This window comes from Hypanus sabinus, chromosome 10 (assembly GCF_030144855.1).
Source record: "Hypanus sabinus isolate sHypSab1 chromosome 10, sHypSab1.hap1, whole genome shotgun sequence".
NCBI classification, from domain to species: domain Eukaryota; kingdom Metazoa; phylum Chordata; class Chondrichthyes; order Myliobatiformes; family Dasyatidae; genus Hypanus; species Hypanus sabinus.
Genome location: NC_082715.1, coordinates 166,375,476 through 166,447,564, shown reverse-complemented (window position 1 = coordinate 166,447,564; position 72,089 = coordinate 166,375,476). Strand labels below are relative to the sequence as shown.

At 46.1% G+C, this 72,089-nt stretch overlaps 1 protein-coding gene across 1 annotated transcript; it reads right to left on the bottom strand.

Moving 5' to 3' along the window:
• Positions 1 to 46,497: 46,497 nt before the first annotated feature.
• Positions 46,498 to 66,324, bottom strand: LOC132400395 (NACHT, LRR and PYD domains-containing protein 12-like). Its single transcript, XM_059981338.1, has 10 exons — positions 66,227 to 66,324; positions 61,832 to 62,003; positions 61,663 to 61,728; positions 55,627 to 57,394; positions 55,076 to 55,162; positions 52,031 to 52,201; positions 51,714 to 51,884; positions 47,846 to 48,016; positions 47,206 to 47,373; positions 46,498 to 47,058 (listed from the first exon to the last, which is right to left on the bottom strand). The coding sequence occupies exons 1-10, from the start codon at positions 66,266 to 66,268 to the stop codon at positions 46,971 to 46,973; spliced, it is 2,904 nt and encodes a 967-aa protein (XP_059837321.1). The 5' UTR covers positions 66,269 to 66,324; the 3' UTR covers positions 46,498 to 46,970.
• Between the last annotated feature and the right edge of the window lie 5,765 nt (positions 66,325 to 72,089).

The following is a 72,089-nucleotide window of genomic DNA, read 5'->3' as shown; positions in this document are numbered from 1 at the left end:
AGTGGAAGAGCACTCCCTTTACTGAAGAGATTGTTCTAATCATCTGTAAACCAGTTCCCCTAAAAAAATAGCGGAGTTTAACCGGCAAGAGTGGTGAAGCGGCGTCACAGAAGCCACGGCTACCATACTTCAGTAGTTTCCAACACGGAAACTTCCGTGTCTGTAGCTTGACTTCCGTCTCACATGGGATCTTTTTCTACACCCTCTCAAATTTAATCACATCTCTTCAACATTGCAATGTACACAACCCTACAGGTATGGCCTATCCATCATGATGAACAGTTGTTATGTGATAGCCCAACTCTGGGTCCCGATGCTCTTTCAGCTGCAGGCCAACGAGTCTTACATCTTCATCGCCATCTGTCTGTCTATACCCCAGTTAAAGGGATACATCTTTCTTTACCCAAAGGTATCCATCCCCTGTGTAAGTTCTCTCCAGGTTTAACTACCCAAATGCACCACACTCTACTTGCCTGAGTTATTCTGTGACCCACTTTCTCAGCTGATCTATTTCCCACTATCGACTACAGCAGCAACTATCGACTTACAGTCCTCCTCTCCGAGTAACAGCCCTGTATCACCTCCCTCTGACTCTTGTCATTGGTCAAAACCACCAATGATTCACGTAATCTCACTTTTCAGCTACCTTTCCATGTGGGACCGTATCAGACCTCCTGATTACCCGGACAAAAGACCTGATCCTCTTTATGAAATGTGATTTTCCACATACAGGTCACCCTGTCAATGTCTATTCACTCCAATCTTTCCACGTAAAGGTGCATCTTGTCCCTCAAAATCCACCAGAACCTATTGTGCCTCCTGAACTCGAGGGTAAACTGGTAGACAGGTTTGATAAAGGTGGGGCGGAACGGAAACTTAGTTCAAGGGGAAATGGGAACCAAAGAGATATGTCAGAGGATGGAGCAGTTACTTACATGGACATTGTGAGGAAGGAGAGGCAGTGAACGTAGAGTCCGTAGGTTCGGATTGAAAGGCAGCAGTTTAAATGCGAGAAGTATTGGGAACACAATAGACAATAGGCGCAGGAGTAGGTTATTCGGCCCTTCGAGCCAGCACCGCCATTCACTGTGATAATGGTTGATCATCCACAATCAGTCCCCCGTTCCTGCCGTCTCCCCATATATCTTGACTCCGCTGTCTTTAAGAGATCTATCTAACCCTTTCTTGAATGCATCCAGAGAATTAGCCTCCACTGCCTTCTGAGGCACAGCATTTCACAGAGGCTGAAAAAGATTTTCCTCAACTCCGTTCTAAATAGCCTACCCCTTATTCTTAATCTGTGGCTTTGGTTCTGGACTCCCCCACCATCAGGAACACGTTTCCTGCCTCAAGTGTGTCCAATCCCTTAATAATCTTATATGGTTCAATCAGAACCCCGTTTTATCATTCTAAATTCCAGTGTATTCAAGCCCAGTCGCTCCAATCGTTCAACAATTGACAGTACCGCCATCGGTGGAATTAACCTCTTGAACCTACACTGTACTCCCTTAATAGCAAGCATATCCTTCCTCAAATTCGGAGACCAAAACTGCACACAATAGTCCAGGTGTGGCCTCATCAGGGCCCTGTAGAAATGCAGAAGGACCTCTTTGTTCCTATACGCAACTCCCCTTGTTACAAAGGCCAAGATGCCACTAACTTTTTTCACTCCTGCTTTACCTGCATGCTTACTTTCAGTGACTGATGAACACGGACACAGAGATCTCGTTGTACTTCCCCTTTTCCCAACTTGACACCATTCAGATAGTAATCTGCCTTCCTGTTCTTGCAACTAAAGATTTATCCACATTAACACAGGTCACACTGCCACCTAGCTTTGTATCATCTGCAAATTTGCTAATGTTACTTTTAATCCCTTCATCTAAATCATTAATGCATATTGTAAATAGCTGCGGGCCCAGCACCGAGCCTTGCGGAACCCCACTAGTCACTGCAGGCCATTCCAAAAATGACCTGTTAATTCCTACTCATTCTTTTTCCCAGTCTGCCAACCAATTTTCTATCCATGTCAGTACCCTACCCCCAATAACATGTGCTCTAATTTTGCCCACTAATGTCCTATGTGGGACCTTATCAAAGGCTTTCTGAAAGTCCAGGTACATTGCATCCACTGGCTCTCCCATGTCCATTTTCATAGTTTCATCCTCAAAATATTCCAGAAGATTAGTCATGATTTCCCCTTCGGAAATCCATGCTGACTCGGACCGATCCTGTTACTGCTATCCAAATGTGCCGCTATTTCTTCTTTTATATTTGACTCCAGCATCTTCTCCACCACTGGTGTCAGGCTAACTGGTCTATAATTCCCGGTTTTCTCTCTCCCTCCTTTCTTAGAAAGTGGGATAATATTAGCTACCCTCCGTTCCTCAGGAACTGATCCTGAATCTATAGAACATTGGAAAATGATTGCAAATGCATCCACAATTTCTAGAGCCACTTCCCTAAGTACCCTGGGATGCAGATCATCTGGCCCTGGTGATTTATCAGCCTTCAGTCCCATCAGTCTACTCAACACCATTTTCTGCCTAATGTGAATTTCCTTCAGTTTCTCCATTTATCATAGGTCCTCTGGCCACTATTACATCTGGGAGATTATTTGTGTTTTCCCTAGTGAAGACAGATCCAAAGTACCTGTCCAACTTGTCTGCCATTTGATTGTTCCTCATAATAAATTCACCTGTTTCTGTCTTCAAGGGCCCAACTTTCGTCTTAACTACTTTTTTTCCTCTTCACATACCGAAAGAAGCTTTTACTATCCTCCTTCATATTCTTGGCCAGCTTACGTTTGTACCTCATCTTTTCTCCCCGTACCGCCTTTTTAGTTATCTTCTGTTGCTCTTGAAACGTTTCCCAATTTCTGACTTCCCGCTCACCTTTGCTATGTAATACTTCTCTTTTATTTTTATGCTGTCCTTGACTTCCTTTGTCAGCCACGGTCGCCCCCTACTCCCCTTAGAATCTTTCTTCTTCTTTGGAATGAACTGGTCCTGCACTTTCTGTATTATTCCCAGAAATACTTGCCATTGTTGTTCGACTGTCATCCCTGCCAGGATATCTTTCCAGTCAATGTTGGCCAGCTCCTCCCTCATGGATCCATAGTCCCCTTTGTTCAGCTGTAATACTGACACTTCCGATTCTCCCTTCTCCCTCTCAAATTGTAGATTAAAACATCATATTATGGTGACTACCTCCTAATGGCTCCTTTACCTCGAGTACCCTTATCAATTCGGTTCAATACATAACACTAAATCCAGAATTGCCTTCTCCCTGCTAGGCTCCAGTACAAGCTGCTCTAAGAATCCATCTAGGAGACACTCCACACAATCCCTTTCTTGGGGTCCAGTACCAACCTAATTTTCCCAGTCTACCTGCATGTTGAAATCCCCCATTACAACCTTAGCATTACCTTTGCGACATGCCAATTTTAACTCTTGATTCAACTTGCACACTATATCTAGGCTACTGTTTGGGGCCTGTATATACCTCCCATTAGGGTCTTTTTGTTCTTACAATTTATCAGTTCTATCCATACTGACTCTACATCTCCTGATTCTATGTCACTGCTCGCAAGGGTCTGAATTTCATTGCCCAGCTCTGCCCTCCTGTCTGTCCTTCCGATAGTACTTATACCATTGAATATACTTCTCAGTCCTGGTTCTCTTGCAGTCATGTCTTTGTGTTACGTATTCAGGCAACAATAAATATATGAGTTCGGCAAGGGTTTCTTATAATAAAACAACACGTTTATTAAACACAGAAAACAAACCCCCCAAAAGTAAACAAACACTACCGTAACCGGAAACAGCTGCTGAGCGGCTGTTCAAACAGTTCGTAAAGTGATATTCCAAAACAGTTCTTTAAAGTGATATTGCCAAAAGTTCGATATGCTCACAGTCCATTTAAAAGGAGAGACTTTACAGGACGATTTAAGTTCTCTTTCACGTCGCTTGCTTCGATTCCCGACGTCGAAATTCCCACGAAGAATTTACGAAACAGAACGGCTTAAAGGCACTGACCTTTCCTTCTCCACTACCTTCAATCCTTTCTAGGTAAACCTAGGGATTAACACGAAGATAGTCAACGAAATCCTTCCAAATAAGGATCAAACAAAGGTCGCCCCCGTTTCACCGTAGAAAGCGATTCTCCTCGATCTTTAACTTCCAACCTTGAATCTTCACTCTCCTTTAATTCTCAAACTAACAGAATCATAAAGAACCTGTTGGCATTAACCTTTTAAACTTTAGGCATTAAATAAAAACTTCATCCTTCAACTAAACTGCGTCATCACTTCAAACACGCAGTGGCATGAAGTCAACTTGGCAAATCCAGCCACGAACTGCCCCTCCTCACAGGGTGGGGTCTACCTTTTATAACCTGTAAAAAACCCATCACATGATCTCTACTGGCGGGAAAATGACGTCATTCCACCATCACAAGACCATCACCTCAAGTCCAGTACAGCTTCAACCCCAGTCACATGACAAGGGCACCACTGTCATGTGTCACGAGTACGTAACATTTGTTATTCCTACAGTATCATACTTGCCAATTTCCAACTGAGCCTCAAGCACATCCACTTTAACTCTTATACTTCGTGCATTCATATATAATACTTTTAATCCATTACGCCCCTCACATCCTACATCGTTTCCTATTGCACTTGGCCATACTCTCTGATCCCTTCCTGAGCTGTCTGCCCCTTTAATTTTGTTGTCTTTCTTAACTTTTCCTATTCTCTCTTTCCCATTCTCTCTTTCCCTTTAACTCCATCCTTACATTTCCAGCTCGTCTCATCCCCCGCTCTCCTGCCAGTTATTAGTTTAAACACACCCGTGTCGCAGTGGCAACCCTGCCTGACAGAATGCTGGTCCCCCACCTGTTAAAGTGCACCCGATCCCTTTTGTAGAAATCATCCCTACCCCAAAACAAATCCCAGTGGTCTAAGAATCTAAAGCCCTGCTTCCCGCAGCAGCTCCTCAGCCACACATTAAGATCCCCTATCTCCCTATTCCTGCCCTCACCAGCACGAAGAACTGGAAGCAAATCGGAGATAAGCACCCTGGAGGTCCTGCTTTTCAACCTTCTTCCGAGTTCTCTGAAGTCACGCTGCAGAATTTCTTTCCTCTTCTTCCCGACGTGGTTGTGCTGACATGCACTACCACTTCCAGCGGTTCACCTTCACCCTTGAGGATGCCCTGCAATCGGTCTGGGACGTCCTGGATTCTCGCACCGTCCCCGGTCACTATGTATCCGCCGGGGAAGGACCTAATGCACAAAATACTTCACCCATAGCACTTTTGCCACTGTAATCACTCTGATCCTTGGTGGGGAACGCTTGAGCGTACCTGGTGTGATGATCTGCGATGACTAAGACATTCGCCCTGTTGCTGGTATCGGGTTCTATGGCTAGGAAATCCATACACATCACATCCAAATGCCCCGCACTCTGCAAGTGCGACAACGGAGCAGCCTGAACAGGCGGCGTCTTCCGGCGTATGCAACGTATGCAGGACTTGCAGTACTCGTCGACCTCCGACCTCATTCGGGGACAATAAAACCGGCCCTTGAGCAACTCATAGGTCCTCTCCACCCTAGGTGTCCAGAGTCATTATGCAGTGACTTCAGCACAACCCTGCGATACTTCTCAGGCAGGACCAGTTGCTCAAGCCGAGGTCGTACCGGAGGTGACGTTACCCGGTATAACATTTGGTTCTTCAACCTCAGCCGAGGCCATTCTCTCAGTAACAGAAACACTGAGCCGTGTTGTGTCTTCTCCACCAGGGCCACGTCCCCCTTCTCCACTGCGCACCAAATAGTGCCAATGCCAGGGTCATTTCGCTGAGCAGCTGCAACTCTCACAGGGCTCAACTCTGGCAGCTGCGGGGTCTTCCACAGTAAACTAGGCGTAGGGCGTCATCGGACGCCCCCAATGGTTCCACTGCACGACCTGGCCTCTGCTCTTTTATAATAGCAAACTGAAACATGGCCTTCACGGCGGATGCAGGAACGCTCTCCCACTCCTCGTCTCCCTCCAGGTCCTCATTCTTCCGTCGAGACAGAGCACCCGCATCGACATTCCATCACCCCGGCCGGTACTTCAAGCTAAGATCATATGCAGACAGGGCGGCCAGCCAACGATGACCAAAGGCGTTGAGCTTCGCTGAGCTCAGGATGTAGGTAATTAGGTTGTTGTCTGTTCGCACCTTAAACTTGGTCCCGTAGAGATAGTCACTGAGCTTATCCACAACCGCCCATTCCAAAGCCAGGTGGGGTAGTTCGTCTCGGAGGGTGACAAACGCTTCCAGCCTCAGTCTTCAAAGGTCGTCTTCTTCTTATCCGCCTCACTCATATGGATCTGGTAATATCCCCTCATCAGATCCAACGCACTGAACCACTTCGCCCCACTCAGACAGGCCAGGGCGTCTTCGACACTGGGGACCGAATGCTGCTCAGGGATGGTGCGCCTATTCAGGGCCCTGTAGTCGACACACATACGAATCTTCCCATTTTTCTTCCTGCCCACGACTATCGGGAACGCTTAAGGGCCGCGGGACTCCGAAATTATCCCAGCTTCCTTCAACTTACACAAACGCTGCCGCACATCCTCCACGTCTGCAGGAGGCAGTCGACCCGACCTTTCCCGAAAACGGGTGTCCTCAGTCACCCGGATGATGTGGCGAGTGCTCCTGGAAGAGCCGATGTCAAACACGTCGAGGCGAAAGAACATCTTTCAGCATCAATGTCTTCTCCACCATTCTCCGCTTCCAACTCGCCAGGCACAGCTGAGGCCCCAAAGTTGAACGCCCGGCGGTGAGCTGATCTCTGATTTCCAATGGCTCTCCCCCGAGAACCTCACGGGGTCACTGCACATAACCGTCACCGGCAACAAATGCGCCAGGAGCATCCCTCATTTAAAAGTGATCTTCCGTTGCGTGGTGGTCCTGATATTCACCACCACCCGGCGTGCCTGCACCACCAAGAGCTTCTGCAGCTTAGGTCTCACTATTAGCCCAGCCGGGAATCTCGATTCCCCCTCGTGATCCTCTGGGGTGTCCACTATTAAAGGCTTCACCCTCAGGCACTCCGGAGTGTCTCAGAATCCCCATCGCTCTCGCTACTTCACCGGCCGTACCACCCTGGGCTACGACTGGGAACACCATACAGTTCCTCTTTCCAATGCCGTGTCCAGCCCTGGGCGACCACATAGGTCGTTAAACGCAGCTTGAAACAATGGATGCATTGACAGGGTCCTCACCCGACTTCTCCTTGCAGGCCTCCAGCAGTTTCCGCACAGCAGGGGTGTTGGCCCCTACCTGAACTGACACATCTCCAGTCACAACTGGGTCCGGGCAAACCAGGACCAAGGTTTCATGAGCCTTAGACACTCCCACCTCAGCCTCCAGGAACTCCAGCCTCACGGACAAATAACCATCGTATGGGTAATCACCAGCATTGATACCCGAAATTTCCATAGCACGGAAGGGCGTAAAGGGTAAATGCGGCAATACTGATCGTAGAACGACGGGTACAATCGCGTGACCTGAGACCCAGTGTCGAGTGTGGCTTTTGAATCCATTCCCTCTATCCGGATTGACACACTGGATCGGTGTCCCACCAATCCTTCTGGGGCAGGGTCTTCTCTCGAGTGTCCCGTGGACACATTGCTGGGAACGTGTTTTCCCAGAGACTCCAGGCCGTTCCCTCACTGGGTCTTCTCTAAGTTTCCCGAACCCCATTCCTACTGTGACCCCCGTGGAGTGTTACCCCGAGGGGCTCCCGGCCGGTCACATTCCCGCCTAAAATGCTCCTGTTCCCCACTGTTATAACACACACCCCGTCTCGCGGGACCTCGGCCTCCCCCGGGCCTCTGTGCAGTCCGTCCCTTGGGAGGTGGGGGGTGGGCCTCTCTGCCAGTCCCCTCACGTTGAGTGACACCCCCCCCCCCACTATTGAAGCTGGCCCCAGTTACTTTACTACAAGGGGTTACCACAGAGGACTGCACCGTATTGACGGGGCCCTCTTCCGACTCCCTTGCGTCCTCCTCCTCCCTCACCTCGCTGAGCAACTGAACAACTGATCGGGGGAGGGGTGGCCGTGATCTCGGGGACTGCCGGAGACTAGTAGCAATAACACCATACCTCTGGGAGCCTCGGGCTACCTGGTCGATCATTATCTGATTCACCTCCATCTCTGAAATGACCCCCCGTCGCCTCAAGCAATTTAGCCTTCTCTCCACCCGGAAAATATACTCAGAAACTTCTCCCCTTTCTCATGACACAGGCTCCGAAGCCCCCCTAAAGCTCCACCGTGCCCTGCTTCAGACCAAAAGCATCTTCCAATGCTTCTAGATACTCCTTCCAGGTAGCCAAGGGGTTGATGCCCTTCACGCCTTTTACTACCTCCTCTGCCACCCCTCTCAAACTGTCAACAAATCTCCCTGCCGCTTCTCTTCCTCAGAACACTGCCACTCACCCAGCAGCCGAGATAAACGCTCTACCCGGGACTCATAATCCTCCTGGGTAGAGATGCGCTCCGAGAAAATTCTTAACTTTTGACGAGGACCCGTCGTCTTCTTCACCAAGGAGTTAATGGCTGACGCCGACTCCGAACCCTCCCCCTTTTTCCAAATCTGACCACTCCCTTCCTTCATCCTTTAAAAACGATCGGACCCGCTCGCGAAAATCATCGCCCCCAGCTGCTGGCAACTCCTCTGGTATCCCAACAGACCCGTCAAACCTTTCCTATGTGACCATGCGAACACCCCATGGCCCCGCTTCACCGAGGTCACCGATAGACGGTGGCAGTCCCACCGCCCAGACATCAGCACCAATCCGCGCTAACACAAAGCCTAAATCCCCCATTTTGCCAATCTTTTTGCTACGATTTCGACCCTACCGGTAGCTCTGACGGTACTCAAACATCGAATTAACACTTCGTCCGAGGTACGCATGTCCACCACCCCCCCCCCCCCCCATTAATACGCAGGTATGAGTAACTGGTAAGTCCTGGATCTCACACCAGAGTTGAATCTTATGCAAATCCATCCCCCCCCCCTTGTTTAAACTGGGGCGAATTACCCCGAATATGACAAATTCAATCCCGGACGCCAATGTAGCCTCCGTGCCCCAAGTTGACCCCCAATCGCCTAGGGTGAACCGCCGTCGCCCCGCCAGTAGTGCGATACTTTGGTGTAAATATGGTGCAGTGCTCCCTCCCCCCAGTGCACGCTCGCCACACAAATACCAGACAATACCCAAAAACGAGTAAATAATTGCAACTTTATAGTTATTCCTTGGTGATGGATTAGTAGAAACAGATAACCTAAAGGCGCCAAAGCAATAATAAGTTTGTCAGCTTGTGCGCACATTTTAATACGTTGGAGCTCACGCCTCCGGTTCCATCCACAACGACCTTGCGAGCCTTCGGCCACCGTTCGAACCGCCGACGTCCAGTATCCGTCGCCCTGGAACCGCTGCCCCCTCCTCACACCTCGCTCGCCTCCCGAAAACTACCACGAACTCCGGCTCAGCTTACTCATACAAGATAGCTTAACAATTCTTCATTGGTTATTTTCCCCCTTATCAATAGCCAGAACCTAAACATACAAGACACTGATTCCCATTACTGCATTACAGAGAAGCCATTTCATTATGCCAATACAAAAAAGACATTTTGTTAGCCTGAACGGTTAACACCACTGTTACTGGTACTGAGAGTCCTACACACAGGTATCTATCTCCAAGTCTTGTCTCTCGTTTTCCCTCGTCACTCCTCACCGAATCTCTTTCTCACTTCTCTCTCACTCTCTCTCTCTCTCTCTCTTTCTCTCTCTTTCTATCTCTCCCGTTGCTCTGCCTCACGTCTCACTTTCCGGTCCCTCCATCTACCTACCATCTCTCTGCCCTCCTCTCTTAACCCCTCTCACACTAATTTCTCTCTCTCCGCTTCGCTCTCACATTTCACTTTCCCTCGTTTCTCTCTACCCGCATTTCTCTTCCTGTCCCCCTTTCTAACTCCCTCGTCTTCCCGTCTTTCTCTGTAGCTTGTACTCTCCCCATTTGTCATAATCTTCCCATTTTATCACTTCTGCCTTCTCCCTCACGCCCGCCTCTCTCCCCCTCTCGTTTCTAATATCGCCATCTCCTTATACCATAAGATCATACGACCATAACATATAAGAAAATTAGACCATTAGATGGAGCCTATTCTGGCATTTCAAAATAGCTGATCCAATGTTATTTCAACCCCAATATCTGGACTGCTTCCAGTATCCTTTCTTGGCCTGACCTTCCCGTTTGTCTCTCCAACCCGCATCTCTCACTTTCCCCCATTTCTCTGTCTGTGTTCTGTCTCTCTCTCTCTCTCTCTCCCTGGTCTCTCTTTCTACCACATGTTTCTCACTTCCCTTTCTCTGTCACCCGTTTCTCTCTCTTCACCGCCTCTCTTTTCCGTCTCTCTTACATTCGGCCCTTTATTCCCCCGTCTCGCTCTCACATCATCTCTTGGCCCGGTCTTTCTTTATCTCGTCTCGCTCTCTCCAATCCCTTTCTTTACACCTGCCCGTCTCTTTCTCTTCGTTAGTATCTGTCTCGCCCCCCTCTCTCACTCTCTCTCCCACCATCTCTCTCCTTGTTTTAACTCTCTCTGACTCTCTCTCTCTCTGCTTACCTGTCTGACTCCGTCTCTCTGACACATCTTTCTCACTGTCTCCTGTCTCTCTCTGCTCCAGTCTCTTGTCCACCTATCCCGCCATTCCAATGTCTGTAAGTGTCAATCTATCTCTCGCTTTGTATCTCGCTTTCTTTGGCTCTGTCAATTAGGCCCTCTCCCTCTAATCTCATTCTCTCTGTCTGTATCTGCCGTTCTCCCTCCCATTCTCTCACCCACCTTTCTTCTCTCTCCCCCTCCACTCTCTCCCTCTTTTTCCCTGCTCCACTATTCCCTTCCTCATTCCATTCCCTCCTAAGGAAAAGAATTCTAGTTGTGGGAGGGGTCTTGTTTTGCGGTGTGAGTAGCAAGTGGCAGAATGAAACTAGAGAGAGAGAGAGATGGAGAGCATCATTCCCTGTTACACTCAACGTCACCAAGACGAAGAAATTGATTTGGCCGTTGGGATGGGGAAGCCGTGAAGGTCACACACCATTACCCATTGAGGAGTCATTCCTAGATGGGGTGACTATCCATGTGATTGCGTGTTGGTATCTCTCAGACATCACCTTAAATTTGCGCACTTCCCAAACTCACCCTAACCCCCGCGTCAGTGGGTGCCCCCAATCCACCGAGGCACCCATATTCGCTGACAGACTCCTAGGTTCGCGCACATCGGCAAATCCCCATATTCGCCCAAACTCCTCGAACCCGGCGACCCCCCAAATCAATCAAATTGCCCAGATCTGTGCGCACCCCAAACCCGTTGACTCTACCTTAAGCACATTAGATTATCCCTGAGCAAGAATCATTTCAAACAATTCATAAAATAGCTGCCTCCATTATTAATTTATCTATTTGTGTCCGCGTTTTCGCAGTGCGTCTTCTTGTGTGTCTTTGTGTGCTTGTGTCAGACCAGCTAGCAAACAGCGATCAGTCTTTGTCGAGACATCGTGTCTGCTGTGAACACTTGGCTAATAACATACAACATATAACATATAGTGTGGAAGAATCCCTCCAGGACACCAGAGGGATGTGTGTACAGTGGTTCGGGGTACTATATTGCATTGCATTATTTGTACGGGATACAGCAATATCCAGGCCTGAACTCAGGGAGCTTAGAAAACATGAGAGAGATATTATTTTGAAACCAATCAAGTATTGAATGCATACTGAACACAATGGAGAACTCGGAGGGAGATGTGAAAGTGTCGCTTTAATTGTGTCTTTGTGTGCATGTGAACGTCTGTGTATATCTTGTGTGCATGTGACTGTCTGTATCTGTACGCTTGTATTCTCTTCAAATAAAATCTCTTATGCTTTCTGGATGTTATCTTTCTTTGAATATCGCACCGTCCTGACTTTCCCACTTTACCTGCACATTGAAATTCCCATGCTTCTGTAACTTTGCCCTTTTATCATGCATTTTCTATCTCCCGTGGTAACTCGTAGACCACATTCCGACTACTGTTTCAGGGCATGTTTATAACTCCCATCGGGATCCTTTTACATTATGTATCCACAATACTTCAACATCTTTTCATCTTATGTAACTTATCTATAATAATTGTATTTCTTTTTTTTATCAAGAAAGCCACACCTGCCCTTCTGCCTTCGTGCCTGCCTTTTCGATACAACGTGTTTCCCTGGATATTGAGCTCCCAGCTATAATCTTCCTTCACCACGATTCGGTGATGCCTGCGACATCATACCTGTCAATCTGTAACTATGCTCCAAGTTCATCGACCGTAGTAAGTATACTGCGCGCAAACAAATACAACATTTTCAGTCCTGTATTATTCCTTTCGGATTTTATCCACCTTTTACGTTCCGACTCATCCTAGAGACTGTTATGCTTCTTACCGTGAGTGTATCCTTGCAAGGAGACTCACTACACATTGTCTCTGCTTGTAAACCAACATCCATCTTTAGCACTGTCACTACGGTTACTACCCCCCTGCCCAACTAGTTTAACACCACCCGAACAAACCTACCCGCAAGGGAATTAGTCACCCCTTTTGATTCAGACCTTTTATACAGGTCACACTATTCCCAGAAGAGATCACAATGATACATCAATCCGAGCCCTTGCTCCCCGCATCAGTGCCGGAGAGACACACATCAGTACCCAGTGGAGTTAGTGCTGGATAGGGTGACTAGTTTCATGTTCTTGTGTGCCACTATCTCTGAGAATCTATTCTTGGCCTAACACATTGATGTGAGCTCAAAAAAGCACGGCAGTAGTCACCAAGAACTTCAGCGATTCTGAACTGGTTGCATCACCGTGTACAATAGAACCTCCAATGTACCAGATTGCTGATGGCTGCAGTCGGTTGTAGACTCAGCCTGCTTCATCGTTGGCACAACTCTTCCCGCCATCAGGGACACTTTCAATAGCGGGTGCCAAATTAAGCGGCATCCATTATGAAAGATCCTCAACATCCAGGTCATGCCTCATCCGGGCAAGAGGTCCAGGTGCCCGAAGAACAATTTTGAAGAACAATTCTCAGAAATTCATGAATAGCTTCTCCTCCCCACCATCAAATTCATGAACAACCCACGAACACATGAACAATGGTTGAAAACTTCAGAGTATATTTATGATCAAAGTATTTATTCAGAATGTAACTCAGATTGGTAAACATCAAAAACCTAACACGTGAGAAAAGACAAAATTACAGAAATGGCAAAATGCGAGCGAGCAATATGAGACACCAAACCGAGAGTCCACCAGTATTCATTTCAGTTCAGCGTCCCTCAGCCAGTTTAGTTATTCCACGTTTCTCAAAATATTCATTTATTTTTGTGATTTATTCTACTTTTAGTCTTTGCGCTGCACCGTTACCGCAAAACCAACAGCTATGCTATGTAAGACAAACAATTTCAAGTGCCCCGTTCCTGATGAAGGGTCTCGGCCCGAAGCGTTGTCTACTCTTTTCTCACGGATGCTGCCTGACCTGCTGAGTTCTTCCAGCGTTGTGTCCGTAATCTATTTGAGGTGCTGATTGTTTTGTTCCTCCAGATTTGTTTTGCAATTTTATTTCTCATCAGTCCATGTCTCTGTTACTGGTAACTTTAGAGCCGTTGTTTACGCCCTATTACTTTGTTGCTAAGCATTTGAACTTTGACATCAGATCAGCCATTTTATGAACGTTTGCAAATTCCATTCGCCATTAAGTAGAAACTGCCTATTACGACTGGGAGGAAATGTAATTAACATTCGAGTCCGGCACTTCCGAAAATGCCTTTTCACTCAGCTCCTTGCACACTGGAACGCGCTGTGACAATAAATCTGCCATAAAGCTACCACTACGCTTGGTGAAGTCCTGTTGAAGGGTCTCGGCCCGAATATCGACTGTGTACTCTTTTCCATAGAAACTCCACGCGCACTTTCTCTCCTCTGATTCTCACACCCAGACTCCCTTCAATCTGCCTCCACTCTCTATTTCAACTACATTCAGCAAGACAAGGCCAGGCTGTCAGAAATTCCCAGTTAGAAAAGCATGGCCTGTGTGGGCATCGGTTCAGGGAACATGTTCTTAGAAAATAAGGAGTTCAGATGTGGCTGTGTGCAGTACTGTTAAAAACAGGGAAGAAGGGGAATGCGCTGAAGTAAATGGAAACCAAAGACCACTGGATAGTGAAAGGGTTAGACAGAGTGGCAGTGGGAATGGAAACAGAAACAGAGTGATTAAATGTGTGATAGAGGGATGACGAGTTTTAGAGAGCTAACAGCAACAGGAAGCGGAAAGAAAGAGGAATGGAAAATGGAGTTGGAGAGGGAGCGGATTGATAGAGAAAAAGCAGATAGTGAATGTGGGAGAGAAAGAAGATTGTGGTGGGAAACGGAGATCCAAGAATCGGTAGTAGGAGAGAGAGAAGACAGCGTGGGAGATGAAAAGCAGAATGGGAAGTGGGAGAGAGATAAGGGAAATTGTGGAGTGGGAGACAGAAACGGTGGTAAAGTGAGGGAAAGTGAAGGGCCAGTGGGTAATGGGAGAGATGGAAAGGGGTAGGCTGTGGGAGGAAAATAACATTCTGGAGAATTTAAGTGGAAGAGACAATGCAGGGTGGGGACTGGCACAGAGAATATTGAGAGAGGAGTGGAAGACTGAGAAGTGAGATTGGGAATTTGGAGAGAAAGGATAATTGGGAGTGGGGAGGAAGAAAGAGAAAGGGTAATGGGGAGTTGCAGACAGAGAAGGAAGATAGCGGATTGGACAGAAAGGGAGAGTGGGCAAGTGGGCAGTGGGAGAGAGAGAATGAAGGGTGGGACGTGAGAAAGAGACACGGGAGAGTAAGGAGGGGGAAGGAGATACAGTAGAATGTGCAATGGGGGAGAAAGGAGTGTGGAAAGTGGGAGAAGATACGTTAGGGTGGAATTGGGAGAGAGAGAAGAGAGAGCGGTGATTGGGAAGGAGAGATGGGAGAGGGGATTGTGTGGGAGAGTAAAGGGAACGTCGGTATGTGACAGAGAAAGGTGGACAGTAGAAGACAGAAGGGACAGAGAGGTGTGGGAAAGAAAGAAACGAGAGTCTTCTTGAGGCAATGAGAAGAGAGTGGGGAAAGCGAGAGAAAATTCGGAGAGTGGGTAGGGCAAGGGAGTGAGAAATCTGAGAGTGAGTGTGCGTGAGAGAGAAGAGAATAATTCACTTGAACAGAAGGAAGGGAGAATGGGGAGTGGGAGTGAGAAGTATTTGTACGCTGTGGGAGAGAGGGGAGCGCGAGAAAGAGAGGGGAGAGTGGGGGGGAGAGAGAAGAAGAAGAGTGGGGCGAGCGACAAAGAGAAGAGAGATTGTGGAGTGTGAAAGAAAGGAGAGTGGTGAGTGGAAGAGAGACGGGACAGAGGGAAGGGAGATGGTGGAGTTGAAGAAAGAGGCAGGAGAGGAAGAGAAAAGGGAGAGCGAAGGATGGGGAGTGCATGGGGGCGATAGAAGGGAAAGTGAAGGATGGGAGGCAAACAAGTGCGAGTGCCGAGAGCATCAGAGAATGGAGAGGGAGAGAGAGGAAAGGGAGAGGGGGAGAGAAGGAAAAGTGGGTAGATGCAGGGAAAACGGGCAGAGGGCAGTGAACTGTGGGAGAGACTGACGGATGAGCGGAGAGGTGTAGAGAGAGTAGCGACAATGGCGAGACGGAGAGAGGAGTGCTGATATGGAAGGAGAAAGACAAAAGCGAAGGCAGCGTGGGTAGCTTGTGGTTGTCACGTGACCATGGTGTAATTGAAGCTATGCTGTAGATGAGGTAATGGTCTTGTGATGGTGGAGTGACGTCATTTTCCCGCCAGAGAGAGGTCAGGTGATAGTTATTTCAACAGGGTATAAAAGGAAAACACCACCCTGTGACGTGGGCAGTTCGTGGCAGAATTCGCCACTGTCTCTATGTTGCTCCGTATTCCCATGTTATGACGCAGTTTCGTTTAAAAACGGAGTTTTATTTTTTGTTTTTAGTCTCAAAGGTTATTACCAGCAGTTTCGCTATAATACTGCCAGTTTGGTCAGTGGAGAGTGAAGATTTTAAAGGAGTTCGTAAATCCTGAAGGATTGGAAAAGTTAATGCCGACAGTGAAACAGAGCTTTGTTTAATCTTCGCACGAGGAATTAGTAACGATTATCCATGATAACTCCTGCTTTGCCAAAAGAAGAGCAGAGGGTTGGATACAAAGTTTCGAAAAAGAAAGGTCAGTGCCTTTAACCCGTTTTATTTCCATCGATCGTAAATCCTCCGGGGAATAATATACTTCAGCTGGAATCAGCAGTAACTCCACGAAAGAGAACTTAAATCCTTTCAAGAAGTCTCTCTTTTAATGGACTGTGTAAGCATTTCGACTTCTGCATTACTCCTTATAGGAACTGTTTTCGCATTCACGCTTTAAGAACTGTTCGAGCTGCCGTATCGCAGCTGAATTCCGGTTAAGTTCGTCGTTTGTTTACTGTTTGGGTTTTTTTAAGCAGTGTTTAATAAATGTTTTATCTGTTATAAAAACCCTATCTCAATCATATATTCATTGTTGCTGATTTGTAACAGTAGGGAGTGGGAATGAGAGAAGGAAGAGTTGCGAGTGCTGAGTGGAGAGCGAAACATGATTGGCAGAGACAATGTATAAGTTTGAGGGAATGCATTTCGGAAGGACAAACCAGAAGGCTGAATACAGGGTTAATGGTTGGTTACTTAAGAGTGTGGATGAACAACGGGACCTTGGGATTCAAATTCATTCATCCCTCAAGTCGCTGAACAGGTTGATAGGATACTTAGGTAGGCCTGTGAGATGCTAGGCTTCATTAATGGGGGGGGGGGGGGCGTTGAGTTCAAGAGTACAGAGGTCATGTTGAAACTCCACAAATCTCTCGTGAAACCACACTGTACAGTTCCGGTCATGTCATTATAGGAAGGATGTGGAAGCTGTGGACAGGGTGCAGAGGAGATTTACCAGGATATTGCCTGGATTGGAAAACAAGTCATATAAGGCAAGGTTAGCAGGGCTGGGACTTTTCTCTTTGGAGTGTAGAAGGATGAGAGGGGACCTGATAGAGGCCTACAAGATTATGAGACATAGATAGGGTGGATAGTCAGTATTTGTTTCCCAGGGCACCAATAGTAAACACCAGAGGGCATATGTACAAAGTTAAGGGAGGGAGGTTTAGGGGATACATCAGGAGTAAGTTTATTCCACAGAAGGTTGTGGGTGCCTGGGTGACTTGCCAGGGATAGTGCTGGAGGCTAAAACATTAGGGGTATTTAAGACTCTTTGACAGGCACATGGAAGAAATAAAAATGGAGGGTTATGGGGTAGTGCAGATTCAGTACTTGATTTTAAGGAATATATGGGTCAGCACAACATCAAGGGCCGAAGAGCCTGTACTGTGCTGCAGTATTCTACTGTATAGTGTCTGGTGGAGTGGGAGAGAGGGATGTGAACGTGAAGAGTGGGAGTGCGAAAGATGTGCAGATTGTAGGGGACGGTGGAGGACAAGGGAGAGTGGAGAGAAATTGAGAGAGGGGAGACGAGCACTCCATTAGCGAGACTCCACTGGTTGGCACACCTGCCGGACACAACTCAATTAATTTTGCTGAACTAACCGGCCATGGCAAGTTACTACATTTCTCTCAAAAGGCTGCATGAATATATGGTTAAGTTCCCGGTAATCTGAATGATATCGACATTTATTTGTACTCCCAACAAACTTTACAATCGGACTTGCGTTTTATCTACAGACCCGACCATTCAATGTGAACAGATATTTGAGTCCAGCATTCAATAGCTTCCTGAATTTCCTCTGTGAGAGTGTGTAGGTACACGTAGTTGTGCAGGTACAGAGATATCTCAACATCAACCCGAACTGTTGCAGGATAAATGCCGGGGTATTCAAATACCTGTTTGTGTAAGAGTAATTCTGAGCTTGCCAGTTCATAGTAAATATAATTTAGGGGATCCACAACAGTATGAAATTGGCCGAGAGAGCGAACAACAAAATTATTGACTTTCTCCGGTTCTCCACCTCTGGATCACTCTTTATCTTTCTGCTGCTCCTGAGTCCCCAGCGAACTCTGTTTGCTGCGATAATATGACTGACTGTTAAAACATTAAAAAGTAGAATCAAACCGATCGGTAGTAAAGGTGTATTGATAGTGTTAAACAACTGGAATGCTTTCCACGCTGGTAAAGTTCGGTAATCCATTGTCAAAATGCACCGCCAGGGTATGTTGTCAATGATAAGGTAAGGTTCTACCACAAAGTAGAATGGAACACTTTTCGCACAACATCCTAAACACACAATTACTATCACAATAGTCGCTATCCTCTCGGTGCTGTATCGTTCCCGCAGCTTTCGACAGCAGATTGCAATACAACGATCGAACATGAAAACCACCGTGAGCCAAACAGAACAGCCCACGGTTGCGAGCCTCAAGACAAGCGTCACGGCGCAAACCGGTGTAATGTGCAAAGGTAGGGCGTAAACATAAATAGTATTGATCTGATCAAGCACAGCACAGCAGCAATAATAACACCCAATAAATCAGCTGCAGCCATTCCCACCAGGTAACGGGAGATACATTTAGAGAGTCCGCAGTTTCTCTGAGACAGGATCACAATCGCCACTAAATTAACTGCAAGGAAGTAAAGAAAAAAAGGTTCGACTTATCGATCCACTCATCTAGACAGCCCATCACTGTAGCTGAGAATGCTGGAGATTTTGTATATTGCTGGAATAAAATGCACTCAGGGAGACTGTTCCTTTGTAAATAACATTTTGGAGAGAAGGGACGTCATGACCAAATGAGTGTTTCAATGTGCAGGTGACAAATAAACGTGAATCGTGTACTATGCGAGGTGCTGCAACATAAAGGATTTAACCCTCTCGTGTTGTGAGATGAATGTAAGAATTAAAATAAATCTCATCTTATCTGATCTTATCTAAATTAAAACTGTCAAAAGAAAAACAACACGCTAAAATGGAGAAGTTTCCTTTGGTACTGTGGCAAATTCAAAGACATTTCGACAATTAAGTACAGAAAAAAAAATCTTTGGAAAGGACTGTCTGTTGCTGAAAAACCGGAGATCGCAGGGAGAGCTGCAGCGATACTAAGGATTTTGTTTTCATTTTAGTAAAGGTTTGAGTTTCTACATTGATGGATGCAGAATCAGATTTAGAACAATACTTGATGGAAGGCCGAGTAAGGTAAAATGCATTAACAGTAACAATATTAACACTCAATCAATTTTTTATTGACAAAAATAATCGGACATTATCACGGAGTAACAATTCAAGAGAAAAATGGAAAAATATATACTTATACCTGAACACTCAGATGACGCACCATCTGTAACAAATTCTACAAGGACAAAACACGCACATACAGTAGTAACCAATTCCAGTTACTTACCAGGGATACCAATCGCTGCCAGTACAGTGTAATAAATACACACGATGTACTAAATTCCTGGATATCCCATTTTCTGTGTGAATTGGTGCTGAGTTGAAAATAGTCCAACTACCAGTATCTACTGTTGATTTGCTAACTCTTACACATGAGAGGAATGAGCACTCTTGGTTAGACACATCAGTAACAACCGAATAAACAAACAATTCAAGTTTGTTTTAAATTATATTAATTGCGTCAACGTGCAATTAAAATCTCTCTTTCGAAAGAATCACAAAATAACAATTATGTTTAATTTTGTTTATTCACACCTTTAAACGAAAGCTTTGAACATTCTTTCTCTGTGACGCGGAGTTGGCGCCTTTCACATAAAATAATTGTTAGTCTGAATATTTTTACAACCTGCGCTATCATTCTCAAATAATTATCAATTATAACAATAGGAGAAGCGCATTAAGATTCTGAGGTGAAGGAAGGGCATTTAGTTTGATTGTTCAATTCAATAATCTATTACCGGAAAAGGGATTTTCTCACCTCCTTCTTGCTTTCAGATTGGTTTGGTGTAACAATAGTGGTCAATTTGGATGAGATTATCCAATAAACCATGTCGAGACAGTTTTGTTGTCCCCATTACCACGCCTTGTTTATATCTAAATGAAACATTGTACAGCCAATCATGCTGTGCAATGACAGAACGATTACCGTAGATAACGTCTATGTCGCAGCTTGCATCTTCAGAACAATTTGGGACTCTATAGCATCAACGACATCTCGACAAGTTTTCTTTCGATTAGCTTTCCTTTTGACTTTGGACAAGCAGGTATTTCCATCGCAAATGAGAACTCGCGTTACATATGGGTCCAAACTTCACTTCAAATAAATTGTTGATAACGAAGATTTCCCCTCTGGGGTTGTTTCACAAGTTTTAATATTCAGACCAAAAGGCATAAAATTTACGGACAGGAGGAGGCCAGTTGGCCCAACGCGTCTGCTCCGCCATGGCTGATCCAATTGTCCTCTTAGCACCAACCTTCTGCCCTGACCAATCAATTATCTATCAAACTGAGCTTTTAATATGCAAAATGAATTGGCTTCAACAGCTGCATGAGTCAAAGAAATCCACTGATTTGGCCAAAGAAAATTATTTACACGTCTGTTCAAAAGGACGCTCTTCTATTCTGAGGTTGTGTCCTCTGGACTTAGACTGCTCCACCTCAGGGGACTTCCTATTAAAAGTTTCACGCCTTGATTATATCCACATGAAACACCGTAAGGCCGGTAATGTTCTCCAAGAAACAAAGTTAGTACATAGGAAATAGGCGGAGAAGGACACCTGGCCGGCCGAGCCTGCTGGGTCATTCAATATGACTGATCTGACCATGTACTCATATCCAGCTACCTGCCCTTCCCCCATAACGCTTAATTAGAGTTGATAAGAAGAGGATTCGCGGGCTTTTTCAGTTTTTTTTTAAACGGCCAACCAATTGGGAACGGAGGAGCCGAAGACAGCCGGCCAGCCAGCACACCATGAAAGAAGTTTCGTCTAGCGAAGTGGCCATCGTCAGAGTGGACTGAATCATAGAGGGACGGTTTTGGCTGAACAGGCTTCGGCGTGAACAGGCAGTGGCGACGGTAGGTTCTGGTAAGTTGTTGTTGTTTTTTTCTCATTCGAATTCTTTTGTACCTAGCAAGTTTAGAGAGAATGCCAGGCAGAATGTTAGAATGCTCCTCTTACAGGATGTGGGAAGTCAGGGATACCTTTGGTGTCCCTGACAACGGCACCTGCAAGAAGTGCATCCAGCTGCAGCTCCTAACAAACCGCGTTAGGGAACTGGAGCAGGAGCTGGATGACCTCCGGATCATTCGGGAGAATGGGGAGTTTATAGATAATGGCTTCAGTGAGGTAGTTCCGCCAAAAGGGCAGCGCACAGGTAATTGGGTTACCGTCAAGCGAGGCAAGGGGAAAGGACAGGCAGAGCAGGGCTCCCCTGTGACCATTCCCCTCAACAACTAGTATACCGATCTGGAGACTATTGCGGGGGTTGACTTACCTGGGACAAGCTGCGGCAGCCGGATCTCTAGCACTGAGTCTGGTTCTGCAGTGCAGAAGGGAGGGAGGAAGAAGAGGAGAGCGGTAGTGATAGGGGACTCGATAGTTAGAGGTACAGATAGGAGGTTCTGTGGTCGTGACAGAGACTCCCGGATGGTTTGTTGCCTCCCGGGTGCCAGGGTCAGGGCCGTCTCTGATCGCGTGCACAGCATTCTGAAGTGGGAGGGTGATCAGCCATGGTACACAGCAGTACCAATGACGTAGGAAACAAGAGTGAGGAGGTCCTGAAGAGTGAGTTTAGAGAGCTTGGTAGGAAGTTAAAAAGCAAGACCTCGATGGTAATCTCGGGATTGCTACCTGTGCCACGTGCCAGTGGGGTAAGAATAGGATGCTCTGGCAGATGAACACGTGGCTGAGGAACTGGTGTAGGGGGCAGGGTTTCAGATTTCAGGATCATTGGGACCTCTTCTGGGGCAGGTGGGACCTGTACAAGAGAGACGGGTTACAGCTGAACTACAGGGGGACCAATATCCTTGCAGGGAGGTTTGCTAGTGCTATTGGTGGGGGGGCGTTCAAACTAGATTTTCAGGGGGATGGGAACCAGAATGCCAGAGCAGATAGTGGAGCACGGGTGTAAATAAATGATGTTAAAGTTCATGCAAAGTCACAAATAGAAGGGCTGTGTGTGGTGGTAATAATCTGAGGTGTGTCTATTTCAATACAAGGAGTATTGTGAGAAAGGCTGACAAGCTGAGGGCAGGGATTGACACGTGGAATTACGACATTATAGCCATTAGTGAAACTTGACTACAGGAGGGGCTGGGATGACAGCTTAATGTTCCAAGGTTCCGAAGTTTCAGACGTGATAAAGGCAGAGAGATGAAGGGTGGCGGGGGGGTGGGGTGACATTGCTGGTCAGGGAAAATGTTACAGCAGTGCTCAGGCAGGCAGGACAGATTAGAAGGGTCGCCTACCGAGGCCATATGGGTGGAGCTGAGAAACAGTAAAGGTATGACCACATTAATCGGGTTGTATTATCGACCACCCAATAGTCAGCGAGAATTGGGCGAGCAAATCTGCAGGGAGATAGCAGACAACTATAGGAAACCTAAAGTTCTGATAGTAGGGGATTTTAATTTTCCACATATTGATTAGGGCTCCCATATTGTTAAAGGTCTAGATGGGTTAGAGTTTGCAAAATGTGTTCAGGGAAGTTTTCTAAATCTATATATAGAGGTACCAACTAGAGAGGATGCAATATTTGATCTCCTATTAGAAAATGATTTAGGACAGGTGACGGAAGTGTGTGTAGGGGAACCCTTTGGTTCAAGTGATCATAACACCATTAGTTGCAACTTGATCATGGATAAAGATAGATCAGTTCGTCGGGTTGTGGTTCTAAACTGGAAAAAGGCCAAATTTGAAGAAATAAGAAAGGATCTAAAAGGCGTGGATTAGGACAGGTTGTTCTCTGGCAAGGATGTGATTGGTAAGTGGGAGGCCTTCAAAGGAGAAATTTTGAGAGTTCAGTGTTTGTATGTTCCTGTCGGGATTAAAGGCAAAGTGAATAAGAATAAGGAACCTTGGTACTCAAGCGATATTGGAACTCTGATTAAGAAGAGAGAGAGATGATGACATGTATAGGAAGCAGGGGGCAAATAAGGTGCTTGAGGAGTATAAAAAGTGCGAAATAAAACTTAAGAAAGAAATCAGGAGGGCTAAAAGAAGACATGAGGTAGCTTTGGCAGTCAAGATGAAGGATAATCCAAAGAGCTTCTACATGTATATTAAGAGCAAAAGGATAGTAAGGAATAAAATTGGTCCTCTTGAAGATCAGAGTGGTCAGCTATGTATGGGAACAAATGAAATGGGGGAGATCTTAAATGTGTTTTTTGCGTCTGTATTTACTAAGGAAACTGGCATGAAGTCAATGGAAATAAAGCAAACAAATAGTGAGGTCATGGAACCTATATCAGATCGAAGAGGAGGAGGTGCTTGCTATGTCGAGGCAGAGTAGATAATTCCCCAGGAACTGACAGGGTATTCCCTCGGACCTCGATGGAGACTAGTGCTGAAATTGCAGTGGCCCAGGCAGATATATTTAAAATGCCAGTATCTAAGGGTGAGGTGTCAGAGGATTGGTGGATAGCTCATGTTGTTCCGCTGTTTCAAAGAGGCTCTAAAATAATCCAGGAAATTAGAGGCTGGTAAGTTTGACGTCGGTAGCAGGTAAATTATTGGAAGGAGAACGAAGGGATAGGACCTACAAGTATTTGGACAGACAGGGAATTATTACGGAGAGTCAATATTGCTTTGTGCGTGGTAGGTCATGTTTAACCAATCTATTAGAGTTTTTCGAGGAGGTTACCAGGAAAGTGGATGAAGGAAAGGCAGTGGATGTTGTCTTCATGGACTTTAGTAAAGACTTTGTCAAGGTCCCGCATGTGAGGTTAGTTAGGAAGATTCAGTCGCTTGGTATACACGGAGAGGTAGTAAATTGAATCAGACATTGGCTCAATGTAAGAAGCCAGAGAGTGGTATTTGAGGATTGCTTCTCTGAAGACTGTGACAAGTTGCGTGTGACTAGTGGCGTGCCATAGGGATCAGTGCTGGGTCCAGTTTTATTTATCATCTATTTCAATGATTTGGATGATCATGTGGTAAACTGGATCTGCAAATTTGCGGACGGTACGAAGATTGGGGGTGTAGTGGACAATATTGAAGGTTTTCAAAGCTGCAGAGTGACTTGCACCAGTTGGAAAACTGGGCTAAAAAATGGCAGATGGAGTTTAATACAGACAAGTGTGAGATATTGCACTTTGGAAGGACAAACCAAGGTAGAACATACAAGGTAAATGGTAGGACACTGAGGAGTGCAGTAGAACAGAGGGATCAGGGAATACAGATACAAAATTCCCTAAAAGTGGCGTAGATAGGGTTGTAAAAAAGAGCTTTCTGTACACTGGCATACACTGGTATACCTATAAATCAAATTATTGAGTATAAGATTAGGAATGTTATGGTGAGGTTGGATAAGGAACTGGTGAGTCCGAATTTGGAGTACTATGTGCAGTTTTGGTCACTTAATTACCGGAAGGATATTAATAAGGTTGAAACAGTGCAGAGAAGGTTTACAATGATGTTGACGGGACTTAAGAAGCTGAATTACAGAGAAAGGTTGAATAGGTTAGGATTTTACTCCCTAGAGCATAGAAGAATGAGGGGAGATTTGATAGAGGTGTATAAAATTATGATGTGTATAGATAGAGTGAATGCAAGCAGACTTTTTTTCACTGAGGCTTGGGGAGAAAAAAACAGAGGACATGTGTTAAGGGTGAAGAGGGAAAGGTTTAAAGGGAACATTAGAGGGGAGGGGCTTCCTCACACAGAGAGTGGTGGGAGTCTGGATTGAGCTGCCAGATGAAGTGGTGAATGTGGGCTCACTTTTGACATTTAAGAAAAACTTGGACAGGTACATGGATGAGAGGAGTATGGAGGGATATGGTCCAGGGGCAGGTCAGTTGGACTCGGCAGATAAATGGTTCGGCACAGCCAGGAAAGGCCAAATCTAATTTTCTATGGTTCTATGGTTACATTTGTCTTCTCGTTTGCCGTCTGCAGCTGCAAACTAACATTTTGCAATTCATGCACAAGCACTTCCAAGTTCCTTTCCAAAGCGGTCTGCTACAGTCTTTTACTATTTAAATAATAGACTGAACTTCCTCTTTTCCTTCTAAAGTGAATGATCTCGTATTTACTGCCATTGTACTCCATCTGGCGGAACCTTGCCCAGTCAATTGACCTATCTATATCTCTTTGCAGAGTCTCCGTCTCCTCTGCACAACTTGCTTTTCCATTCAGTTTAGTGTCATCAGCAATCTTAGATGCATTACAGTCAGTCCTCTCTTCCAGATCGTTCCTGTACATCGTGAACAGTAGTTCACGACCTCGGGCCAAATCTTTCACTGCTGATTGACAACCACAGTAACACCCATGTATCCCAATCCTCTATCCATGCTAATACATCACCCCCAGCTCTATACATCCTTACGTTACGGAGAAGTCTTTTGTGTGACGCATAGAACGCCTTCTGAAAGTACAAGTAAATAACTACTGCCTGTTCCCCTGTAAATTCTCTGTTCGTCGTAGTCTCTAATAGCCCTTGTAACTTTGTCAAACAGGGTTTTTTTAAGCTGGAACAATGCTACATCTGCATGATGGATACATTTGTTTCCAGATGCTTTGCTATTTCTTCTTTACTGATAGCTTCATGCATTTTCCCAAATATTTGGCCTATAGTTACCTCCCCATTGTCTACAGCTTTTCTTCAACGATGGCCTGAAATTTGCTTTCTTCCAACCCGCAGGGAATTGCCGAAAGTCTAGAGAAGTTTCGTAAGTTATCACCAATGAAAGTTGGACATTGCCTCTCGGCTTCTGAACTGAATCCCACGATTGATGAAGGCCAATACACCATGTGCTTTCTTAACTACAGAGTCAACCTGCGCAGCAGCTTTGTGTGTCCTATGGACTCGGACCCTAAGGCCCCTGTGATCTTCCACACTCCCAAGAGTCTTACCATTAATGCAGTCAGAAACGGGAAATACAGTCAGTTATGCTTCCTCCTGTTTTTTTCCTGCACCTGATAACTTCTCGGAAGTAACTATGCTAAAGTGATGGCATACAATTGCAGCCTGAGGGTCCCCTTTAACTGCGTTCCATTGACAACGTTATCTCCGTCATTGCCGTTTCTCCATCTAATCCTCTGGGGATTTCAAAATGTTTTTGTTCTGCAGGTCAAGTGGGTACCTGTGTAGGTAAGTGTATGGTGTATGGGTAGGTATGTGGGTGCGAAAGCGGCACGGCAGGGAATTGGTTAACAATTAGGAATGTGTGGGCTTGTTATGTTGTTGGGCAGATTGACCCTTGATACCAGATAAGGGGAGGACAATATATATGATCCTGGTCTACCGGATAACATGCCTGAGAGTATGCTAAAAGTGCTAATTTGTGTAAAACTAATTAATCACCTTGTCTCTAATTTTTTTTTAAATTGTGTCATGTATAATTAATAGGATGCGTTGCCCCTGAGGGGGCAAAGGCTGGTTATTAAAGGTCACCCGACCTTGGTATCTGCAAACTATGGAGGATATATCTTGGCTTAATGTGTGGCCAGGCCCTCGTTCGGATTGTGCAAGCGTCGGATTGGACGCCTAGCCCCTTGTAGCTGGACGAGGTGGTGGCGATAGTGTTATAAAGGCGGGGAAGTTCTTTCTTGGACAGACCATTCGCCTGTGTCCCTCCTTCGGTCCGAGCAGCTGAACCGGTGCCAAGGATCTCCACCCTAGACAATCCACGGTCGATCGCCTGCTTCAGGGACCACGCAGACCTTGCTAAGTATACTCGGCGGTGTAGACTACTAGGGGTTGCTTAAGTTAGCCCTACCTATTAGTGGTGTAGGTAGTGTACAATATTAAGAATTTCTCGCAATTCTCTATTTCCTTCTCGGTATTAACAATAATGTGAGTCTCGGGGAACTACAGAGTCTGCGTCCATTTGTTCAAGCGAAACCAAATAGTTGCAGCATCCACCCGTCACGGATATTCCATTTGGATCCTACATTTGTGGAAAAATTGGCGCAATCGGACAGGATACGTGGACAATGTTTCGCTGGAACAAAGAGGATGCCCCGGAACAATATCGCATATCTGGGTGGACGGATAATAATGATGGGCTTGCAGCGCTTGCTAACACCCTGGCTAAGTTGGGATGATCGCCCAGATGGTACCGGCGAGAAATTTGGAAGTAAGATCGCCAGATTGTTGCGAGAAATAAATTTTCCATCGAAACGAGGTTCTCATACTGATGGCTATTGGCTGCAGGCCACAGCCTTGAGCCAACAGTTGGTAAGAACCCGTGAAGTGGAACAAGAAAGGAAGAAGTTGTGGGATGAAGTGAATACTATAAAAGAGAGGTGCTCCGTAATGACTGATGTGGTAAGGACTAGTTAGAATAGGGCTCTGGAGGCGGTGGAGAAGGTAGTTAAGATGGCAAGTAGGATAGTGGGAATTAAACATCAAGGGGCGGCACGCCGTCAGAATTATACCCCCGATCCCATGAAGATAAGATCGGAATTGTTATCTAGGGGAGACCCAGATACCTGGGATGGGGATATATGGTATGATGATAATGTAATGAATCCTTTGGTGGTGGGGAAACTGCTTTTCCCCCAAAACCATTGCAGCCTCGGCCTGCTGTGGTGACTTCTCAAAAGAATGTACATGGGCAGCCGGGAGGACAGACTCTCGAGTACAAGGAGTATACAGATAAAGAGCTATAGAGATGGCTGTCCATTTCAAACAAAGCTCTGGGCTATCGCTGTGAATAGTTTCTTGGCTTGTGGGATTTATCCTGGAGAACTAGCAAGACTAGGGTCTTTAACCAAGAATCCCCGTATTAATACTGAGTTACGCCAATTTCCCTGTGGGGACAGGTTCTTTTTTCAAGTTTTGGAGGCTGTTAAGAAGGTGTTCCCGCACCCCCTTGACTGGGATTCACAGGTACAGGGGGATTGGGAGGCTGTCGCTGGAAGCATTCACCCCCTTAAGACAACAGGCCCTGGTCAATAGGATGTATGGGGACTGGGACGCACAGTGGCGTCTGGGTCGGGGTAGCGACCAAGAGGAATTCACGGGAGGTATGTACACGAGTTTGGTGGGGATAGCCGTCCCGACCATTCAGAGTGTGGTTCTAGCATTATTGGGGCCCTTAGTTCAGGCGGATGTGGAAGGCGTGACTAAACCATTGGCAAAACTTGCGGACTTGCAGATGGTTAAAACCAGAGTCTGTTCGACACGGCTAACGAATACTGGAGGGGTAGGTACTAATGTTACCAAGGGAACTAGGAATCCTGCTCTGACGCGCAGGGAGATGTTCACTACCCTTTTGAGATCAGGCATCAGTAAGGAAAACACTGACGGTGTGCCGACTATAGTATTGTATGTTATGTATCATCATCACATGGAAGCTGTGGGAATGATATTGACATTGCGTTGTGGGAAATAAAACCAGAGTTACACAGTGAAGGCTGGAATCCTGGAGAACAGAGGGGCATCGTTCACAGAAAACAGTGACACAAGATGATGAATACCTTTATCATTCAGAAAGCTCAGTGAGTTTAGGAAAGGGGAAATACACACAAAATGCTGGAGGACGTCGGCAGGCCAGGGAGCATCTATGCAAAAGTTTACAGTCGATGTTTCAGATCGAGACACTTCATTAGGGCGGGAGGAAAACAAATATGTGGTATCTGTAGTCCTGATGAAGGATCTCGATTCCAAAAAATAGACTGCATACTTTTCCATCGATGCTGTCTGGCCTACTGAGTTGTTCCAGCAGCTGGTGGTGTTGTTTGGATTCCCAGCATCTGCAGATTGTTTCTCCATAGGAATTCGGAAGTTTTGCTGCTTTTATGGGAGGGGCGGCTCTTTGAGTATTCTGTATAGAGTTGATCATTCTTCTGAAGGAAAGAGTATATGAAATCAGAAATTAGAACAGAAAAGTTTTACCAGGTTGTTGCTGGACTTTTGGGCCTCAATTACAAAATCTTTGAAAATTCCATGGACCCTGGAAGATGGAGGGGAGATCTGATACATGTATATCAGATCATGAGTGACATTAATAAGGTCAATATAGGTGTTTTCCTCGTAAGGAGGTGATTAAGAAACAAGACGGCAGCGGTATTTACATTATTGAATATTACAAACAGGGATTTTTATCAATTTAACAGAGGATCTTTATTTGTGAATTGTATGTTCTTCTTTTCCACAGAATGACCCCAAAAAAGAGAAAATTGTAAATGTAAAAGAAATTTAAAAAACTCAACAACTGAAATGCTAGCAGTTAGTTGTATTCATAGCATCTTGCTCAGTACCTAGTTGGATCGTTTCACAGTTATTACAGCCCGTATATTGTTTTGGATAATTCTCTATGAACCTTACACAACAGAATGAAGCAAGACTTGTCACTTTGCTCCTTGGACAATTGTTCAATCTATGTCGGGTTAGTAGGGGAGCGCCAGTAGATATCAATCCTGTGGACATTTCAGATATGTTCGATTCGGTTAAGGTCAGGGCTATGACAGGGCCATTGAAGAACAGGCTAACTTATCTATAATCTCCTATTGGTTGCCTCCCTCCCTTCTTATTTAGGAGGGACATTTGCCATTTGCGGTCCGCTGAAGCAATTCCCGAATTTGATTCTTGAATGGTCATTGCTAATGACTTCAGCATCTCTTCAACAACCTCTTTCAGAATGGTAGTGTGTCGTCGATCTTGTCCAGGTGACTTATTTATCAAACCCTTCAGCATCCCACGCAACTACTCATTAGCAAGAGCAATTGCACCCGCTCCTCTGTCATTCTCGACTTTTAAGTATACTGCTGGTGTGTTTCACAGTGAAGGCTGCGGCATAATAGTTATTGAGTTCATCCGGCATTTATTTGAACTGCATTAGACACTCAGCAGTATCATTGTACAGTCCGCAAATATCCATTCTTGCCTCTCTTATAATGCGTATTAGACAAAAACTTTTTGTTTATTCCTTTATGTAACTGACCGCATTACCCTGATATTTCATCTTTTATTTATCTCGTTTTATTTTTGTTGCATTCTGGATTAATTTGGCTGAGAAAAGATGGAAGCGGCAGGGCCCTGGATTGAAAGCGAAGAACGGTCGGCCATTTTGACAATTTAACTGCCGTGTGACATTGAACCCGTCATGATGTCGGAGCTGGATGCAAGGGAAGGGTTGGTTCAACTCACTGATTCATCCGCTTTACTGGTATCGGCGCTGGTCTGCACCTAATGGACTCCTGGGTTCGCGGCTGTGGATTCACTTGCAAGAGCTTCAGTTCTGAATACTATGTGCTCACTTTTATTGTCTGTGCTTTAACGGTGTTTGACAGGGCTCATTAGTCGATTATTCTCTGTCCTGGGGCGGATCCGTGTTAGCAGCGCCGTGTTGCTACTGAACAGGATTTGGATACATCAGTTCCTATCCCCTGTCCCCTCCTTTGTTCTGTAGTTCACAGCAGTAAACTCTCTCTCTCTCTCTCTCTCTCTCTCTCTCTCTCTCTCTCACTCACTCACACACACAAAACTACAAGTAAAAGTACTCTGTCGCCATTTGTAAAACCGTTAAAAATCTGTTACTCAAATATAGTTCAAAGTCGCAGAGAACCAACAGGGAGAAACAGATGATAAGAGAAAAAGACGGTGAAGACACAGACGGGTTATGTCGGTAGCAGGAGTGCTTTATAGAACGGAAATTACACTCCATGATCATACAGTTTTGACCGAACCGGAAAGCAGGGGCTAAAAAAAAAGTTTCGCATCCGACTTCAATTTGATTGAGCTGAGATGCCGCCGAGATCAGCTCTAAACAGCGGTTTTGTAACTCTAAGGCAACGCACAGAAAATGCTGAAGAAACGCGGCAAACCAGGCAGGGACAATGGAAAAGAGTTGTAGGCGGAGGAAAGAAGGCGTTCAACTGCGACTCCTTGGCTTGCGTTTTCGGAAACACCTTTACTTAATTATTATATCTTTGTTCTTCCCTTTCAAGGTTCATTTGAAGTCCCTGACCTGGAGTTCTTTGCGGGAATGGGATCGGTTCTTCGGATTTCAGGACCGGCCAAGGGTTCGGTCTTGTGTGTAACACAGGTCGTATCGAGGGTCAACGTCACGGCAGGAGACTCGTGTGTCGCCGGCGAGGCCGGAAGATCTTTCGCCGTGGGTCCGAAGACTCGAGATCTTTGCGATATTGAGGCACAGATCTCATAAAAAGCGAGGAAACGGAATTTTTACCATCGCAAACCATTGGGTCATTTTATGCCTTGCGTACGCATTTGAAAATGGGGGACCCCTCTTGTTAAGGAGAGAAAGAACCTGTGCTTTGTCGAATACCAGATGAAATTCAATAGTCTTTGACTATGTCTTTGCTGTCGCCTTGCTCACAGTTGTTCTCGGTAGTGGATGCTCTTTTTGCTGGGGGAAGGGGGGATTTTGCTTGCTGCCGCTTACACGCGGGAGGGGGGAGCTGGTGGGGTGATTTTGGAGTTCTAACATTTTATTGTCTTTCATTCTTTGTGACACTTCTCTGTTTTCTTGGACGTTTGCGAAGAAAAAGCATTTCACCATGTATATTGTATACATTTCTGTGACATTAAATTTGGCCTTTGAACCTTTGGACCTCTGACTAAACAGTCAACTTTCCGGGCTGACAGTCTACATTGTGACTGCTTACGTGGGTTTTGCTTTATATTACGAGAACCTGCAGATTTTCTTGATTGGTAACTCTGCTCATCACATTGTTTCCTTTTACGCACAAGTGGGGGCATAGAAAAGGAAGCAGGAAGGCAGCTAAATTTTAATAATTTTCAACATTTATATCTGACGTTTCATGAGTTTCAAAATCCGGTGCAGCGGGTATTTCACCGCATTCTTCAGTTCCCCTCTGAACTTGCTCTGAGTCAGGGCGTAAGTACACGTGTTGGTGCAGGAACTGAGAACCCGTAACATACCCGATGTGTATTCTGTGATGTAACCTGGATCAGCACTCTTTGAAATCTGTTGATAGATATATTCTTCAGTTCATCCCTGGCTGTGTTGTAACTCTCTGCAACACTCTCAGAACTTGCTTCCTAAATCTTAAATCAGCTGATTTCTTCCTCTTGACGAGATGTCTCTCATCGCTTCCCAAACCTGGTTCCATCACCCTACCACGCTTTCCCTGCCTCAATGATATCTAGAATCATCTGCAAGTGATCCCTAAAATACACCTACATTCGCGTTATGAGTTTCCAGGAGCACATCCGTTCCCGATTTATTCTCCAAGTTTCCAGATTGATCGCAACAAAATTCCATTTCCCATAATTCATTACTTTGGGGACTGACATCCGGCTGTGGGGAGAAAGCAAGTCAGTGTTGTTAGATTGGGGATTGACACGGCGCTGTGAGGAGAGTGCGGGACAATGGGATTAATTTGGGGCTGACAATGAGCTGTGAGGCATCGTGGGGCAATGGGATGTACATGGGGCTGAAGATATTTAGCGTGTGTGCCCGTTTATGAAGGGAGGCTGCCGGAACAGACTGAATCAAGTTAAAAGTTATCTTTATTATATTTTACAGAAGTCCTCGGTTTGTGTTAAAGCGATCTATCGAGCTAAATTAAGACCAGACAGCAATATCCCCCTCACCATCGAGCAGCTTCCCATCAAGGCCCTAAACTCCATTCTTGCGCTCTCACTCGAGACTACTTTTGACCTCAGGACCATGGAATCCCGGAGCCCAGCAGCACCGCCAACCCCACCAGTACCAGGACTGCGGGACTCCCACCTTCCCTGCCGCCGGAGCTACCACGGAACAGCTCCACCGAGGAGGGGAACATCTCCACTCTTTCCTCCCCTCCCCACGGCCCCTTTGAGCTCAGGACCTTATCGACCTGGAACGCTTCGCAAGGGGGTATCAGCACTTCACTCTCACTGGGGAAAGGGAAGAGAGAGACGCCGGGACCCCTCTGGTCGTCCGGATATGGAACAGGGTCCCACCCCCTCCAGTAAAAGCCACGGCCATTTCCCGGGAAACCAAGGCCGAGGTGAGCGCTTCAAACTCAACCGTCTTCTCCTGTTTGGCCCGGAAGGGGAGTGAGACCCTTCGGAACACTGTCCCGGTGCGGTCCCTCTCCTCTCGCTCCCTTAGCGCCTAAGACAGAAGTCTGTGGTAGGTCCGAAAGGCCACAAAGGAGGATGGGGTAGTTTGGGTTTCGAGACTGGAGGGGAGGCACAGGGGAGTCTCCCTACTGAAGAAGAGGTAAAGGGGAGTAGAAAGTGGAGCAGGGTGCTCTGGTGTATAGGCCAGCTCCTGGCTCCTGGATTCTCCCCGTGTTCGAGTTCCGCCCTGCTCCAATCTAAACTGAGCTCTGACTGTAACTCCAACTAAGATTCCCGACGTGCTATATCCCTGCCTGTCTTCACCCGGTGACCACCCGCGACCGCTCCCCCACCCCCCCCCCCCCCCCGCCTCCGCCTTCCGCTGACAGCCAGGAGCCCAGCTCAGATCCTCTAGCGTGTTGTACGTGAGGATGAAGAGAGAAGACGTGGCTTGAGGAGACGGTTGCAGGACCCGCTGTGCCTGGGCTCTGGGCGGGAGCCAGGGGGCCGACTAGCGGAGGAGGGTGAGGGAAAGGGAATCTGTGAGCTCCAACGTTTGTGCACTGGACATGTTTATGAGATTATTGGCGCCTTGTATTCGTTTTACTTTTCTTCTGTTTCTCTACTAACCCCATGCTTAAATCTAAAATCGGAATTGTTTAACCGCACATTGTGGGCTGAATGCTATTTCGGGTCCTGATGTTACACATGGGGCACAACACGCGGCATCCACCCAGACGAGAGTGCTGAAGTTTGTTCGGGGAGGGGGCGCCACCCCCGAGATCATGCCACTAGATGCAACGAGTCTTACATTAATCTGCCTGCATATCTATACATCAATGTTCATCACAGTTGACTTAATAGAACATGGAACACTACAGGATAGCGCAGGTCCTCCAGCCCACTATTTTGTGCTAACCTTTAAAACGACTCCTGATTAACCATCAATTTTCCATCATCTATGGGCTTATCTAAGATTCTCTTAAATGTCCCCATTGTTTCTGCCCCTTGCCACAAGCCCTGGCAGGGTGTTCCACGCAACCACCAATTTATATGTACAAAGACTTACTTCTGACATAACCTCCATTCTTTCCTCCAATCACCTTACAGATAAGCCCCGTTCATATCAGCCATTTCCGGCCTGGAGAAAAGTTGCCACTCTTGTCATTTTCTACACCTCCATCAAAGCAGCTCTCGTCCTTCCCTCCAAAGAGAAAAGCCCTAGCTTGGCCAGCCTATCCCGATAACAGATTCTCTGTAATTCAGACAGCATCACGGTGAACCTGAGACCCTCAAAACTGAACACAATATTACAACTGTGGAGAAAAAAACAGGATTTTCAGTTTTAAACAGTTAACTCTCAGCTCTTGAACTTCGGCCCCTGAATAATGAAGGCCTTCTTAATCATCTTGCTAACTTACATGGAAACTTTGAGGGATCTTTGGACCCTATTGTCCCTCTGTTTCTCTAGATTGCTAACAATCCTCCCATTGACCTTGTATTCTGCCTTGAAGATCAGTCCACAAGGGTGGGAAGGAATCATTGTGGGGGTCATTGATGATAGATGCTGCTTTCCTGCGACACTGCTGTGTGTGGATATGCTTTATGGTAAGGAGGGCCAGATTCACTACGTTCTTGATGGTCTTCAGTGCAAGGACATTGCTGTTTCTACACTGGGAAATGACACTCCCCTTCAATATGCTCTCAACCACACTTTTATATACGTTATTCAAAGTTTCAGATGACAAGCTAAATGCTTGTAAACTTTTAAGAGAGCAATCTCCACCCCGAGTAACAATCTCAAACCCTGTGTGAGGATTTCCATCCCCGAGTAAGAATCTGCATCCCGGAATAAAAATCTCCACCTAGGGTAAGAATCCCCAACCTGAGTAAGAATCTCCACCTCGAGTAAGAATCTCCATCCCTGAATAATAATACCCATTCCTGAGTAAGAATCTCCATCCCTGAGTAAGAATCCCTAACCTGAATAAGATTATTCATCCCCGAGTAAGAATCTCCATCCATTGCCATTGTCCCGACAGAAAAACTATTCAGGTTTCGGCACTTCAATTCCTTGGAGTATGATTAGGTGCCGCTGTCCCGTTAAGACTCAGATTTCCAATTATTGCCTGCCACATCCCTTCATGGAAAGTCTGTACTTTAAGGTCGCCTATTAGTCCTCAGTGCTCAGTTGTGAGAGAAACCACTCTGTACTGAAGTTCAGCACCATCTTTCGCACTCTGGTTACATCCGTAGGATCATCATGCTCCTCGGCCTCCATTTCACAAGATACCTCTGACGTTTGTGCTGCAAGTGATGTAACCGCGGATCCAGGGCGGCCAGCAGCAACAGCGACAGAGTCGAACGGCTAGCGGCTCTAATATAGATTGTTCTTTACGTCTTTTCATATGCTTACTGCATTTTTTGCTCTTTTCCGGGTATATTGTAGTTATCCAAACGAGTGGTGACTAGTTCCGAAATGCATGTTGTTGCAATTATATACATCGTTTGTAAATGATATTTTGATGAATAATTTGTGATTTCTCTTTAAGGTTTTACAGTAGGTGATTTACTTGGTTTCTACTTTGATTGGAAAGTATGACGTAGGATAATACAGAGATTGAGCTTTTCTACTTAGAGCAAAGGAAGATGAGAGGTGGCGTGATAGAGATGTATAAGATGATGAGAGGCATTGATCGTGTTGATAGCCGCAGGCAATTCTCCAGCTTTAAAATAGGTAAAACGAGTGGCCATAGGTTTAAGATGCTAGGATGTAGATACAAGGGGAAGGTCAGCGGTAAGATTTTCACACTGAGTGGTGAGGAATGGAGTTCACTGGTGGAGGCGGATACAATAAGGTATTTGAAGAGACTCTTGGATAGGTACATGGAGCTTAGGATAAAAGGCAATGCGGTCGCAAAATTCTGAGCAGCTTCTAGTATAAGTTACAGGGTCAGCACAGCATTGTGGGCTGAATGGATTTTAATGAATATCAGACAGTTAAACGCCGTCCTTTTTACCTACCACGGGAATTTTCTGAGGTCATTCTGGTAGCTGTTTACACAGCACCTCAGGCCAACGTCAAGCAGGCTTAGATGATCTGAGCAATGAGATCAACATGCACGGAACAGCGCACCCTAACGCCATCACCATCGTTTTGTGTGATTTTAACAAGGCCAGTCTGAAAAAAAAAATTACTAAGGATTTCCTATCAATAGATCACCTGCAATACCAGAGGAAACAACACACTGGACTATTGCTACACCACCATCAAGTATGCCTACCGTGCTATTCCACTCCCTCACTTCGGGAAGTTTGATCACGTAGCTGAGTATAGGCAGAGACTGAAGACTGCAGCACTATCAGTGAGGACCAAGAAGGTTTGGATAAGGGAAGCATAGAAGAGTTTACAGGACTGCTTTGAATCGGTGGGCTGGACTTTATTCAGGGATTCATCTTTGAATCTGGATGAGTATGCTGCCGTTGTTACCGACTTCAGTAAAACCTGTGTGGATGATTGCGTGCCCACAAAGACATTTCCAAGCCAAAAGCCGTGGATGAACCACGAGGTACGTCGTCTGCTGAAAGCTAGATATGTGGCATTCAAGTCTGGTAGCCCAGGCCTGTACCAGAAAACCAGGTATAATCTGCGGAGGGTTATTTCAGGGGCGAAGAGTCAATTTCGAGCGAGGTTGGAGGCGATATCAGATACACGACGACTCCAGCAGGGTCTGCAAGACTTTACTTCCTAAAAAACGAAACTCAATATTACGAATGGTAGCCATGCTTCACTACCAGATGAACTCAACGTCTTCAATGCACGCTTTGAAAGGGAGAACAAAACTACCACTGTGAAGATTCTTGCTGCACCTGATGACCCTGTGATCTCCGTCTCAGAGGCCGATGTTAGACTGTCTTTAAAGAGAATGGACCCTTTCAAGGCAGAAGGTGCTGTTGGAGTACCTGGTAAGACTCAAAAAACCTGTGGCAACCAACTAGCAGGAGTATTCAAGGACAACTTCAACCTCTCACTGCTACGGGCAGAAGTTCCGACTTGATTCAAAAAGGCAAAAATTATACCAGTGCCGAAGTGGGCTGCCTTAATGACCATCGCACGGTAGTACTCATACCGACAGTGATGAAATGCTTTGAGTGATGTTGGACTAGACTAAACTTCTGCTCAGCAAGGACCTGGACTCACTGCACTTTGCCTATGGCCACAGTAGGTCAACGGCAGACACAATCTCAATGGCTCTCCACGCGGCTTTAGACCACTTAGACAACACAAACACCTATGTCAGGATGTTTTTCATCGGCTATAGCTCAGATTTTAATGCCATCATTCCCACAATTCTGACTAAGAAGTTGCAGAACCTGGGCAACCGTACCTTGCTTTGCAATTGGATCCTCGACTTCCTTACCTGAAGACCGCAGTCTGTTCGGATTGGTGATAACATATCTTCCACGCGATGATCAACACTGGCGCTCCTCAGGGGTGTGTGCTTAGCCCACTGCTCTACTCTCTGTATAAACATGACTGTGTGGCTGGGCAGCGCTCAAATACCATCTATAAATTTGCTGACGATACAGCCATTGTTGGCAGAATCTCAAGTGGTGACAAGAGGGCTTGCAGGGGTAAGGTATGTCAACTAGTGAAATGGTGCTGCAGCAACAACCTGGTACTCAACGTCAGGAAGGCGAAGAAGCTGATTGTGGACTTCAGGAAGGGGAAGACGAAGGAGCACCTACCAATCCTCATAGAGTGTTCAGAAGTGGAGAGAGTGGGCAGCTTCAAGAGCCTCGGTGTCAAGATCTCTGAGGATTTAGCCTGGTCCTAACATACTTCTGTATTCATAAAGAAGGCAAGACAGCGGCTATACTTTATTAGTGGTTTGAAGAGATTTGGCATGTCAACAAATACACTCAAAAATTTCTATAGCTGTACCGTGGACAGCTGCATCACTGTCCGGTATGGATGGGCTACCACACAGGCCCAAAAGAAGCTGCAGAAGGTTGTAAATCTAGTCACCTCCATCTTGGGCACTAGCCTACAAAGCACTCAGGACATCTTAAGGGAGTGGTGTCTCAGAAAGGCAGCGTCCATTATTAAGAACCTCAAGCATCAGGGCATGCCATTTTCCCACTACTATTATCAGGTAGGAGATACAGAAGGCTGAAGACACACACTCAGCAATTCAGGAACAGCGTTATCCCCCTCTGTCATCGGAATCCTAAATGGACTTTCAAACTTTGGACACTAACTCACTTTATTAAGTTACAGTATTACTGTCTTTTGCACATTTAGTAAATCTATTCAATATACGTAATTGATTTACTTGTTTTATTATTATTATTATTATTATTATTATTATTATTATTATTATTATTATTATTATTATTATTATTATTATTATCATTATTATTATTATTATTAGTTTTCTTTATTTTCCTCCACTCTCTGCTAGATTATTATTGTATTGGACTGCTGCTGCTAAGTTAATAAATTTCACGTAACATGCCGGTGATAATAAACCTGACTCTGATGTGCTGTAGATTTGTTGTGTTTATATGTATCTTCCCGTCTCCCCAAGGCTAATGTAATCCCCTCTCTGTAACGTTTCACTGCTGATGTAATGGCCTCTCTGTAATGTTTCACTGCTAATGTAGTGATTTATCTGTAGCATCAATGTTTGTGGTATGAGTAGAGATACACCATGTCCCCGTTCAGTCAAAAGCTACTGTCACATACTTTTTTTGCGATTTCTCCACAACTTTGCTCATTTATATCTCGGTGAATACTGCGTAGTCAATAACATAATCCCATTAACATGGTCATCCCTTTTTTTTCGTCCGTTCCAGCCACATTGCCTCAGTAGACGAGGTCTCCAGTCTGTCCAATCACAGCACTACTGTAACATGTATTCTCTAACTAGAAATGCCACCCCTCCTTCGTAAACCCTGCGTCCCCAAGTGCCGATCTATCGTGTTTAAAATGTCGGAAGCCTGGAACACTTAGCTGGAGCCAAGTCTCACTCATACTTACAATCTCATCCATCCACATGCCGATCCGTGCTCGAAGCATTAATATATTCAACAATATATTAAATCCAACCTTAATTCTACTATGCTCCATTAGCAAGTTCCTACCGCTCCCCCACCAACCCCACCACCATCTGCCCTGGCAGTTTGATACTCAACTCGTTCAGCTCTAGTTTAAACCCCGCTGGAGCAGTGCCAGCAAATCTTCTGTAGGGGGGATTGATGCACTCCAGTTCAGGTGCAAACCATTCTGTCCGCATCTTTCCATCTTTCCGGGAATAGAGTCCAATGAACCAAATGTCCGAATCCCTATCCCCTGCGTCATCTCTCTACCCAGGTGTCAAAATGCATTATCTACCTACGTCTGTCCTCATCATGATGTAGCAAGGATATCAGTACTGACATCACAACCCCGGAAGTACTGTCCTTTAGCTTCGCAATTAACTCGCTGAGCGCAGTCTAAGGGAGGTCAGTACTCTCCTGCCTATGCAAGTGGTACCGATGCAGACTCCGACAGCTGGCAGCGTACGCTAATTCTATCTAATCTAGATCTCTGCCCAAGGAAATGTGCAAGCCACCTTCCAATGCACGGAAAACTCACAATAATTGCATGTTGCAAATGTCTACCAACAGCTGGAGATCCAATCTTGCCGAGCAACAAATTCATGGACAAGAGAAAATCCGCAGATGCTGGAAATCCAAGCAACGCACACAAAATGTTGGAGGAATTCGAGCAGCACCTGTGGAAAATTGTACAGCCGGCATTTTGAGCCGAAACCCTTCGGCTGGACACAGGACTCTGCGGCCAGAACCAGCCGAAGTGTCTTGGCCAGAAACGTCGTCTGTACGTCTTCTCATAGATTCTGCCAGACCTGCTGAATTCCTCCTACATTCTGTGTGTGTTGCAACAAACTCACGGTCTCAGACTGAGGGTCGACCGGATATCACCGAGACGAGAAGTAGTATCTCGATGTAGAAGTGGTGAGTCGGTTCAATTCTCTTCATCCGGGGGCGGTGAAGCGACACACACATTATAATCTCCTGCACACAACTAGATGTGCAGAACAACAACAAGATGAGCAGGAGAAAGTCTGCAGATGTTGGAAATACAAAGAAACACGCACACAAAATTGCTGGTGGAGCTCAGCGGGCCAGTCGAGCAGTTTGTGTGCGTTGTCCGGTTTTCCAGCTTCGGTAGATTTTTTTTCTTCTTTGTGATTGGACCTGTAGTGACAAAGTATAAAAGACTGCCCATCCGGGGTCAGGCAGGTCTATCTTGTCTTTTTAAAGAGAAAATCCGCAGATTCTGTAAATCCAAGCAACACACAAACAATGATGGAAGTCCTGCTGAAGGGTCGCGGCTCGATACGTTGACTCTACACTTCTCCGTAGATGATGCCTGACGTGCTGAGTTCCTCCAGAATTTAGTGTTTGTTGTCTGTCTTGTTAAACGCTGTTTTTCTTTCACAAGACAATGTTGGACATTCAGAACTTCAAGTACTGCAGGTGCAGCTAATCGACGAGGTGCTTTTTGGTGAAGGAACTGGGCATCGTGGAGGACTGCGACAGAACGGCGCCAAAGTCAGCGCGCGAAGGCGGTGTGCAGTTTATCAGAGAGTGGTTGTCTTGGACGCTTTTCCTTTCGATCACAACACCTTGTTGGCCATTGGTAATGTAAAATGTTGCAAGTCCGCTTTCACTGGTTTATTATATGGGTATAGCGAGCATTAGCACTGATGCCGCGGGCTTTCCTGTTACAGCTGTATTGGAGAGGAGTGTGACTTGATGTCCATGCTGAATTGGGGGCTGTTCCCTCCGGACGGTGCTGCCCTCCACTGTTCGCTCGATGAACCACAAGCTGGATTGCGTACCATTCTGTCTGCAGACTGCTGAGAACAATTGGTTCTTATTGATAACGCCTAACGCAACACCAATTTACAGGACAGCACTCAGAAGGCTTGGGCAAAACATTTTTTGTGTGATTGTATTTTGCTGCCCTCTTAAATGTGCTAAGTGTGCCTTGTGATGTGTTTGACGGTGGGTACCGCGATTTGCAGCTAGGCTCCGGAAAAACGCTGTTTCGTTTGGCTGTATTGATGGGTATTCTTATATGGCTGAATGACAATTATCCTTGAACTTGAACTTCAGTGTTGTATTTTGGGAGATCTCTTAGAAAGAAAAAGATACACCATTAATGGCAAGACCTATTGATGTACAGACGGATATTGTGTTTCAAACGGTTATACACACTGACAAGCTAGTTAAGACGTCACGCCTGCTTTTATTAGTTGATTAGCTGTGCTCAAGAGTCTGGCAGTTGGATTGCAGGTTTATGAAACTCTGGATCATCTCCAACTAGAGCACTGTATTCATACTTGGTCTACTTTTATAGGAAGGATGTGGCTGATTTTGACGGGTCGCATAAAAGTGTCACCAATGGCTGCTCTCGGGAGAGGTTGGACAAACGTGGGTTTATTTTCACAAGAGCAGCTGAGGTTGAGGAGAGAATCGAGAGAGTTGTATAAGACAATGAGAGACACCCACCACCTGCACTTCTAACACGAAGCCTTCCATTCCAGGACATCTGAAATATCCTTCCTCGAAAACTTGTCTTCTCTGTGTAGCCCCCTACTATGCCTCAGGCTCGCTCAGCTCGCTACCGTCTAGGGGGAGCAGCCTTTGGCCAACTGGTTAATCAGCTTGTGTAGATGCTGTGTGATGTCCCCACCCCGCCAAATAACAGACAGTACACCATATGCGAGGTAGATGATTACGCTTTATAGATCTTACTCGAGCTATGTGCTTAATAGATACAATATAAAAGGAAAAGTAAAAGGCACCAAACTTATCAAAGTCCAAACCACTTCATGCACAACCGTTGTAGCTCAATTAACGAAGTCGTCTGGCCACCATTCTATCCCCTCAGACCTTCTCGACTCGTAGCTCAGGACACCCGAAGTGATCAACCATGAACCCCCGGCACGTCCGTCTTCGTCTCCTCTCCTCGCCGAAAACCCTGGCCTCAGACCCCAGCTCGGGGTCCGGCCGTTGCCCAGCACCGCGTCCTCTCTCTCACCCCCTCGCGCCAACTCCCCAAATGTCCGCCAACAATAGCTTACAGACCCGGAAGAGAGAATAACATCTATCCCAATTGGTTAACAAATTATTATAATTCTCATTTTAACCCAAACAAGCTTCGAGAGAAAACATTCTCTCTCCAGTTATCAAAACAAAGAAGCCTTTTTGATTAACATATGCAGTAACATAAAGAAGAAACCCCTTACATCTGGTTAATAACGTTTTGTGTTTTTTTCCATGAAGGGGCTTTCTCGCATTTATTCCGCTTCTCGGACATCCGCTCTCGCCTCATCTGCCAACAGAACATAGCCAATATATCACCCCTCGACATTTCCACCAAATCTTCAAATCAGCCAAAAGATAAAAGACGTAAAACTTAGACGATATAAATTTAAGGCGAGAAGAGCTAAGTATAAAAAAGAAGTTCGGTGCAAGTTTTATTTGAATCGTGGCTGCCCGTGATGCACAGCTTGCTACGCCGTTAGGAAAAGGAAGTGTATGAACATTATCTCGGCAGTATGGATTGACTTACTTGGGTATTTAATTACTAATTCAGTGATTTTAGCACAACATGGAATGGAGGGGCTGTTTCCGTTCCATGTGCTATGTTGTCCTCGACCGCCTCTCGCCAGCTCAGTGCTTCCCAGCATTCCCTGCGCCCATGGAATTCAAGTGTTTCCTGGGTCAAGTATCTCTTAAATGGGACACCTGGGCATTGTAACAATTGATTGTCCGGGTACACCATCTGGAGTGTCACTGGAAGTCATATCGAAATGCAGCATTTTAAAAAACGTCCCTTCAGCGCAGTGAATCTATGCCTACCACGGTATCTAGTCAGCTCGTCCCAATTCCTTATCGTTCTAATTCCCACCCCTCCATCCTTCTATCCAACTGCTTCTTAAGTGATACTATTGTGCTCGCCTGAACGACAACTTGAAGCAGCTCGCCCCACATACTCACCACACACCGCATGCATATAAAAATAAAAGATACCTCGCATGTCCCCCTCAATCTTACAAAACTTACCTGTGCCATTTCAGACACTTCTCTACCTTCTGCTGACCACTCTGTCAGCACCTCAGGAGACAAAGTGTTCATCAACTTTTACTACAAACTTCCTTCTTCCCACTCCTCCTCTCAACCTATCTCCTGTTATGATCGCATCCCTTTCTTCCAGTTTCTCACTCTCGGCCGCCTTACTCCAAACACGAAGCCTTCTATTCCAGGACATCTGGAATATCCTTCCTCCTCCCTAGTACCTGATGGGATATACCCCTGGTAATTGAGGGGAAAGTGAAAGGATTGCTGGGGGCTTTTCCAATATCTTTGCGTCCTCAACAGCCACAGGCGAGGTCTTGGAGGACTCGCGAGAAGCTCATGCTGCTCCATTGTTCAAGAAGGAAACCAGAGATAATCCTGGAAACTATAGACTGGTAAGTCTCACGTCAGCGGCACGGAAGGTAATGAAGAGAATTCTGAGAGATAAGAGTTATGAATATTTGGAAAAACCCCATGATAGAGAAAACCTCATTGACCTCAGGAGACAACTTATCCAACTTATTGCTATTCGAACTACTCAGCACTCTCCTCCTATTCTTCAAAATGCCTGTGCATATTAACACTCTTGGCAATGATCTCCACACCCTCCATATCCTTCTCTTTGATAAATCTGATGTAAAGTACTCGTTATGGACCTCACCCATATCCTTTGCACCCAAGCAAATGCTACGCTTCTTACTCTCCACTGTATCATTGTCTGGTCCCACTCTCTCCAATATTATAATCTTCCTCTTCTCATCTGCATTGTTTCCTCAGTCTCCACCGCTCCAGTAAAAACAGCCCACGTTTGTCCCAGTTGATTTGTCCAGTCCCTTTGTGTTCATTGCCAGTCGTCTGTGCTATCCACACCCATGTAGATTTTCAGCCAGGTTGGTTGGATACATCACAAACTGCAGAGGGAACAGTACAGATCCCTGCACAACACCACTGATCACAGACCTCCAGGTAGAATAGATCACTTCAACCAACACCCTCTGCCTCCAATAGGCAAGCCAGTTCTGAATCCAAACGGCCAATTCACCATGAACCCCATGCATCTTAATCTTCTGGATCAGCCTCCCATGTGGGACCTTGTGAAATGCCTTTTCTAAACGTTGAAATGCCAACCATTGCTCTACCTTCATCAATCATTCTCGTCACGTTATCAATAAAATCGATCCTCACATTCACCTACCTATTTGAGAGTCACTTAAAAGTCTGTAATGAACCTGTCTCTATCAAGACCCAGGTGGTCATTCCAGGCTCCAACAAGTCTGTGTAAAAGAACTTGCCTTTCGCACAAAGGTTGCCCTTCTCCTTTGAACTGACCCTCTCTCACATTAAATGCATTCCCTCTGGTATCAGACATTTCAACCTATCAAAAGAGATACAGTCTGCCTTCCCTATCTATACCTCTCATAAGCATATAAACTGTTAGATTGTTTCAATGCATTTGCCTCGCATTTGTTCCGCTTGTCGGCCATTGGCTCTCGCCTCAAATGCAAACAGAACTTAGCCAGCACACCATCCCAAGATATATCCCACCATGTATAACTCTATCCACTATCCACCAGCCATAGCTTCCACTCGCCATCATTCATCGTTCGCAAGGATTTCATCCTCAATCCGTCCTAGGTCCACTCCAGCCTCTCCCTTAAGCACTGGCCCTTTTACCCGCAACAGACTGGTTTGTTCCTGCATCTCTTCCCCCGCCATTATCCAGAGCCCCTGGAGCTGAAGCGAGCTTCTTTCGGTGCTCTCGCCCAGACCATTCTTCAGCTACTCACTGCCCGCTTTGAACTTATGAAGCTCTCGGGTTGTCGACCATTTACTTCCACTCCCCATTCGGATAACATCCTGGCGGCCCTAAACGTCATCCACTGCCAGGATATAGCCAGGCTGAAACGAGTGGAGCCGCAGCCCATATTCTGTGTGTCTAATACTCCAGGCGGACTGCATGAACATTGAATTCGGCAGTTTCAGGGACTGTTCGTTGCCTGACGCAATTTCCATTTCATTGCGTTCTATCTAAATCCACCAGTACATCCTCCAATCTGCAGCCTCCATCGTCAAGTTTCTTTCTTTCCCCCACCCCCACGTACTGCCGCAGTTATCTCACCAACAATCCTAATGCCGGGCCTCGGCCCGAAACGCCGACTGCTTGTTTTCCACCATAGGTGCTACTTGCCTTGCTGATATCCTCCGCCATTTCGCATCCTTTCCGCGGGATTTCCATCAAATGCAGCTTCTCTGGTGAAATGCCTCCTTCACTGCCCGTTGGCCCATCCCACCCCTTTACTGGGGACAACTCTCCACCCGCACTTCCTTTCAGATTTCATCAGTTACCCAACCTATCATTTTCCAAACTTTACAGCTCTCTATACCTATCGCTGCAGCATGCTCCACCCTCCAAAGACTCGCCTTCAACTTACATACTCTTGCCCCATCACGACCCACCCGTCTTTAAAACAGCCATTCCCCCTCGTGCAATTCCTGTCAACCCGAACTATTTCCTACCATCGATCCTGCCTGACCCACCGTGTTCACCCAACCCTGTTGAAGGGTCTTGGCCTGAAGCACCGGCTGTTGGTTCCAATCCATGGATTCAGTCCGCACTGCAGTGCTCCCCTAACAGTTATTTTTTCTCTGTTGCTCAATATTTTCAGTTTGTAGCAGAATTGTTTGTGTCTATGAGCTGTGACCGTTCGCGCTGCTGGTCTCTGTTAAGTTGGAAGGGCGCTGGGGGTGGGGGCGGCTACTCTGTATTGGGATTGTTTCACCAATGCAGGACCTCAGAACCTTTGTGATGGGAGTCTTACACTCTTCTTAATTCAGTTTCAAGTCAGACCTCAGGACAAGAACGGCCAACAATTTATTTATTTCACCATGACAGCTGTAAAGGAAACGTCGAGTATTATGTTAACTTCTGCTTGAATTGCGAGGCCAGCCCCGCGCAACAGACATGAGGCCACATGGAATAGCCAGTTCCTTTTAATGACGTCACATCGCACCGGAAGGACTGACATGGTGATCGTAATCGTCACCCAAGTGAAGAACATCTTGAATTGAATTGAATCATATTTCAGGTTTGTATCCGAGACCACTGCCATTCAGGGTCAACTACTGAGCTATGTTACAAAGGATGAAGGTATATTGACACGCTGCCGAATGGATTTGAGCCAGAGTACCAATTGCTACCTCGTCAGCACAGTTCCCAAATGATTCCAGCGCAAGACAGTCACACCGCGACACCGCATGCGATAAGCACTGCCCGAGAATGAATGCCGCCCCGAGATTTCTATAGACCATCAGTCCCCGAGATCATACTTGTGTGGGAAATGACAACAAGCCTCTGATATCCGTGGAAAAGGAGACGTCAGGGGACATCGGGCATTACGCGGTTCTCTGTTACGAACAATTAATCCTGTGCGGATTTAAACCGGGAGTGTGCCCTTTTTAGGGATTTAGTCCAACCTAGATAAGACGGGTGACTTTTGTACATTGAGACTCTCACAAGTCCACTTTCAGACCGGGTCTGCTTCCCCACAGTGACTTCAGCTGATTCCTTCCTTCTAAACTGAACTGATTGTCGCACAATCTGAAACAGCAGAGAATATCAAGAAGTTAGCCCACTTCGACTGCGTCTGAGGTTACTATTTCAAAACCACCTCGACAAATCTCACTGGAAAAGCGCACGAGTCCACTGATGATTTTACATACACTGCAACGTAACACAAGCGCTCACCTGATCCACTGGAAACTCGGGAGGGTCAGTATGAGGCGGCGGAGAGCGGGGACCGATTGGTCGGTGAAGGAGTTTGATCGCAGATCCAGCACCCTCAGTGACCGGTTTGTACTGAGAGCGGAAGCGACTTCCTCAGCGCATAAATCTGTGAGACCGACCTTACTCAGCCTGGAAATGAGAGCAAGAGAGAGAGAAAATCTACGGGCTCCTGTCTGTCTGCTTCCTCCAGTGACACTTTAACTGAGGAAAATGACGTTCAGTTTCAGATACTCAGTGACTGTAAACACAATCTCCCACAGGCGGGTACTTACCACAGCTTTTGTATTGTACAGTCCGGGGATTTCAGAGCGGCGAATATCACTTTCACTCCAACATCTCGCAGTTCGTTACCACTTAGGTCCATATCGATCAGTGAGCGGTTTGTGTTCAGAGCGGACGCGAGGTGTCCGGCCCCAGAATGCGTGACGCCAGCATTCTCTAAACTGGAGATCAGAGAGCGAGAGAGAGGGTGAATGACACAGAGACGCTGAACACGTTACAATTCCCCCTTCTGAACGGTAAGACAGTTACTGACCATATTAATGTTCAACGGCAGGCGTCCAGTGACTGTCGCCATGGCCTCTCACTGCCTGGTTCTTACCCCAGTTTTTGTAATTTACACTCCGGGTTCCGTAAAGCCGCAGACAGCAGTTTTACTCCTGTGTCTCCCAGGTCGTTGTCATTCAGGTACAGTTCTGTTAGTGAGCAGTTGGTGCTGAGAGAGGAGGCGAGATGCTCGGCGCTAAGGCTTGTAAGAGAATTCCACCCCAACCTGGAGGTGAGAGAGAGGAGACCATAAGGTTCAGGAGCCATTCAGCCCATTGAACCTGCTCCACCATTCCGTCCCGGATCCCACTCAACCCCATGCACCTGCCTTCTCTCCATAACCTTTGATACCCTAACCAATCAGGAAACTATCAATTTTCTCTTTAAATATCCCCGCGACCCTGCACTCGGCTGCCGTCTGTGGCGGAGCATTCCACAGATTCACGACACTTTGCCTGAATCAATTCCTCCTTACCTCAGTTCTAAAGGGTCACACCTCGAAGGCTACGCCCTGTAGTTCTGGACACCCCTCTACAGGAAACATCCTGTTCACGTCCACCCCATCTCGCTCATTCAGCTTTCGGTAAGTTTCAATGAGATACCACCCATCCCCCCACTCCGCATTCTTCCAAATTCCAGTGAGTACAGGCCCAACCCTAAGAGACCTTCCTCAAATGTTAAGCCCTTCGTTCCCGGAATTAATCTTGTGAAGCTCCAGCGGACTCTTTCCAATGACGCCTCCTTTCTGAGATATGGGGCGCAGAATTGTTGCAAATACGACCAAGTGCTGCCTGACTAGTGTCTCAGAAAGCCTCGGCATTATCTCCTTGATTTATATTATATTTCCCTTGAAATAAATGGCAACATTTTATCTGCCTTCTTCAAAACAGAATCAATCTTGAATGTAACCTTCTGGGAGCCTTGCACGTGGACTCCTAAGTGCTCTTGCACACTTGATGTTTGAACTCTCGTCTCATTTAGTTAATAGTGTGTACGTTAGTTCCTTTTAACAAAATACATTATCATACATTTCCCAACACTCTAATCCATCTGCCACTTTTTGCCTATTCCTCCAGATTGTATAACTCCTTTTGCAATCGCATTGCTTCCTCGGCACTACCCACCCCCCATCAATCTTAGTATCATCTGCAACCTTTGCCAAAAAGCTATCAACTTCCTTATCTAAATCATTGATAAACAATGTGAAAAGTAGGGGTCCCAAACTGACCCATGAGAACCACCACTAGGCACTGGCAGCCCACCAAAAAAATGGCCTCTTTTATTCCCACTAGTTTCTTTCTGCCTGTCGGCCATTCCTCGATCCATGCCAGTATCTTTTCTGTAATGCCATAGGAATTTATCTTGTTAGGCAGCCTCAGGAGTGGCACCTTATCAAATGCCTTCAGAAAATCCAAGGAAATGACACCCATTGCCTTCCCTTTGTCCAATATTCCTATTACTTCCTGGATGAACTCGAACAGGTTTATCAGCAAGATTTCCCTTTGCAGAAGCCATGCTGACTTTGACTTATTTTATCATTAGTCTCCAAATACCACGAAACCTCATTCTTACTGATGGAATTCAGTACTTTCCCAACCATTGAGGTTTGGCTAACTGGCCTACAATTTATTTTATTTTGCTTTCCTTCCTTCTTAAAGAGTGGCGTGAAATTTGGATAAAGCAGTGGATGTTGCCTGTATGGAATTCAGTAAGGCCTTTGAAAAGGTTCCACACGGAAGGTTAGTTAGAAAGGTTTAATCTTTAGGTATTATTATTGAAGTAATAAAATGGATTCAACAGTGGCTGGATGGGTGATGCCAGAGAGTAATGGTGGATAACTGCTTGTCAGGTTGGAGGCCAGTGACTAGTGGTGTGCCTCAGGGATCTGTACTGGGTCCAATGTTGTTTGTCATATACATTAATTAGCTGGATGATGGGGTGGCAAATTGAATTCGTAAGTATGCAGATGATACTATGGTAGGTGGCGTTGTGGATAATGAAGTATATTTTCAAAGCTTGCAGACAGATTTTGGCCAGTTGGAAGAGTGGGCTGTAAGATGGCAGATGGAGTTTAATGCTTATAAGTGTGAGGTGCTACATTTTGGAAGGAATAATCAAAGTAGGACATACATGGTAAATGGTAGGGCATTGAAGAATGCAGTAGAAAAAGGTGATCTACGAATAATGGTGCATAGTTCCCTGGAGGTGGAATCTCATGTGGATAGGGTGGTGAAGAAAGCTTTAGGTATGCTGGCCTGTAAAATCAGAGCATTGAATATAGGAGTTCGGATGCAGTGTTAAAATTGTACAAGGCTTTGGTAAGTCCAAGTTTGGAGTATTGTGTACAGCTGGTCACCGAATTATAAGAAAGCTGTCAACAAAATAGAGAGAGTACGGAGAAGATTTACCAGAACGTTTCCTGGGTTTCAGCACCTAAATTACAGAGAAAGGTTGAACAAGTTAGGTCTTTATTCTTTGGAGCGTAGAAGGTTGAGGGGGGACTTGGTAGAAGTATTTAAAATTATGAGGGGGATAGATAGAGTTGACAGAGATAGGGTTTTTTCCATTGAGAGTAAAGGAAATTCAAACAAGAGGACATGAGTTGAGAGTTAGGAGGCAAAAGTTTAGGAGTAAAACGAGGGGTAATTTCTTTACTCCGGGAGTGGTAGCTGTGTGGAACGAGCTTCCAGTAGAAGTAGTATATTGTCAATATTGTTCAATATTGTCATTTAAAGTAAAATTGGATAGGTATATGGACAGGAAAGGAATGGAGGGTTATGGGCTGAGTGTAGGCCGGTGGGACATGGTGAGAGGAAGCGTTCGGCACGGACTAGAAGGGCCGAGATGGCCTGTTTCCGTGCTGTAATTGTTATATGGTTATGCATTTGCAAAGGAATCGGCAAAAAATTCCCAGAGTTTATCAGTAACAACGGTTGCAAAATAAAATGTTGGGAACTCCTTGCAATTACCTGGTTTTCTGCATTCATCACTCATAAAATAAGATCTGACCTTCATCTACATCACAGTAATAGACAAACGTAATCTGCCTTATCACACAAACAATTGTACTTTTCATGGCTTTTTTGAACACATTGTTTAATCATTCACAGCCAAGGCTAGAAAAAACACGTCAACACTTGTATTTAATAACTGATAGAACCTCCTTTATCAGCAAATAACCTTCACCAAACGTTTCCTGTGGCTGCTGATTAGACATGATCAGAAATTTTAGCCAGTTCTAGAGATTTCTTCAGGTCTTTTGCTGTTACCCTTGGGATCTTTTTCACCTCTTTCAGCATTGCACATTTTGCTCTTATTGTGATCTTTGCAGGACGCCCACTCTCAGAGAGAGCAGCAAGAGAAGCTTCCTCCATTTGTAGATAGTTTCGCTTACAGTGGGCTGATGAACGCTCATGTCTTTAGAAATACTTTTGTAGCTTTTACCCGCTTCATGCATCCCCTGAAAGTTGTTTTGATCAAGGCGTGGTGCGCATCAACAGATCTTTGTTGAGAAGATTAGGACCTGAATATGTGTATGTTATTTTTTAATAGGGCCGGGCATCTCTACAACCCAGACCTCCAATCTCCTGTCATTGATTCGAGCACCTGACTTCAAATTGATTTTGAAGAAGGTATTAGCCCGGAGGTTCACGTATTTTATTGAGCCCAGACTCTGATTGTTTCAATGGTGTATACGTATTGACGAGAAGTAAAATTATTCATTTCGGCAGATTGTGTTGATTTATTATTGCGACTTAGATAAAATTCTGATCGCATTGTTTATGAGTGATTATTACAGAAAACCAGGTAACTGCAGGGAGTTCACAACCTTTTTCTAGTAATTGCAGAATTATTATCACATTAGTATTCAGTGTCGGGCGTCCAGCGCCTTTAAATACGGCCTCAGACCCCCTGGTACTTACCACAGTTTCTGTAGACTACACTCCGGGTTACTGAGAGCAACGCACATCTGTTTCACTCCCGAATCTCGCAGTTTATTACCCCGGAGGTCCAGCTCCGCCAGTGACCGATTGATATTGAGAAAGAAGGCGATATCCTTGGCACCAAATTCCGTGAGCCCAACGTTGTGCAGCCTGAGAGTGAGGGTGATGGGCGCAGAGAAACGAAAGACATTTCAGATCCCCACTGTGCGATCATAAACGCAGTTCCTGATTACAATCATGTGCACTGTCAGAGACCCAGTGACTGTTGCCGCAAACTCCCACAGACAGGTACTTACTTCAGTTTCTGTACCTTGCATTCCGAGTTTCCCAGAGCCGTCGACAGAGCTTTCAACCCCGAGTCTCCCAGTTTGTTACCACCCAGGTCAAGTTCAATCAGCGAGCGGTTTGTACTAAAGGCGGAGCAGAGATACTCGGCAGAGCACTCTGTGACGCCATCAATCGTCAGCCTGTAGATCAGAGAACGCGGGTAAAAAGGGCAGAAAGAGACAGGCGAAAGGGCAATTCTCATATGTACTGTTACCGATCATAAGACGATGAGGCATGGGTGCAGAATTAGGCCATTCAGCCCATCGAGTTTACTCTGCCATTCCATCATGGTTGATTCCTCAACCCTCTCGATCCGGTTCTCTTGCAAAGATTCCGCGCAAGTAATAGTCTGTAAGTTCCCTTTGGACCTGAAAGCAGAACCGAGGCGACAGGAAGTGGCAGCCCTATCGCAGAGAGCGAGGAGGACCCGAGGTTTGATCGATTTCAGTGCCGCACCAAGGGCCGAATCAAGGCGGCTAGCTTTGGCCACCAGAATGGATCGATTTGACTGAACTTTATGTTGGGTCGGAAACTTGAGTGCCATGCCGAATTAGAAAGGTTCGGGAAAAGCCTATTCGAAGCGGCGTGGTACCGGCACCAGAACGCAGTGATTCGACTGAACTCGATACTTGGACGGAGACTGAGGGCCTTGCCGAATCGGAAAGGTCGATGACAGGCCGAATCGTCGGGATAGGGTCCAGGCCCCAGAGCATACCCGGGCAATTGAATCCGATTCTTGGGCGTCGATATAGGAACCGGGGCCAGTTAGAAAAGGTCGGGGTCTCCTGGTCCGAGGCGTGGGGCGGACTGGTTCAAATCCATGAGGTTTACTTGGCTCTGCACTGAATAATGCTGGGTCTCTCCTGCTGACTTCAGTTCAGGACGGTATTTGCTTGCGGGTTTGTCTTTCTGCCGATTGGGTGTTCGGCGGCCTTTTTTATATGACTTATTTAACTTTTGATGGCTTCTTTTCTTTCTGGGCATATTGTGTTTTTTTTTCTCGCTCTGCACATTGGCTGTTTGACGTCTTTTGTGATATGGGTTCTTTTGTGGTTCTTTGACACAAAATAAGTCTATTGGCAACTCTGACTTTTGAGTATTCTCCCAGCATAGAAAATAGTCTACGCCATTATACCTTCTACTAGGTTCGTTCCGCTACACTTGCCTGCGCAATATTTTATCCTCTACCTCTTTGCCCACTCTCCCAATCTATCCCAATCCTTTTGAAGAATCACTGCTGCATCTACAATACCTATCTCTGGTCCAAAATCCTGACCACGAAGCCATCAATACTGTCATCCCAATTACTGACAATAAAAAGAAAGAAAGCGCTCCCAACACCAACCCCTACGGTACAGCAGTATTCAACTGTTAGAGTCTTCCACAGGGAAGTCTGACGTAATATACGTAGTAGGTTCATCTGCCATTTCTATGTTCCCCATTACTAACTCTCTAAAGTTATTTTCCGGCATCCGATATCGACTCTCGTCTCTCTTTTACTCCTATATGTTACTGGCCAAGTTAGCTTCAGTCTTTTTCTTCACTTGCATCTTTTTATCTGCCTTCTTTTGTTATTTTTGAAAGTTTCCCAATTGTCTAACTTTCGAATATTTTTCCATATCATATGCCTTCCTATTTGCTTTTCTGCTGACTTTAACTTCCCTCATCAGCCACTGTTGTGTCATCCTTGCTTTTGAATAACACACACAAAATGCTGGGGGAACTCAGCAGGCCAGGCATACTTCTTTATCTTTGAGTTGTATCTATCCTCCACATTCTGAATTCCTCCCAGAAACTGCAGAATCTCCAGCCATAGCTGTTCTGTCGTCAATACTGCCAGTGTCGTCTTCCCATCAACTTTGACAAGTTCCAGTCTCCTGCCTCTGTGTTTCCGTTTCGTCCACCATAGTACTAATACAACTGACCTTAGCTCCCCGCTCTCAAACATCAGGGTCAATGCCATCGCATTTTAATCACTGCCTCCTAAAGGTTCCTTCACCTTAACCTTCCTAATCAATGCTGTTTCATTTCTCGATGCCCTATTCAGAATTACCCTTACACTAGTGGACTCAACCAGAAAGCTGCTCTGAAAAGCAATCTCTTAGATGTCCTATGAATTCCATGTCTTGCGATCCAGCACCAATATGATTTTCCCAATCTACAGGCATATTGATATCTTTCGTGACTAGCAGAGCAGTGTCCATTTTACATGCCTTTTCTCCCTTTGTATTTTGTATCCCCATCAGGGCTACCGTTTGGGGGCTTGTAAGTAACTCCCGTCTGTGTTTTTTACCCTTGCAGTTCCTTAACTCTACTCAAAAGGAATCTACATAAACTCCTTCTCAAGATTTGATTACATTTTTAACCAACCGTACCACCTCAACCTCTCTGACGACCTGCCTGTCCTTTCGAAACAATGTAGATCCTTTGATGTTAAGATCCCAACCATGACCTTTATCAGCCACGACTGCTCTACAAGATCACATACTATTTTCCTATACATTTGTGTGCATTCAAATACAAAGAAAAACTTCAGTTCTGTATTGATCGCATGTTTGGATGGTGTCGCCAGGATGCTCTTCAACTCACCCCTTCGTCTCTAATCGTGCCAGTTCATCTGCCGGTCCTTCCTCACATCATCACTACACACTGCATGCACTTGTCTATCATCAGCCTCAACCTCAGCTCTATCATTTCCGTTCCCATCCCCCTGCCAAATTAGTTTAAACCTTCCCCAGCATCTCCAGAAATTCTGTCCGCCAGGATACTGGTCTCCCTCGGCTTTGGATCCAACCCGCCCTTCCCAGAAGTCTTCCTAAGGAGCCAGAAAGCAGACAAGTGCCCTCTGCGCCAATTGCTCAGCCGCGAATTCGTCTGTCAGATTATCCTGCCGCTGTCCTTGCCGGCTCGTGGCGCAGGGCACAACCCGCAGAATACCAGCCAGATCATTTCACTGTTTAGTGTTGGACAGCCAATCACCTTGTAAGCACAGTCGCTCACACTCTGGTACTTACTCCAGTTTCTGAATTTTGCAGTCCGGATTCCTCAGTGTCGCGGACACCAGTTGCACACCTGAATCCCCCAGGTCATTGTACCCCAGTCTAAACATAGACAGCAAAGTGAGAAATAATAACACCATAATAACGAGATTACTACAGAAAACGCTACAGTTAATATCGACCCGCTGACAAGCTACTGATTATTCACAAAACGTCACATAATCTCGTTGACAAACGCTGCATGCTCATCAAACCACGCTCTGTCACTGATCAGTGCGTAACAGTGTACGTGGACGAGCTACTTTGGGGGCGGGTGAGGTAGGGAAGTTCCCTTCTCGCTGATAGTGCACCGAGCGTTCGTCAAAAAGCGGGGTGTCAGAGGGTGGAGTGGCCCACTCGCAGCGTATGGTTGGAAACGTAAAACCCTACAACTCGGAGGTGGCGGTGGGGGGCTCCCAGGAAAGGGTAGAATACTCCTTAGAGAGGATCGATTGAGGGTCCTAAAGCAGTAAAACAAAACTGAAAATAAAAATTCAATTTCGAGATAAAGTCAAACGAACACTTACCCCAAAACCTGGCATTTGTGCAGTACGGGCCCCAGCCGCCGGAGTCCTTCACACTGAATGCGGCAGCCACACAAGTCGAGGTGCTTTATTGTGTCACAATGTCCGATGACATGAGCCAGGACCGCGCAGTCCATCAGGGTCAGTCGCAATCCACGGAGTGACAGAGCGTCCACGGATCCCAGTGTGATCTGAGCAAGTCGAGTATTCTGAGTCTCAAACAGGTAGTGTAGCGTGTTCAGGAGCCTCCTTTTATCGGTTTCACTCTTCGAGTTTTCAACCTGGCCTTCAAACGCTTCCTTCACCCAATCAATCACTCGACAGGTTGTCTGATGAGCAAATGGACCCAGAAAGTCCTCCAGGCGCCGAGCTGACATTGGAGACGAGAGACCAGCAACAAAACGGAGAAACACCTCAAATCGCCCATCTGCCGTGTTGTGGGCATCGGTGAGGAGATGCATAATATCCTTGCCTTCTGTGGTCAGGAACTGTGCGAGTGCGGCTGCAAACTCTTGGATAGTGAGGTGTGGGAATGTGTACACCACGGTCCAGGCAGAAGCCTCTCTCTCGAAAAGCTCCATCAGGAAGCCGGACAGGAACTGGGAAGATGGCAGGCTGTACTTGACCAGATCTTCATATGTAAACACAATCTTCCTCTCGGACACTCCCGCAAAGGCCATCTCACCAACCCTCAATAACACATCGCGGGGGTTTTCAATCTGACGGCCGTGGTTTTTCAGGATGTTGTAAATATAGTAGGAATAGAGTTGGGTGATGGTCTTAGGAATTCGCTGAGAGTCTCTGACTCTTTGTGTGAAGAACGGGCCCAGTGTCAGGCCGAGGATCCAGCAGTAGGAGGGGTTATAGCTCATGGTGTACAGGATATCGTTGTCCTCTAAGTGTTTGAAAACAGCTGCTGCCACCTTCTGGTCGTCAAAAAATCTGTCGAAGTATTCTTTCCGTTTATCTCCAACAAATCCCAGGATTTCAGTCCAAACACTAATATTCGCTTTTTCCAACAAAGATATAGCAGTTGGGCGGCTGGTCACCAACACCGAACACGCTGGAAGCAGCTTGTGCTGGATTAAACAGCACACGATGTCAGACACTTTACACCGGACGGTCGGATCTGGGCACCGATGCTGAGGATCCGTGTCTCCCTGGTTGTCCGTGAAACTGATTCTGTGCTTAAATTCATCCAAGCCATCGAATATAAACAACAGTCTCTTTGGGTTCTTCCAGACCTCTCTCAGGCTATTCCCAAAGTAAGGGTACTGATTCAGAATCAGTTCACTCAGGCTTATTGGACAGTTAATGGAGTTTAAATCCCGGAATTTGAAACTAAAAACAAACTTGAATTGTTGGTATATTTTCCCCGTGGCCCAGTCATGAACAACCTTCTGCACCATTGTCGTTTTCCCGATGCCCGGCGCTCCAGCTGCCACAGCCGTACACCCTGCAGTCGGCCGAGTGAAAAGTCTCTTCATTTGTCCCCAAAAGCTTTGTGAGTAGCAGCTCTGAAACAATTGATCCGTTCTGATCTTTTCCAGCTCCCTCTGGAGATGTTTGCCTCTCCACTCTTCGTGGTGACGGCCCCTTGCCAGCAGCTCGCGTTCCACCAGTCTCCGATCTCGAATGGTAGAAATGACCGTGAGCTCAGCGTACAGGTCACCCAGCTGGAAGATCTTCACCTTCTCCCGCATCATGATCGTGTTCACTCTCAGTGTTTCCGTTTGTGCTCGGAGGTTGTACTTGTGTTCACTCTGAATATCTGAGGAAATGCAGAAATCGGGTATCAAAGTCTATTCTGATGAACAGAAAGCACGCAGTTTTCAGTGAAAAACTCGCAGTGCTCACATCATGTTTGAGTGCAAGTGGGAGCTTAGAGAGAGAGTTTTTGCAATTAACAATGGCGTAGGAATCTTTAGGCACCCCAGCTGTATTTCCCCCTGGAGGTGAAGCTCTTTTGCTGCTGTTGTATAGGTTTCCACCGGTAAATTTAATGTCATAGAAATGTATACAACATACATCCTGAAATTCTGTATCTTCACAAACATCCACGAAACAGAGGAATGCCCCGAAGAATGAATGGCAATTAAACTTTCGAACCCCAAAGTCCCCCACTCCCCCCCATGCATAAGCAGCAGCCCCCCCATCTCACCAGATAAAAGTATCAACACCCTCCACCGAGCACTAAAGCGTGTAGCAGAGCATCAATACATACAGTATTGCAGTACCCGAAAACTACTCGTTCACCCGGTAACTCGACACGCCGCAGGCTCTCTCTGTCCGTCACACTCTCTCCCCTCCCTCTCTCTCTTTCTCTACCCTTAATAAGGTAAATGTTTTGTGCGTACTTTCCAGTTTAGTAAATTTAATAAATTCTTTCTTACATATCAGATTTTTTTCTAGTTTACTAACTTGTGTCTTACATATCAGGGTATTTATAGCTTAATAACTTATTTCAGGCATCGGAAGGAGGCCTGTCTGTAGTGGACAACAGCACACTTCACAAGAATTCCAGCTCCTCAGCAATCCAGGAACTCGATAACGGATTAGACCTGCAATACCTGAATTTATTAATGTTCAGGGGTATCGTGTGCAGATAATTTTTAAAAAATCGTTTAAAAAGTTTGAAAGGTTATGGTGAAAAGGTGGGGGAATGGGACTAAAGGGGAGATTGGATCAGCTCATGATAAAATGGCGGAGCAGACTCGATGGGCCGAGTGGCCGACTTCTGCTCCTTTGTCTTATGGTCTAAATGCAAGAAGCACACACAAAATGCTGAATGAACTAAGCAGGCCAGGCAGTGTCAATGGAGAAAACATTACAGTCGACGTTTCGGGCCGAGAACCTGTCAAAGGTTCGTTGCACAAGACCCACTGCAACAGACAGACCATCAGACACAACGATGGGCCGAGACTTTTCTTCGGGATAGGAAAGGAAGGGGAAATAAGAGAGAATAATAATGTGAAACATGCTGGGTGGGGAACGGGAAATTAAGAAATAAGGAGCTGTTGCTTGGAATATTCAAAGACCTAGAGAAGATGGGCTCTGATTTGAGAGGAGAACGGACCATGGGATAACTGGAAGAAGGAGGGCACAGGGAGGAGATGATAGGCAGGCGACGAGAAGAGGGAGATGTGAGAGGGGAAGCGAAGTAGTCAATATAGGTAGGGGAGAAACGACCGGAAGCTAGAAAACTCAATGTTCAAGCCATCGAGTTCGATGCCACCCCAGCGGAATATGACAGGTGTTTATCCCCGAACCCCAGGGAGGCCTCGTCAGAACGGCATGGACCAACGTAACGAAATATGAATCAGGATTAAAAGTAAAACTGCTGGTCACACGGAAATCGTCTTTTACAAGGGTAAACCTCTGACAGACACTTGGTTGGGGGATCAAAAGCACTGGGTGCTTAATGCCCACGGGTTTGGTGTTTTAGGAAAGATAGAGGGCGAGGCAAAAAAGGAGGGTTTGCAATGCTAATCATGGACAACATCACAGCTGCACTCGCAGAACTCTTTACTGAGTCTACATGGGTGGAACTCAAAACCTGGAAGGGTGCAGTCACTCCTGGATTTGGTTTATATGGCTTCCAATAGTTGGCGAACATTGAAGAACGAGCATATTAAAAAAAAGGTGAAAAAAACAACGCATTAGTTTCATGGGGAACAACAACGTTCCTTATATAAAGCAAGAGGGTGATATGGGACAGAAGGTGTTACGTGCATCCAGAAAGTATATTAAATCAATACGTAGATCGACAACCACCAGGAAGGGCCTCACTAGACCTACTGTTCACTAACGAGTCTGACCTCCTGACCGACCTTTCAGTGGATGAGGAGTTAAGGAAAAAGGACAACAGCCGGTTTTTTTAAAGATAGCTATAGATTATGAAGGTGTGGACATTTTGGTAGTGTATTAATCTGGAGCAGGACAAATTGCGAGAACATTAGGCAGGAGCTAATGAGAGTTAGCAGAGAACGTGGAGGTCGTTTGAAGGCCAACTGCGCAGAATAGAGGCAGGCACTGTATGATCAGGTCAGAAGAAAGGACAAGGTTGAAAAAGTATGAGAACCTTGGATGTCAAAAGAGATTTAGTCACAAAGCAAAAGAAGAAGTGTGTACGGATTAGAAAGCTAAAATCAAACAGAAGGTTATAAAGAAGCCAGAAAGAAACACGGTGAGGGAATTAGGAGAGCCATTACAAGTCCTTGGTAAGTAGGATGAAAGCAAATCCCAAAGGCATTCTATACATACATCAGGACCAATAGGATAATTACATACATCGGGATAAATAGGATAATTCGGGAGAGTGTGTAAGACTCAAAGTTTAATAGAGGGAACAGTTCCCTGGGATGTGGATGAGATTCCTAATGAGTATTTTACATCAGTATTTACCAAGGGAATGTCTTGTCAGATAGGGAGATCAGTGCGGAAGCAAAGAAGACGGGTCTCTTAAAAAAGCATCAAGATGGAGAGGTCCCCGGGACTTGATGTGACATACTCCACGCTATTGAGAGAGGCATTGGGTCCTTGACTATTTTCTTTATGTCTTGCCTAGCCACAGGCGTGTTCCAGGAATAATCCGGGAAACTCTAGATAGTTGGGTCTCGCGTCAGTGCTCGGGATGTTACTGGAGAGAACTCTTCGTGATCGAATTCGAACCATTGGGGAGAGCCCAATGGGAACCATTAGGGAGAACAACTATGGATCTCTGCGTGGAAAGCGGAGTCTTACTAACCCTGGTTGACTTCGTTTGTTGACGCCAGTGCTCGAAGAAGGTAGAGCGATGTATGCTGTCTCTGTGGATTTCAGTAAGGCTTTGACAGGGTCATTCGTAGGCGACTCAAACAACAATATATGCTGCATGCGATCAGTGCTGAATTGGTTATTTCAATTCAGAACTGCCTTGCCCAAAGGAAAGAGAGAATAGTGAGCAAATCGACCTGAGGTCTGCGATTAATTGTATTCCGTGGGGATCCATACTGAAACACTTACTATGTGTGCAAAGCAGGCAAAGCGCTGCAGGAACTCAGCAGGCCAGGGAGCATTTATGGAGAAAAGTACAGTCGACCGAAACCCTTCGTCAAGCCAAGTCAGGACAAGTAAAGTCAATGACTTTTTATTGTCATTTCGACCATAACTGCTGGCACAGTACACAGTAAAAATGAGACAACTTTTTTCAGGACCATGGTGTTACATGACAAAGTACAAAAACTACACTGATCTACGTAAAAAAAGAACACAGAAAAAAAATTACACTAGACTACAGACCTACCCAGGACTGCATAAAGTGTACAAAACAGTGCAAACATTATAATAAATAATAAACAAGACAATGGGGCAGTAAGGTGTCAGTCCAGGCTCTGGGTATTGAGGAGTTTGATAGCTTGGGGTAAGAAACTGTTACATAGTCTGGTTGTGAGAGCCCAAATGCTTCGGAGCCTTTTCCCAGACGGCAGGAGGGAGAAGAGTTTGTATGAGGAGTGCGTGGGGCCCTTCATAATGCTGTTTCCATAGCGGTTGCAGCGTGTAGTGTAAATGTCCGTAATGGAGGGAAGTGAGACCCCGATGATCTTCTCAGCTGGCCTCATTATCCGCTGCAGGGTCTTGCAATCCGAGATGGTTCAATTTCCGAACCAGGCAGTGATGCTGCTGCTCAGGATGCTTAGCATACATCGAAGTCAGGACTACAATGGGCGATGTATATAAGTGATGTAAAGAAGATGTATGTGTGATGTATATAAACGCAGATGGGTGCGTTTGCAGATAATTTCAACTTTGGTGATGTTTTAGAATTCATAGATGAGTGGCAAGTTATAAAACGAGATACATTGTAAATCATGTGGTATAAAACTTGAGACAATACGGGGTGCCCGAGCTTGTGACTAATGTGAATAGTTTCTAATCCTCCAGCCCCCGCAAATAAAGCCTGACACCCAAATAGCAACAGACTTTAAGCAGGATTCAGAAAGCAGCCATTCTGAATCTCCAGCGCAACAGATGCTCTCGGATATCTGTTCCATCACTTACCTTTCAATGGAACTGGCACTTCAGATAAACGCCTGACGCTGCTCATGTTGCGGAACTGGTCATGCCCTGTTCAGACAGGTTAAATAACATGAAGTCACTTCTGTGCAGCATTCTACAAATAGTAGCTTTAACATCTGAAAAGTAGCAGAGGGTGCAATATTCCCTTTACCGCTTTCCCGTATTTCGTTCAATATCCTGTTCAGCTTCGGTAACGTGAGACGTATTTTCACAAAGGATTCCCACATCGCCCTTCGCGCCCCGGAGTCCTTCTCCGTCACCAGATCCAGGAGGAGTCTGGAAGCGTCCGCTCGGTTGCCCATCTCGGCGAGCTCAGTCACGCTCTGTAAGGAACAACGATCGCGTGCTGTAATAAACAATATATTCAGAGCCAGATGGAGCAGTCAGGATGCTTGAGGAAAGGTTCGGCCCCGTGATAATATCTCCTGAGGTGCTGAGTACAGAGAGCAGTCACGATTCAGGTACAGACAATTATCAACCTAGACTAACCCAGCACAGGGTTTAAGGATTCTAGGGTCTCGGTCCAGACTTCACTGCCGGGCTCCAGGACGCGTCCGGTTAATCTGTGGAAATGGCAGGAAGAACTAGCCAGCAACTTCAGGGTTTCTGCGCGTGCGGGAATCTGATAGCAATGCTTGGAGTCTGTGAGCCAGTTGTCAGGTATTATTCAATACGGAAGGAGACAGCGGTCACAGTCTCAGCGACGCAGCATCATCTGCTATAATCTTTTTTCTGCCATGATTCGGTGATGACTACAACTTCGTACATGCCAATCTGTAACTGTCATCGACCTTTTTCCGTGTACTGCGCGTATTCAGATACAGCACCTCAGTCCTGTGTTCCCCCCTTTCGATGTTGTCCGCCTTTTCCGTTGCAATTCATCCTGTTAACTGCAATTTTGGCATATGAAATGCCTCTCCTCACTACACATCGCCTTTGTTTGTAAACCAGCTTCAGCGCTATCATTCTCCTTTCCCACCGTATTACTTGGATTTAATTATAGGAAGCTCAGGACACCAGTCGCACCGTGTTCAACCTTTTGATTCCTAACTTTGTCTGAGGTGTTACTAACATCTGCCTCCACAACATCTGCACTAACTGTGTTGGTACCCTGGTTCCTATCCCACTGCAACTCTAGTATAAATCCTACCGTGCAGCACTAACAGACCTTCCCACTTGGATATATGTCCCCCTTTAGTTCAGGAACAAACGGTCCCTTCTGCACATACCCACCTTCCTTGGAAGAGAGCCCAGTGGTTCAAAAGCCTTACACACTCCCTGCTGCACCAACTCCTTAGCCACGTATTGAACCGTATAATCGTCCTATTTCTGGCCTCACCGGCACATGGTATGGATGGCAATCCTGAAATCTCATCCCTGCGGGCCCTGACCTTTAACTTAGCACCTACGTCCCAGAATTTCCTATGCAGAACCTGATCACTCTTCCTACGCATGCAAGGACCACGACTTCTGGCTGTTCAGCGACTCACTTGAATGCTGAGGACTCGATCGGATATATCTCGGAGCCTGGTACCGGGGAGGCAACAGACCATCTGGGAATGTGGCTCTTGCCCACAACATCTGCTGTCCGCTCCCCTAACTGATACATCCCATATCACTACTGCCCGCATCTTCTCCTCCCTTTCCTTCTGTGTCACCAATGCAGGAAGTGCGAGAGACACGACCACTGTGACTTTCGTCTGTTAGATCACCATCATACCCCACCCTGACTATCCAAAGTAATATACATGTTGCTGAGGAGGGTGGCGACAGTGGTACTCTGCATTGGTTCCTTAACTCCTTTCCCCTTCCTGACTGTCGCCCAGTTTCCTGTGCCCTGCAGCTTGGGTGCAACTACCTCTCCGTATGTCCTATCTATCACCTCCTCAGTTTCCCGAATGATCCGGAGTTCATCCACTTCCTGCTTCAACTCCTCATTGCGGTTTGTTAGAACCTGCTGTTAGATGAACTTCCCGCAGTTGTAGCGGTCTTGGAGATCTCCCTGCCTCCTTCCCAGATCTCAAAAGAGGAACATTGCACTATCCTGCCTGGCATCTCTACTGCCTTAGCTGAGCAGATATAAGGAAGACAACGAAATAAGCTTGAGTTTTTCTTTCCTTTGTCTTCTCAAATGAAGCTTCTTTTTGTGAAAGCCTCGAAGAGCTAAATCCTCAGGATCACCACTCTGACTCTGTCCACTCAGACGACCGCCGCTGCGCTTCGCCCTGCCTTCCTTTCATTTGCTCTTGTTCATCAATCTCAAACAGCGATTGGTCACTAATAAAGATATTTTTCACTGTACAGACCCGCTGCTGCATTTCATCCTCGGGCACCTGACTGAAGTCCCCTTTTCTCAAAACTCCTCATGTCCGGATTGGTCGCTAGTCTAAGCTCTTGTTCGTTCAAAGATCTTTTTTCCGAAGATATGTTCAATAAAATGAAGGTTAACCTTGTCCACTGTGAATACCGCAGCTGTGACTGAAGCAGCCATAAGGACTGAGAGGATTTCCGAACCATCTGGCATGGTGGCATGCCATCAAATGAACGAAGTTCAAAGGAGAGACGATCGCCGGTTACTGCCTGTTCAAATGACACAGGACCCCATAATGACGGTGAGGATAAAGTACAGACATGGGCAGACAAACAAACCACAAGACATGTGAGGTGTGTGAGTCCGGGGAGTGGGTCAACCATGACATCCAAATCCCTTGCGGAAATTTCAAGCAGGTATTGAGATGGCCATGAGATGATGGGCAGAGTGGAGTAAGGCGGTGATATCCATTAATGGCCCGATCTGTAGCAATCAGTTGTCAGTGCGGCTCGCCTGCTGCGGCTCATAAAATGCAAATCAGAAAATACAGAGGACTCATTCATCTCTCTTCGCCGCACCCAGCATTCAGCCCCATAAAAGCTCAAGTCTCGCCGCCTTCCCGGACACTTGTGTAGGATTTGTTCCACGTGGACAGCGCCTTTTCATTGTCCGGCAGTTTTGCCAAAAAAGGACATAGACACTTATTTTTCCCTCTTCTTCTAATTGTTAAATTGTCCATATAGCTCTTCCCTTGACCAGCTTATCACGTCTTCCCTGATGCCCCTCCTCCTTCGCTTTCTCCTATGGTTCACTCCCCTCTCCTGTCGGGCCCACAATGTTGTGTGGAACTATATAAATGAATAATCAAATGGGCAACGAAGCAGAACTCATTTCCCTGCGCACTGTTCATACCCTTCCATTTTCTATAGACCTGGCTAACCGCTTCTTCAAAACGCCTGATCTGACTCCCTCTCCCACAACCCCATCGCAGGCACACACCATTTCTGAGTGACAACTTCCTCCTGATATCAACTTTGAAGTTGCCTCCCCTCACCTCGAACGTACGCGCTCTGGTTTTTATACATTTCAATACTGGAGGGGAACAATGCGATCTGCCCGCCCTATAAACCGGTGTCAGATCTCCACTCAACCTTCACCAATGCTAATCCAGGCAGTGTCCTCATAAACATTTTGTCAACCCTCTCCAAAGCTCGGACATCATTCCGACTGGGGCGACCAGAAATGTGTACAATCCTCCAGATGCGGCCAAACCACTGTTGTAAAGTTCAGGAAAACAGCTCCCTGATGTTTGAACTCTACGCCTCGACTGAAAACGCAAACATATTATCTGTTTTCCTAATCACCCAATCAACCCGTAGAACCATTTTCATGGACTTGGATCCTAAGATCCTTATGATGCTGGAGTCTTTGTCTCTTTCCGTTTGAGCTACCACTTCATACTCAGCATTGTAAGCTGGGCGAGTGCAGTTCCATGAGCACTCAGTAAGCTTGGCACCATTCAGCCCACTGGCACTTCATACTCAGCGGGGTACGTTGGGCGAGTGCAGTTCCATGAGCACTCAGTAAGCTTGGCACCATTCAGCCCACTGGCACTTCATACTCAGCAGGGTAAGCTGGGCGAGTGCAGTTCCATGAGAACACAACAGGCTTGGCACCATCCAGCACAAGGCAGCCCACTTGATTGGTACCCTTTCCACAAGCACCCAATCCCCCCACCATCGACCAACTGTTGCAGTGTACTATCTACACGATGTACTGCAACATCACAGCAACGTTCCGAAGGCAGCGCCTTCCAGACACACGACCACGACCATCTCGATGGCCGAGAAGCAGCAGATACCTGAGAACACCAACACCTGGGGATACCCCTCCTCGTCACTGACCATCCTGATATGGAAATATATCGCCGTTCCTTCATTGTCGCTGGGTCACAATCATGAACTCCCGTCCCTAACAGTGCTGTGGGTAAACCTACACCTCACGGACTGCAGCGGTTCTAGTTCAGCCACACATTCTCAAGGCCAACTAGGGACGGGCAATAAATGTTGGTTTAGATGGGGACACCCACATCCCGTAAATGATTTTTTTAAAGAAAAAATCTCCATCTGCCATTTCACCGGCCACACCGGCAACTGACCTATGGCTTCACACCGATTCTGTCAGCACTGTGTTATACATAGGTATCTACGTTCAATCTGCGTCCCTTCCACTTACGTGATACTCTCGCCCCGTGAAATGATCCTCGTCCGTTAACATGAGACCGAGACCCTCCACACCTTCTTCAATCGCCTGCTCCAGTCGGTACCGGTAGAATCTCGTCAACCACAACAGCTGGTCTTCGTTGCAACTAGACAGGAAGGTGGAGATTTCGGAGCTCAGATCTGGGAAGAGATGTGGTAAAATCCGTTCTGAGTAATCGACACACATCTGCAGTCCTCGGTCGCGACACCTCTCACGGCATTAATCAAACACGACTTATTCACAATGAGGCCGTTTCCAGTTCTCAGACCGCTTTCGGCACCAGGAAAATGTCCCGTAAATAAGACGCAGAACAAAGGTTACAGGTAGCTCCCCTCAGCCTCTGCTGTACAAACACCCTGTCAGAGAGTGCAAATGGCTGAAAGGCACACTGTCCAGATAGGTAAATATAGTAGATGGATACATAGATAGGCAGACAGACAGACAGATAGATGAATGGATGGATAGATAGATAGATAGATAGATAGATAGATAGATAGATAGATAGATAGATAGATAGATAGATAGATAGATAGATAGATAGATAGATAGATAGATAGATAGATAGATAGATAGATAGATAGATAGATAGATAGATAGATAGATAGATAGATAGATAGATAGATTGATTGATACAGTCATGCATATAATTCAGTTTTTAAATATGTGCGTTTTTTCTTGGTTAAATGGTGAGTAATCTAGTTAAATTAGATTAATCTACTATTATAGACGGCACAGAGACAGTCGGCCGAAAGGTCTCTTTTTGTACTGTTCTATGTTTAATGCTACAGACGGGCACAGTATTGATTGAGATGAACTCGAGCGTGAAATGAAAGGAAACAAAAATAGTCAAGAAAGAACCATGAAGATATCGTTTCCAAAGAGGAAATCGAACACTGTCTATAACTGTCAGTAACATTTGGAAATTAGCCAGGCATTTGTCAAACATGACTTATTAGCAATCAAGCCGTTTCCGATTCTCAGACCGCTCTCGCCACCAGGGCATGTCCTGTAAATCATCCCCTTCACTTCTTCTGGGGAAACAGCCCGTAACAGCGTGCCATTGGCTAAAGGCACGCTGTCTGTTCTCTCGACAGCCACAGCTCCCACATCAATGGCTGTCGTATTCCCACCTACGTTCCACACAGCTGAGCTCATCCACTGACTTTCTGTTCTGGTAGTTCAGCCGTACCCCTGCCTAACACACGCCCCTCGTCCCGCTGTTTCTGGTGGTATTTTCCTGTACCAGACATATCGACACTCTGTTCATGAGACCTCTGCCCCCATGGGATCAATATCACATTTTCAAGACAGCTCTCAATGTTCACTCGGTTCACATACAAATGCTTCTTCCCTTGACCTATTAGCCCACAAGACCCAGGAGCAGAATCAGGCCCTGCACCCCATCAAGTCGGCTCGACTATTCGTTGTACTGTTCAAAAATGTTTGAACTACCGGTAGATATAGATGGGGGGTTTCGAAAGCGTTCACTGTGGGCTTACCTCTGTCCATTCTGTTTCTGCTTTGCCGCAGTGTCGCTTAATTGCTCACTTGTAGCCGAAGGAAGCTCCCTCTCTTCACGGTGCACTAAATTACACCAACAACCATCGAGGAAAGAGAGACGACATGATTAATTTGTAAATATAGTAGTATCACATATTCTTTGCCCAGCAGACGCCCTCGGCTGAGGCACCCAGATTAAATATCGTTCAACATAGCAAATATATAATTAGTGAATGAATGCATTCACATTTGTCAGCAGAATTCTCGAATACCAGTGCACAAAATGTATTCTTGGAATCACAGTAGCTTTGCGGCTAGCTGGACGCAATTTGAGATCGAGCCGACAGCGTCTGTATTTCAATCCTAGCATACTCTGCAAGCAGTATGTACATTGTCCCTCGTTCCTACCTCACATCTCACTCAGATTTGCCGTGCTCCAATGTAATAATCTCCACCAAGGTCCACAGTTATCCTATTTCATGAAGAACTTCAAACTTAAGCACAAAGTAAACTGCAAATGCTGTGGTCAAATCAACACGTACAAACAAGCTGGATGAATTCAGCAAGTCGGGCAGCATCCGTTGAAATGAGCAGTCAACGTTTCGGGCCGAGACCCTTCGCCAGGACTGAAGAAGGAGGGGGCATGGGCCCTATAAAGAAGGAGGAGCGAGGGTGGAAGGTGCCAGGTGAAAAACCAATCAGAGAAAAGATCAAGAGGTGGAGGAGGGGAAACGGAGTCGATAGGCAGGAGAAGTGAAGAATGTAAGGGGAAAGCACTATGGGTAGTAGAAGAAGGAAGAATCATGAGAGAGGTGAGAGGCAGCTGGAAGAGGAGACAGAGTGAAGGTGGGATGGGGGAAGGGAGAGGGAGGGAATTACCGGAAGTTGAAGAATTCAGTATTCATGCCAAGGGGCTGGAGAATACCCAGACGGCAGATGATGTGTTCCTCCTCCAACTTGAGCTTGGCCTCATCATGGCTGTAGAGGAGGCCATGTATGGACATATCCGACTGGCAATGTGAAGCAGAGTTGACGTGAGTGACAACCGGGAGATCCTGTCTGTTGTGACGGACGGAGCGTAGGTGCTCGATGAAGCGGTCCCCCAATCTGTGTCGGGTCTCGCCGATGTAGAGGACGCCGCACCGGGAGCACCGGATGCAATAGATGACCCCAACAGACTCACAAGTGAAGTGTTGCCTCAGCTGGAAGGACTGTTTGGGGCCCTGAATGGTGGTAAGAGTGGAGGTGTGGGAACAGGTATAGCACTTACGCTTGCAGAGATAAGGACCAGTTGGCAGATCTGTGGGGAGGAACGTGTGGACCAGGGAGTCGCGGAGGGAACGATCCCTGCGAAATGCGGAGTGGGGTAGAGAGGGAAAGATGTGATTATTGGTGAGGTCCGGTTGAAGGTGGCGGAAGTTGCAGAGGATAATATGCTGGATCCGGAGGCTGGTGGGGTGGTAGGTGAGGACAAGGGGAACACGGTCCCTGCTGTGGTGACGGGAGGATGGGGTGAGGGTCGAAGTGAGGGAAATGGAGGAGATGCGGGTGAGGGCATCAATGATGACGGCAGAAGGGAAACCACGATTCTTAAAGAATCCTGGAATGGAAAACCTCATCCTGGGAGCAGATGCGGCGGAGACGGTGTAACTGGGAATAGGGAATAACGTTTTTACATTTGGCAGGGTGGGAAGAGGTATAAACAAGGTAGTTATGGGAGTCAGTGAGTTTATAGAAGATGTCAATGGACAGTCTCTTTCCAGAGATGGAGACCGAGAGATCGAGAAAGGGGAGAGAAGTGTCCAAGATGGACCAAGTGAATTTGAGGGCTTGGTGAAAGTTAGAACTTCAAACTTGGGAGGATTCAGAGGAGGTTCAAGGGATGATTCCGGGAATGAATGGGTTATCATACGAGGAAGGTCTGATAGGCCTGGGTCTATACTTGCTGGAATTTGGAGGGATGAGGGGGTATTTCATTGAAATCCGTCGAATATTGAAAGGCCTAGAGAGAGTAGATGCGGAAAGTACGTTTCCCATGGTGTAGGAAAAGAAGCAACACAGCCTCAGGATAAAGGGGCGTCCACATAAAACTGTGATGCCAGGAAATTCATTTATCCAGACGGTGGTGAATGTGTGGAATTTGTTACTACAGAGAGCAGTGGATGCCAGGTCGTGGGGTGCATTTAGGGCGGAGATTGATAGGTTCTCACCCTATCACCCTGCATCCCAGCTGTCTAAAGCAATACAGGTTTGCGCTTTTAAATTACAACTCCCCGTTTTCAGACAATTAACATACTGTCCGTCTCTATCCCAGTTCTTCATTCGACAGACACAAGACACTGGAGCAACTCAGCGGTCCAGGCAGTATCTATGGAGAAGAGCTGGCAGTCGACGTTTCGGGACGAGACCCTTCATGAGGATTTTCTTCGCAAGGGCGGTAAGCCGGGACCGTGTTTGGAGATTATAATTCACTCCAAGACAGACAAATAAAAATTTAGGTAAAATATAGTCCAGAAAAATTGCAGCCAAATTGCAAGTTGGACACTCATTTTGCTCGTATATAATTAGAGAAAGGTGTTGTTGTTCCGTTCCCCAAGAACCCAGAAATGAAGGGAAATGTTCCCTCTCCTCAAATATCACGTTGGTTTTCATAACTCACAACATTGAGGACAAGAATAAGGATGTGATGTTGAAGTTGCATAAAACGTTGTAAGGCAAAAATTGCAGTTTTTTGTGAGTTTTAGTCAGCGGGAAAGATGTCAATAGGACTGAAAGAGTGCTGAGTGAATTTCCTAGATTATTGCCAGGAGCTGAGGACATGAGATATTGGAAAGTTTGTTAGGCCAGAACTTTACTCCCTAGAGCGTAGAAGAATAAAGGGAGATTTGACAGAGAAGCACAGAATTAAAACACAAAAGGTGAAAATTTTGAAGCTCTTCCAATCAGAGGATGTGAGTTTGCTCAAATTCTGCTTTATGACTTATAGTCTTATAGATAGGTGCGTGGACATGAGGGCTGCGGAGGGCTACGGTCCAGGTGCGCGTCAATGACACGAGGGAGATTACCATCCCGGCACCGATAGATTGGCCGAAGGGCCTGTCTGTGCAATAGTGTTCTATGGTTCGTTGACTCTATTCAACCGCACCCCACCACAACAGCTCGGTATTCTAGGTGGGACATTTTGATTTTCCATTTTATCACAGCCAGCGTGTCTTCTCAATCAATACCATCAATAGAGTCTTCCACAAATAAGTCAAACACGATTTCCATTCATAAATCCGCGCATGCACTGCCGGCCATGCCATTCTCGTGCTGTCGCCTACTTCACCGCACGTGCTGTCATTCTCCCCACCGCTGATGTTGGGTTCATGAATGGTTCGTCCCTAGTTTTCTCTGTTTCTCCACACAACACACCCCTCTCTTTGATACTGGGTTCTGCTTCCCAAGCTGCAGGACAATTGCGAAATCGGAAAGTCGGCAGGATAATACAGAGTATATATCACTCCTGTCGGTTTTGGAAGAATTGGCAAAAGTTGTCTGGCAAGATCTGACAGGATACTGGGCTTAGGAATTGTACTTTGGGGGCTTGGTATAAATTTAGCCGCTCTTGTAAAACCGTTCAGCTGGAAATGCATGAGTCACAGGGTGTGCTAGCCTCCATCCCCGAAGCATCTGGCACCGGTCCCAGTCCGTCCTGTTTGCCTGCTATGAATTATGAACCGAGAATAAAAGAAATACTTTGCAGCAGATCTAATCTTTGCTCGCAGCCTGTGTCAGGAGGATTTTAGTAAGAAGTATCCAGTGATGTATTAACCGTATAAAGGCGGTCTACTTTTCATCCCTGCTCTCAGAGTTGAGTGCCGGTGAAGATTAGTACACTAATCAGGGAGCCGCTATCAATTTGCGGGAGACTCGTGGAACTTCCAGGAGAGGTGGAATCTCTCCCATTGGTTTCCTTGACTTCTTAAGTCACACTCCGGTCCCGCCAAGCCGGTGAGACGAGGGCGGTTCTCTCGCCTCAAACCCCGGTTTGTCTGAATGCTGTGTAATTTGCTACTCAGTGCCAATAAACAACAGACAGCACACTGCAAGCCACTAAAGGAATGATATTTATGAATCTTAACTAATAGGCTAGTAAAGAAAATAAAGAATAACATAAAGGTCCTATTATAATTAAACAGCAGCGTCTTCCCTCTTCATCTCGCTCCGAACAAAGGACATGCTCACATTCCAAAGCACCCGTTAACTCTCACTGCTTCTGCAGAAAGACAAATATGTCGGCAGTGAAACCTTTCCGGCGCGTTCACGGTACAAAGGAGACTGAGTGTGTACTCAT

What these genes read in the sequence shown, in the direction of transcription:
- LOC132400395 (XM_059981338.1), bottom strand. Translation starts at nt 66,268, where the DNA reads ATGTTAACGGACGAGGATCATTTCACGGGGCGAGAGTATCAC. An exon ending in TCACGGGGCGAGAGTATCAC is followed by an intron (nt 62,004 to 66,226) that starts GTAAGTGGAAGG and finishes TGTTCCTTACAG; the next exon opens with AGCGTGACTGAGCTCGCCGA. An exon ending in CCGAGTTTCCAGTGGATCAG is followed by an intron (nt 47,059 to 47,205) that starts GTGAGCGCTTGT and finishes CTGCTGTTTCAG; the next exon opens with ATTGTGCGACAATCAGTTCA.